General features: G+C 30.4%; 1 protein-coding gene, 2 long non-coding RNA genes and 1 pseudogene across 3 annotated transcripts; 1 reads left to right on the forward strand and 3 right to left on the reverse strand.

Moving 5' to 3' along the window:
- Nucleotides 1-8559: 8559 nt before the first annotated feature.
- Nucleotides 8560-13262, reverse strand: SFR2 (Glycosyl hydrolase superfamily protein). Its single transcript, XM_039050518.2, has 10 exons — nt 13055-13262; nt 12388-12730; nt 12096-12234; nt 11647-11813; nt 10770-10991; nt 10051-10219; nt 9718-9951; nt 9470-9619; nt 9248-9377; nt 8560-8911 (listed from the first exon to the last, which is right to left on the reverse strand). The coding sequence occupies exons 1-10, from the start codon at nt 13224-13226 to the stop codon at nt 8715-8717; spliced, it is 1923 nt and encodes a 640-aa protein (XP_038906446.1). The 5' UTR covers nt 13227-13262; the 3' UTR covers nt 8560-8714.
- A 4733-nt stretch (nt 13263-17995) lies between these two features.
- Nucleotides 17996-19231, reverse strand: LOC120068401 (uncharacterized). Its single transcript, XR_005479196.2, has 3 exons — nt 19137-19231; nt 18875-18944; nt 17996-18430 (listed from the first exon to the last, which is right to left on the reverse strand). It is a non-coding gene; the product is annotated as an uncharacterized LOC120068401 (long non-coding RNA).
- An 11600-nt stretch (nt 19232-30831) lies between these two features.
- LOC150032158 (uncharacterized) lies at nt 30832-31566 on the reverse strand (annotated as a pseudogene).
- An 11563-nt stretch (nt 31567-43129) lies between these two features.
- On the forward strand, nt 43130-44447 carry LOC120067686 (uncharacterized). The gene is made up of 2 exons (XR_005478997.2): nt 43130-43257; nt 43386-44447. It is a non-coding gene; the product is annotated as an uncharacterized LOC120067686 (long non-coding RNA).
- The last annotated feature ends 27642 nt before the right edge of the window (nt 44448-72089 follow it).

Below are 72089 nucleotides of genomic sequence, written 5' to 3' on the forward strand. Positions count from 1 at the left end.
CAATCGTAATGGAATTTGGACGATCCACTTCTGCTCATAAGTTCTCTGTAAAACGAGTTCCTTCATAAATTACATAAAATAACCCAAGATCTTTGTTTATTAGATTGAGTGTATACTCATAAAATAATAATTATTTTAATAAAAACAATTTATTTATACAGAGTTTACAAACTACAAGAATATAAGAGAGATTTAGGACACTAATCCCAATAGTTCAAGAATCGAGGAATTTTTGGACTAATTCGTAGTAGAAAAAGATGAAGAATCAAAATGATTAGTCGAAAGGTAGGGTTCGTGAAAGAAGGATCAACCATGGAGACGAACCCAAGAACTTTCATACAGAAAATTAAAACTCAACTAATACCATATTAGAACTAAAAATAAATTAATCTTGCTCGTCACATTAATGAAAGAACAAGGATACATATATACCTTGTACATTAGAGGTAAAGAATAAAAGAAATATCTAGCTAAATATCCAGCTATACAACTAACTAACAATACAAACAATAGAAATATTACATTCTAATAATTCTTTCAATAAAAATTTATTTTATTTATTTTTTAATGGATGAAATATTAATTTAGCTAGTATTATGAATATTATAATAATAACTAGATGCCCATAGTTTAGTATCCCAAAAACCATGCATCACCTTTTATGTTGTCCATATGCCTTGTAATTATTCATGTTTGGTGTCCATGTAAGTTCACATTCTACTTGACACTTTGCCTATAAATAGTGGCATTTGGTGGATCTTAAAATTATACATACATTGGAAAAATTCCATACAAATTGGAGAAAGTAGAGAAATTTGAGAATTTTCTCATTTCTTGTTTTGTTATTTTGTTTTAATGTATTTATTTATATATTTTGTTTTATTTATTTAATATTTATTTGTTTTAATATTTTATGTTATCAGCATGGGCTCCTGTCATTTTTCCTGCTAAAAGTAGGTCCTAAAGGTATGTCGGTTTTTCCCTCTTCATTATGATTAATACATTTAATGTTATTTTGCATATTCAATATTTATTAAATTTCTAACATAAGTACAATATTTTATGATAGTGCTACCATGACAAATCTCATAAAATTAGGATTTTCTGCCCTTGATATTAATGGAAATATTATTTGTCATGGGTACTTGATAACGAAATCCACCTGGATGATATGAATCTTGGGGAGACTATTAAAGAAGAAAATACGACATCCAGTCAGGACAAAGCAAAAGCTATGATTTTTCTTCGTCATCATATCCACAAGAGAGCATCTTAGAATCAAAGAGCCTCGTATCTTGTGGAAAAATTTGAAAGAAATGTATGATCATCAAAAGACAGTTATTCTTTCTAAAGCTCGTTATGAGTAGATGATTTGAGGCTACAAGATTTTAAATCAGTGATACAACTTCATATTATTTAAAATCAATTCAAAATTGTTATTATGTGAAGAGAAAATTATTGATTCTGACATGCTAGAAAAGACATTTTCTACATTTCATGTCTCAAATATGCTCATACAGCAACAATATCAAGAGAAAGGTTTTAAACAGTATTTTGAACTAATTTCATGTCTTCTGGTTTTAAACAGTATTCTGAGCTAATTTCATGTCTTCTTGTGGCCGAACAAAATAACGAGTTATTGATGAAAAATTATAAATCTCAACCAACCGAAACGACACAATTCTCTGAAGTGAATGTTGTGAATTTTAATAATAATCGTGGTTAAAGTCGTGGTTGCAGTCGCGGTCGCGGTCGAGGTCGTGACCGTGGCAAAGGAAGAAAATTTATTATTTTCATGGTGGTCGTTTTAATCATTCATATTTCAAAAGAACCACATAAAATGATGATCACAAAGGAAAAGCTCCACAAGATAAGAGTTCAAAAAATATTGAAAATAAATGCTTCCGATGCGAAATGACTGGGCATTGGTCATGTACATGTCGTACATCAAACACACTTAGTTGACCTCTATCAAGCCTCCTTGAAGGAAAGAGAGAATAAATGTAGAAGCAAATTTTGAATACCATGATAATGATATATTTGGCTCATCCCATATGATAAATTTGGATGTCGCGGACTTCTTTGAATCTCCTAAAGAAAAGATTAGCGCAGTTGATGGAACATCAAGTGTTTATTTTGAGTTAGAGAATATCTAGACTTAATGTTATTGTTTTCTTTTATCTTCATATTTTTTTAGTAACTTTTGTATATTTTAAGTGTTGTTTTTCTTATTGTAATTATTTTCTTTTAGTGAAGAAACATGGATCATTTTCATATGTTGGATATTTCAAAAATGAGCAAAGAAGATCTATGTCTAACAGACAGTGCAACCATACATAAGATACTTACAAGTAAACAAATATTTTTCTAAACTGACAATGTTGGAAGCAAAAGTCAATACGATATCAAGTTCTGCAAACTTGATCGAAGGTTTTGGAAAAGCAAATATATTTTGCCTAAAGGAACAAAATTTACAATTGATAATACATTGTTCTCTAGTCAATCAAAGAGAATTTTTCTAAGTTTTAAAGATATACATTGCAATGGTTATCATATTGAGACTGATAGTAAGAATAATGTTGAATATCTATATATCATAACCACTGTCTCAAATGAAAAATGTATATTGGAAGAGTTGTCAGTTTTATCTTCTGGATTATATTATACCCATATACGAGTAATTGAAACATATGCAACAATGAGCCTGAATTTCATGAATCAAAACATATTTACAATTTGGCATGACCGATTGAGTCATCCAGGATCTATAATGATGAGAAGAATTATTGAGAATTTTTTTGGACATCCATTGAAGAGCCAGAAGATTCTTCAATCTAATGAATTATCATGCGATGCTTGCTTTCAAGGAAAATTGATAATTAGAGCATCACCAACTAAAGTGGAGACTAAATCACTTGCATTTTTAAAACAAATTCATGGTGATATATGTGGACCCATTAACCCACCAAGAGGATCATTTAGATATTTGATGGTATTAATAGATGTATCCAGTAGATGTTCACACGCGTGCTTATTAACAAGTCGAAATCTTGCATTTGCAAGATTACTTGCTCAAATAATTTAGTTAAAAGCACAATTTCCTGATTATAAAATTAAGACCATTCGTCTTGATAATGCTGGTGAATTTACATCCCAAGCTTTTGATAATTATTGTATGTCAATTGGGATAAGTGTTGAACGTCCTGTAGCTCTTGTTCATACACAAAATGGTTTAGCATAATCATTTATAAAACGTTTGCAATTAATTGCTAGACCATTACTTATGAGAGTTAATCTTCCTCCACCTATATGGGGACATGCTTTTTGCATGCAGCGTCACTTGTACGCATTAAGCCAGTAGTTTATCATAAGTACTCGACATTACAATTAGCTTATGGTCATGAGCCAAATATTTCCCATCTGAAAATTTTTGGGTGTGCAGTATATGTTCCAATTGCTCCACCAAAACGCACTAAGATGGGTTCTTAAAGGAGGTTAGGAATATATGTAGGATATGATTCCCCATCAATTATTAAATATCTTGAACTCCCAACGGGTGATGTATTTACTGCATGATTTGCTGATTGTCATTTTAGTGAGACAAATTTTCCAACATTGGGGGGGGGATTAAGAAGTTGGAAAAAGAAATTACATGGAAAGCATCGTTATTGTCTCATTTAGATCCTCATACAGATCAATGTGAACTTGAAGTTCAAAAAATAATTCATTTGCAAAATATAGCAAATTAATTACCATATGCATTCATAGAAGCAAAGAAAGTAACTAAGTCACATATACCATCTGTAAATGTTGCATCAAAAATTGATATCCAACACAACAAGTTGTTGCTAATGAGTCTGGAGCACGCCAGAAGCGTGGTAGACCAGTGGGTTCCAAAGATAAAAATCTTCGAAAATGAAAAATAATTAATAATGAAAAAGACTTGGTTGTGGATGTAAATATCCATGAAGAAATCCTCGATATGACTAGTGAGAAAGGTAAAATACCTAAAGATAACAATGAGATTTTAATAAACTATAACATGACAGGAAAAAGATGGAAGCGAACTAATGCAATAATTGGCAACATTTTTGTGTATAATGTTGCTCTTGATATTATATGTGAAAATGGGGATCCTGAACCAAAATCTGGTGAAGAATGTTGACACAGAAAAGATTGGCTTCAGTGGAAAGAAGCAATCCAGGCAAAATTAAATTCACTTTCAAAACGTCAGGTTTCTAGACCAGTAGTCCGAACACCAGAAGGTGTTAAACCTGTGGGATACAAATGGGTATTTATGAGGAAAATAAATGAAAATAATAAGGTCACAAAATATAAAGCAAGACTAGTTGCACAAGGTTTTGATTTTGAGGAGATGTATTCTCCGGTGGTGGATGCAATGACATTCAGATATTTAATTGTCTTGACTGTGTATAAAAGTCTGGATATGCATCTTATAGATGTAGTCACAACATATTTATATGGATCTCTTGATAATGATATTTATATGAGAATCACAAAAGGATTTAAGGTACTTGAAACATATACATCAAATTCCTAAGAATTGTATTCAATAAAGTTATAGAGATCACTATATGGATTGAAACAATCAGGACGGATGTGGTACAATCGTCTGAGTGGATATTTATTGAAAGAAGGATATCATGAAGAATTTAATGAAGAATTTAATTAAATATTCCAATGGAAGTCGGTTCATTGGATACAAAGAAAGATATATTTCGACCTCGAGAAGATAATGAAGAATTTATTGGTCCTGAAGTATCATATCTTAGTGTTATTGGTACATTTATGTATCTTGCTAATAATACAAGCCAGATATTGTATTTTCAGTAAATTTATTAGCTAGATAGTTCTTCTCCTACAAAAAGACATTGGAACGGAATTAAGCATATACTTCGTTATCTCCGAGAAACATTCGATATGGGTTTGTTTTATTCAAATAAATCAATTTTTGATCTAGTTGGTTATGCAGATTCTGGATATTTATTTGATCCACACAAAGCTAGATCTCAAACAAGTTATCTATTCACATGTGGAGAAACTATTATATCATGTCATCGGTGAAGCAGACTATAACGACCATTTCCTCAAATCATGCTGAAATTCTTGCAATTCACGAGGCTAGTCGAGAATGTGTATGGCTAAGGTCAATGACTCAGCACATTCGTGAAACATATGACTTATCTTCTAATAAAAATCTTCCAACAATATTATACGAAGTCAACACAGCTTGCATAGCCCAAATCAAATGAAGATAGAACAAAGGAGATAGAACAAAGCATATTTCACCAAAACTTTTCTACATTCATGATCTTGAAGAAAATTGCGACATCACTGTATAACAAATTTGTTCGAAGGATAATTTGACAGACTTATTTACAAAGGCATTATCAACTGCAACTTTTGAAAAATTGGTGCACAACATTGGAATGCGGTGACTCAGAGATCTTAAGTGATGTTTTCACAAGGGGAGTAAATATATTGTATTCTTTTAGGAGTATATATTATATGGAATTTGTTCTCTTTTTCCTTCACTAGGATCTTTTCCCATTGGATTTTTCCTAACAAGGTTTTAATGAGACATATTTCATATATATATATATGGGCATTTCAGGGGGAGTACTATAAATATTATAATAATGAATAAATGTCTATTGCTTAGTGTCCCAAAAGCCATGTGTCACCCTTTATGTTGTCAATGTGCCTTGTAATTATTCATGCTTGGTGTCCATGTGCCTTGTAATTATTCATGCTTGGTGTTCATGTAAGTCCACATCCTAATGGCCACTTTACCTCTAAATAATGGCATTTGGTGGATCTTAAAATTACACACATTGAGCAAATTCCATACAAATTGGAGAAAATGGAGAAATTTGAGAATTTTCTCATTTCTTATTTTGTTATTTTGTTATATTTTATTTATTTATATATTATGTTTTATTTATTTAATATTTATTTATTTTAATATTTTATTACCATCCATGATCCCGTTGTGCTTCTCAAATTCACAACAACTAATTATTATCTTTAATATTAAATACCTGATTGAATTAAAAAAAAGATACATTATTACTTGATGACTTCGTTCAAAGTCAAAGCGAATTCAACCCAATTAACACAAAATATATAATAGGTCAATCCCTCATCACATTATACTAAAAAAACTTAACCACTGATAATTTTTATTCTAATAAAAAAAATATGTTGATCAATTGTTATATTTTCATTAAAAAAAAAAACCAATGAAAGCATTTTTTTTATTATTATTATTTAACAAGTTCAGGGGATTGGAGCTTTAAACTTTTAAAGATGACATATGTCTCAACCAATTGAGTTAGACTATTGTTGGCAAATAAGTTTGTTTAATGAAATAAAATTACACACATTTTTTAGTACAATTATGCACAAATATTTAAATTGATATACGACTAAAATATCCTACTTTAATATATTAGAATGTACTCGGGTTGGAATAGAATCAACGGATGAGATCTAACACAAATTTGAGAATCACTACCCCCATAGAAAGGTAATTTGATTCCTTTCCAAAATTTAATCAATCATATTTATTCTTATTCCTTCTTTTATGGGTCCTACAACCTTTTTATTGATTATTTTGCATCTTTATTATTTATTTATCATCTACAACATTTTTATCATTTTTTTTTCTAGGGAGATTTTCAAAAATAAAATAAAATAAAATAAGGAAAATTATTTACACAATAGCAAAATTTTAATCTTCTTAGATAGGAACTGATGGAAATTTATCAGTGTCTATTATTATTGTTATTATTTTGCTATTTCTGTTAATAGTTTGACATATTTTCGATCGGTGAAAATTTTCATTTTTTCTATTAACTAGGCTATAATTTTTCTCTCTTATCTACATGTATGGTAATTTTTGCTAATGAAAAAATATATATTTCTCATATATTATTTTATTACAAAATTTTAATTTATTAAACATTTAGACCCGTTTAGTAACTATTTTATCTTTTATTTTTAGTTTTTGAAAATTAAGCTTTTTCCTCCTTATTGCTTACATTGATTTGCATCTTTCTTAAGTACAATAGTTGAATACTTAGTCAAATTCCAAAAAAAAAAAAAAAACAACTTTTAAAAAGCTACTTTTTTAGTATTCAAAAGTTTGCTTGATTTTTAAGCTATTGATAGAAAATATATAACAAAATAAGAAATTTGGAGGTGAAACTTGGAAGTGGTGTCTATAGACTTAATTTTCAAAAGCAAAAAAAAAAAAAAGAACAAACGGAAAATTATTTTAAATGACAAAACTGCTAAAAATATTTACAAATAATAGCAAAATATCACAGTCTATATGTGATAGATCACGATAAACGATAAACTACTATCTATGTCTATCATGACATAGAAAGACACAGATAGTAGTCTACTTTGTCTATTACAATCTATCATAGATAGACTGTGTTATTTTGTTATTATGTGCAAATATTTTTATGTTCATTTTCCTATATTTGAAAAGAGCCCAACACAAAATGGTTATTAATTATTAATCATTAGTTGTTTAATACAAAATATTTGCATTATATAATATCTACAAACCAAATCATAATTTTTAATCATTTTCTAGTTTGTAAATATTGAAATAAAATATTCAAAAGGAATTCATTATTATTAAATATAACATTAATCATATTTCAAATGATAAACTTATAGCACAACTTCACTTATAAATATTTTATGATTATTTATTTATTTTTATCTACTTTCTATTCACATCTTCAAAAAAACTAAGTCAAAATTTTAAAACTAAAACCCCTAATTAGAATGATTTCGTTTTTAGTTTTTTTTATTTTTGTAATGTATTTAATTTTGAAAACTCATAACCAAATAGACACAAAACTGAATTTATAGGTTAAACTTGTAATTTCACCTCAAGATAACCATGAGTGATGGACAAGCGCATACAATCACAGATGTAAATAGATAACAAGAATGACTATCAAATTCAGTATAGCTCAAATTCTCCGACCAAGAGGACACCTGTTGGAACTCCTTCATTCCCATTTGTAACTTTCACACAACAATTATAAATAATAAATATAATGATACTTTCATAACTAATTGCAAGTTTTATTTTTTTAAAAAAAATTAAAAAGAAAACTACATGGACTTCACAGCTAAAAAAACATCTAAGTATACTGTTTTTCTTTATTTTGGGACAAAACAAAAGGACGAAAGACTGAATCTCAATGGACCACGTACAATACATCAAGTATACTAATCTTGAACAAAGCCTAAAAACAAATCCTCCAATGTTTCACTTCCTACAAACGCCAAGGTATAGAACACACTAATAAATAAACAACCCCCCCCCCCCCCCACACACCACAAACATACACAAAAAAAAAAAAAAAAAAAAAAAAAAAAAAAAAAAAAAAAAATCCCCCAATATTCAAAGCATAAAAGTCAACACTATTTATTACAAGTTGTAAAGAGAATTGATTCTGCATTAAACCACATTTAATTGCTAAAGTTTCGTTTTATAGACTTGTAGCATGCAGCAAAAAGACAGTTGAATTAAGATGGTGAAAAGATGGTTCAATTTGTCAATTGACTACAAAATCACAAATATCATCATAACTTTGTTTGTTCATTACCTGATAAGAGGAGAAAGGCTCCCCCTACCATTGAATCAAGTTTCTAACCAAAGTTTAGAGTTCAAGTGGTCGAAGAATAAGCCTTGTTTTATCCTTGGCAGTTTTCTTTTTCTTTTTCTTTAGAACAGAAAAAGGCCTGAGAAAGGATCTGTATAAGCGACTTAATGGGTCCTGCAGGCCTTCCATCTCATAGTGACCAAACCGCCAGTCTCTTTTGGCATAAGGCCGTTGAATAGGCTCATCCAGGCCTCCTGTAGCAAAAATTAATTGGGTCATTCCAATAGATAGCACTTTTAGGATTAATGATTAAATGTATAGCAACATTTTTAAAAAGAATTACAAATATAGCCAAAAATCTTCACTCTGTTTTTTGGACTTTTGGGGCTCTATTGCAATAGGTAGTCTTTTAGGATTATAATCTATCACTAATAGACTCTAGATCTAAATAATTTTGCTATGCATGTTCTTTTGCATTGTGTTATATCTGTTCATACTTTGGATTTAATTGCTATATTTGCAACCGTCCTAAATAAATAAAAATCACAGTGATACTTTCTAGTTTAGTAAACTGCAACTCCACAACTCACCTGCATACATCAAACCGTGTTTATTAACAGCCCGATAAAATGGTCGAGTCGTCTTCTGTTTAGCAGCTATGTGCAGATCATTCCATGCTTGTATACGATCTTCACGAGTAATTTTACCAGAGGTTACTATCTGTTTATGATAACCAAGTGTTCTAGATGTCAGGTAACAATTATTAGGAGTGGTAAAATTTTTCTTGGGAAGAAAAGAGGAAAATTATCTACTTTAGAGAATAGGTGGTATGATTGACGTGGTATTCGGGCTAGACCATTGGCACGATCAACTGCTACAAGTCCAAATTTAGGACCATAACCATCAGCCCACTCCCAGTTATCAGAGATAGTCCAAAACAAATAGCCAAGTACAGGAACACCCTACACGAAGGTAATAGGCTAATGTGATTCTGTAAACCGATTATATTTATTGAAATATAAACTAATTGTGTGACAATAAAACTGAACTCAGACAATACCTTGATGATGGCTGCGTATACAGCAAGCAAATGTTCAATCAAATATGGTCGACGGATCAAATCTGTTTCATCGGATACCCCATTTTCCGTGATTATAAATGGAATATTTAAATGTTTGTACCTTTCATGGTACTGAAGCAACATGCGATATAACCCATCAGGATACACCCCACGTCCAGATTCACTATACTCGTCTGACTCAACGAGTTTAAGTCCAGTCCCAGATACCACTTCCTGATTGATGGATGAACAATCTCAAGACATATGCTGATGCGTACAAAAGCATTACTCTACAAGTGAACTTGATATGAGAAGGAGAAAAAAGAAAGAAACCTGCCCGTAATAGTTTATGCCTATAAAATCAAGTTTGTCCGAAATGCTATCTACATATGGGAAAAGAGTCAAAGAGTTTGCCAACGTAACAGCAGCAACATCAAAAAAACCATATGGCCGCATGAAAGAGACATGGTGTGCAACTCCGACAATGGAACTTGATGAGTTACTGCAAAAGTAAAAACATGAAAAGTTCATAAATGTGGGAGAAGGGACTCTTCGAAGATAGAAAAGAGGACAGAATGAGATATGGGTTCCAATGTAATTCTGTCTCCAATTGTTATCTATGGCTAACGAAATTTTACTATCCTGCCACATTGATAAAGCAATTAGAAAGCTCTTTTCTAATCTCCAGTTTCGCAGTTAGGTAGGAGTGGTTGTCCCCCATCCAAAGCAAATATTGCCAATTTTCTTTAAGTATTTGTGTTATTGATTATTACATATGTGTGTGTGTGTGGAAAGCAATTGCAAATTTTTATAAGTAAACAAGACAAAGGTTGTCTTCCTATTCCACACGCTGTAGCTAGACCTAAAATGAAGTTCTTCCCACTGAATTGCTATTGCAACGAATTATGAAAACTGAATTTCTTGAGTGAAATATAAGTAAAAGGAAAGTATGTGCATAGGTGAGCATGAGTTTCTGGAGATATTTAGAGAATGCAGCAATACTCAAAATATTTCTACACACATTTCTCATAGTTTTTAAGAGTGAAATGGACCTTTTCTCATGAATATAGTCATAGGCCTTCAAGTGTGCAATGGTTATCCAATGCATTGCCTGTTGAAAAACACCAGTAGGCAGTGCGGAGGTGGCAACTTCAAGCATATCAGGATGACCTCCAGGCCAGGCACCAGCACAGTAGGTAAGCATACAGAAGACATGAGGCTCATTAAATGTCACCCAATAATCTACCATATCCAATGTGTTGTCGACCACTAGCCTGCAAAATAGGAGCCAATAGTATTGGATCCAACAGCAAAACAAAAGAACCCACGAGAGATAGTTGAATACACTCATCAACAAACAGATACACAGTATAAACCTAAACTTCACTCCATAAGCCTGCATCAACAAACGGCTTTTCTAGCAGCTACAAGGCATCTCGTAACTTTTCAATCAGCAAAAAAACCATCATAACTTTTCTAGTAACTGCAAGGCATCAATGCATTGGTGTCAAAACACAATCCAAAAGATAATCATGCCCTAAAGATGGAATCTAGTGGAATCACCATCCATATACAAATACTAACCAACTGAACTGCAAGGACAAAAATTCTGTTTGCCTTTCCTGACAGAGTTCCAATACCATCTTTACAATTCAATATCGTTGAAACTGAAACATCCTTATCTTGTATACTTTTCTCAAATTTGAAACCTATAAGGCTATAACTTTTCAACGTCCTATTCTCCAAATCTTTTGATCATATTGAATTCATGGTCATTCAACTAAACCATATAGTTGAATAAATTTTTATTCCTAGTCCTACGTATGGCATATATGCAGCTACATGATACATAGCGCAGACAACAATTACATGCAATAAATAATAGAGAAGGCAGGTAAAAGCACCACCGGAAGGAATATGGTTACAAACCTAGTGAATTCCAAGAAATAATCGACGGTTTTTTCGAGTTTCCATCCTCCATAATCCCCAGCCCATGGGGGCAGGGAATGATGAAACAGTGTAAGCATCACTTTCATGCCATATGAACGAACCCTGTTGATGATCCACTTATACCGCTCCAATGCTGCATAATTAACCTGAAAGGTAACATCATGAAACTGACTTGGATCATGTGACATCAATTAAAAACTTGTCCAAATATAATCTTTAGTACATTGTCATTTATGAAACAAGAGTAGGTCATTTAATGTGCCTCACAAAACAATTCAACATCGACTAATTAATTGTATTATTCCCAAGTAACGGTAAATACCTGTGAGTAAAGTTATGGAAGAGTATTTGTGTATTGCAGTCTCTCAATAAAAGGGATGAGGGCAAATCAAATGTCTAGCTAGGACAACAAATAAAATTGAACTTACGGTAGCTTTAAGCCCATCAACTGGTTCTTGAGTCATGATTCTAGACCAATCTATTCCCATTCGAAACACACTGCTCCCAGTATTTTTAGCCAGCTGCAGCTCTGTATCAGGATCAGACCAAAACCTAAGTCTCTCTTCTCTGAAATAAGCCCAAATAACTCATTCATCATTCAGAAAGCCAAAAATAACGTTTTGCATTTATTTAACAATCAATCGTAAGCTATCAAGATATGTTTGATCATGACATTGATTTACAAGCGTCAAGACAACAGGCTAAAGGATTCGCGCTTACGGGTGAGGAACATTGTGCCATGCAGCTACGTTATGATGGCATTCATCACTTGGTACATCCTCTTCTTCTTCTCCTACATACTTCTTAAAACCTCTAATCATGGCTTCCATAGCTATCTTAAGAGGCTTTCCTTTATCAGTTTCCTTTTTAAAATATGCAGCCTGCTGAGACCCACCATCACCAGCAGCAGACCCCATCAAAGCAACTGCTGGCTGCATGCCCTGTTGCAATTCCGATGTATCACATGGGTGTTCTTCAGCGAACTGAAGCCAAGCATCATTGAGGCGATCCTCAACATGGGCAGGGGCAGTGGCGAGGCCAAAGAAGAACTCACGTCCCCCCTCTATGAGAAATCACAAACAGGCAGAAACAGAAAATCAAAGAGCTACAATGAGTATTCAGACACACCAACTGTAATTACACAGTAAATCTCGAACCCTATAAACATACTTCGAAGTAGAACCAAACAACTGATAATTCCTTGCTAAAAAAGCAAAATAACACCACAAAACAAGAAGACGCCTCAGAAATGAAGACTTCACTAATCACTCGACACTCAAGGCACATAATAATCATAAAATTCTAGGGCTGTTGATTGAAAAAACAAAAGAAGTCGTGCGGAACTCAATTTACATGGAAAGTTGCGAGTGGAAGAGAAGAGAGATACCGATAAGAGTGAAGTCGGCGAGAACATCAGAGGACTCATCGATGGGGGAACGGAATGCGCGGAGATTCTTTCTCCGGTAGCGGGAGAAGGAGAAGGCATTGGCGGCGACGGTGAGAGTAACCAAAACGCCGGCTAACTTGGTGGCAGAAACAAAGAGAGCCACCAGCGTCATCAGAAGCCTGTGAATGTAATGGGAGTATGGGACCAATGGCGATAACTTATGGAAGAATTTGATAGCTGCTTCTGTTATGTTCTATCCACGTGTCACTACCAAATAGGCTCGTGATTAAAACGCGCCGATTTTTAATTTCAGTCGCAGTGCTATGAGTCGTTGGTCCAGTGTAATTGTTGGATTTTTCTTCCTTGTTTCTAATTAATCTGTATTTGAATTATCAATTTAGTTTATAAACTTTCAGATTTACGAATATATGATTTTTTAACTTTTTAAAATTATCAAGTAGTTTTTTAGATTTTTAATTTTGTATCAAAATTTTTTTGATAAATTTATAAATTTTTAAAATTTATTAATCTTTAGAAAATTATTTCAAATAGTAAAATTGTTGAAAATATTTACAAAACATAATAAAATTTTAGAACTATCAATGATAGATATTGATAGACTTCTATCAGTGTTCATCAATGTCACTAGTAGATAATGATAGAAGTCTATCAATATCTACCAGCATCTATCATTGATGCTTTTAAATTTTTGTTATATTTTGGTTAATTTTTCTATATTTAAAAACGGTCTTTAATCTTTTATGTATAAGTTTAATTTTTTACCTAATTAAATCATAAACTTTCATGTATATATTATTTAAATAAGTGAACTTTAAAATTTTTAAAAGTTCATAAAATAAATTTGAAATTGTATGGACCAAGCAAACACAAACGTCAAAGTTCATTTAAATTTAGGAAATTTTCACATATAGAAAAATGTCAAACTATTTATAAAAATAGCAAAAAAAAAAACAATGATAGATAGACTTCAATTAGTATCTATCCGATAGTATCAATGATAGGTTTTTACCAGTTTTTATCAAATACTGATAAGCTTCTATCAATCTCTATCATAAAAGATTAAATTTTGTTATTTTGTGTAAATAGTTTTCTTATTTTTCTATTTTTGAAAATCCCTTACCGTTATTGACTTTCGATTTTAACATATTGTTTCAATTTCTACCTTTAAGTTTATAAAGACAGTAACTTTGTACTAAAAAATGTACATAAACTTACTAGTTGATTGATATACAAAAATAATTATTAAAAATTTAGAGTAAAAATTGATTTCACGCTAAGTTGGAAAAGAATTTCGGTTTCCTTTGTCATTAGATAGTAAAAAAATAAAATAAAACTAATTTAATTTTAAAAAATTGTCACGTAACATTTTTTTTTTTTTTTTTTAACTGTGTTGTCTGTAAAAAAAAGATGGCTGCACCAAAATTCTTTTTTTTTTCTTTTGTTCACCTTTTCGTGCTTTTTGAGGGGTTGTTTATATTTCGTCTAGAACTCTCCTACTTCTGTTTTTTCTTCTTTAGGTTTTGTTTTATTTGCAACTTTATATAAAATATAAAAATACAGTTTTTATAATTGTCATTCACATTTCTATTTTGTCCATTTATTTAGTGAGGATATATTTACAGGATGTTTTCTTTGATACTTTTTTCTATTCAAAACTATAATAAGTTTGATGTCTAACTTTTCAAATTTGAAATTAAATTATGTGAAACAATTCGAGGATGGTCTATTAATCTTTTCTTCTAACGTCTCTCTCAAATGAACATTTAGGAAGGCACAAAGTTTGCCCCATACAAAGAGAACATAAGCATAGGACAAATCACGAAGAGATCAACAAGTTGGTGTTGATTTCAACATGTTTTCATTGTGGCATGGAAGATTAATTGTCAAGTTAATTTGATGACCAAGCTTTTGGCTTGTAACGTTGGAAATGCGACCAAAATCTCACATTAGTTAGATAAGGAGAGGATCGTGAGTATATAAATAAAGATAACTATCTTCATTAGTATGATGCCTTTTGGAGTGAAACCAAAAATAAAGTCACGAGGGTTGATGCCCAAAATATACAATATCCACTATAAGAAATTTGACCATTTTCGAAGGTCACAACCTTCGAGAAAACATTCAATAGACCTTCGATACATCTTTTTTTCAAAGGTTATCTCAACCTTTGAAAAGTGTCGAAATAGAACCCGTCGAAAAAACATTTTCAAAGGTTTACTAACCTTTGAAAAGTATTATTTCTCAAAGGTTGATTAACCTTCGAAAATTATTATTTTTAAAAAGTCATATATCTTTGATAATTGTCAAATTATTTGTCGATAATTATCTATATTATCAAGTGGTCTTTCTCAAAAGCTTTCATTCACTACTACAAAATTGGGCTTTAATGTCGGTTTAAAACTGACATTATAGGGGTACAATGTCGGTTGAAAATCGATATTGAAGATCGTGTTATAGAAGGTCTTCAATGTCGGTTGGCTTTAATGTCAGTTTTAAACCGACATTATAGATGACCAAGATTTCAATGTCAATTATCTTCAATGTCAGTTTTCAACCGAAAATGAATACTCAACCAACATTGAACATTATCTTCAATGTCGATTTTTTACCTACTTTTTGTTAGTTATTGCCTAATATTAAATGAATGTATCGTTTTGTCATTGAATTAATATACATATATATGTATATTTTGCTTAGATACGTGCAAATCAATAATCTCTTTTTTTTACCTATACATATACAAAATTAAATCTTAATTGTTTTTATACATTAAGATCTCAACAAACACAAAAATTTAAATCTCAATATTGCTCACAAGGTATGAGTAAAAACTTGAATTAAGAATATGGTACAATTCCAAACTAGGATTTAGACCAAAACCATTATAAATCAAACCTTCTAAAGAGAGATATTTGTGAACCTTCCATTCAAAGTCCTAATAAATCAGTAAATGATCCTTTTTTTTTTTTTTAACATCTTATCCAAGGCATCAAATCAAAACAGAATACGTTTAGTGCAATTGACCAAAAGGCAATTACTTGGTTAAACACACACTCATGCATAAAAATCAATGTAGTTGTATGGAGTGAACAAACCTATTGTGTACACTTATGGAATTGCAGCATGTCTATTACACCAACATGAGCCAATTCACAACCAAAAAGATTGGGTCCCTACCAAAGAATGACATTCAATACCTCACCAAAAACTCAGTTTGATATTAGATATGTGTCTGTGAAATAAAACTTAGAAATAACCTTAGACCTGATTATTACGAGCTTCAATGAGAAGCCCCTTCATTGCTTCCACATTCAATACACAATTGTAGAAGAGCAATTATAGAAAGATAACATAAACACACACAAAACTAAATAAGGATTCTTAACAGCCTCAATGCACTAGCAGGTAACAATCAGTCCATTGAATAAGAAAAAGGAAAAAGGGGGCAGCAGGGCTGTATGATAATCTCATTTAAACACAAGCTCCATCACTTTATTTTGGACGGTCTAAAGCCCAGATTAAATTTCCATACTATTCCTGATAACAAAAACTAATTAAAACACGCACATACAATTGTGAAACTAAACGACTATGCAAAAATTAACATCATTCTTAACTTGATTCAACAATTCATTGAATATTAATATTGTTAATCCAGCATTCAACAATGTAGATAGTTTCAAGAAGTAAACGGTCCATCTGTATAAAGTGGTTATAGATTCATCTTAAGAATTTACTTACAATTTGTCCAATTCAAAGCCTTGGCTTCTAAAGACGAACAAGTGGAATCCAAATCATCAGCCCCCTATTATGATGAGAAAAGTAAAGATGAAAAAGACAACCTTTTAATGCTTGTCCATTAATGCTTGTCCTATCACAATAGAAATAGGTCCCACAATCTAAAAATCACTCCCACTAGTAGAAACAATATTTCTTTCCCTCGAGACTTATTTTCTAAATCTAAATCTGTTAGTACATGTCATATGTCCATGTTCTGTTGCTTCCCTAGTTGTATATAAGCTTGCACTACAAAGTAAAATAAGGTGAATGCTAAATCTTTTATACAGGAATTCAACTCTATCCACAAAGCCAACTTTTCTTCTAACTTAAAATCAAATCTATAAAAGTATGAGGATGTCGCAATTGGAAACTAAGAAATCAATATATTTGAATAATCAAAGTCGCATCTTCTCAAATGAGGACCTAGACCTCCATCCAATGAAGTATTATTTTCACATAATAGAGAAGACACTACAATGTAGATTAAGGTGAATTGCTTAGGTAGTTTTTGTGCACTTTTTTGTGCACCTCCAATTTCTATAATGCAAAATAATGCAAGTCATAAACACACAAAGTAGATTGAGGTGAATTGCTTAGGCAATTTTTGTGCACTTTTTTATTACACCCAATTTAAAACGATTCACCTATTTATATTAATAAAGTAAACAGGTACATAAGCAAATCAAAATGTCCCCATCATATTAATCAAAATGTAAGTCACCTCAAGGCATCAAACAATCTAAAATCCATGCACACAAAATCTTCAATCTTAAAACCCCATTTGAATCCCCTCCAGATCAAAGGCTAGCAATTTTGAGAACCCACAAAAGAAAATTCTCTAAGTTCAAGAAGTAACGATCTAGGTCGATTTGTTGAGTATTAAAGAGAAAATCCAATAACCCACATTAGATTAGCATTATAGAAACTGGAGGTGCAGATAGGTAGAGTATACAGAAGGAACGAAAAAGAAAAGACTTAAAAACACACCAGAAAACCCATAAACTAAAATTGAGGCGAATTTCGGAGACTTAGGATTTTGATCAGCAAGGAAAATCAAAAAGCTGCTAGAAAAAAACATGACATTTGTCAAAGTCATTTATGTCGAAAACAAAATAATTTGTGATGAAAGATTTACAAGTACATACTTGAGCCTTTAAATCATCAAGATTCAAGAATAATGAGAAGAACAAGATTGTTTCACCCAACTTCCGAATTGAGGGAAGAACTACTATCCTCACTTCAACATATAATACAAAATATTCAGTTAAGAATGATACAAGAATACAAGACATTTGAAACATAGATTGAGGTCAATACAATCCTTAAACAAGGGATATTCCATTATTACATTTTCATCATATCAATGGCAGATGAAAATGCATCAGAATTAATATGGGAAAGGTACCTTTAGGGAAGAAATTACATGAGAGATTCATAAGAATAACAACATTGGTCTCACTTTGTAGACAACTCCATAGCCTCTAGCACCTATTTTGCTTGATGGATGAAAATTCCTAGTTGCTGACCTCAAGGAATTGTAAGAAAAGATGTATACATTTTTTGTAACAATAATCCCTAACCAAATACAAACAGCAAATCATTTCAGATTATCGGAAATTATGGAAACACCCTTCTTCTCTTTTTTTTGGTTTTTTATATTTATCGAGAAACTCTATCTTTAACAAAGAAGCCTACAGGGAAAAAAAATAACTTTCATGAACAACAAACAACATAATAAATCATTATCAATGAAGCCGTAGGGCTGTCAAAACCTCTAAAGTCTAAATGAAAAATTTTTCCCCCCAATTTCCCTTTGAGAGAGGGGAAAAAAATAGAAATCAAGCTTAATTTCAGATGAACACATGTTCAAATTCAACAAACATCACAGATAGAAATCTTCTAAGTTTTTTTTCTGCTGAATCAGTTCGTCAAAATCCATATGAACCGAAATAAGGGCAACCCCAGAAAAGAACTCTCCAAGAAACTGAAATCTTTTTAAAACAGAATAAAAAAACATACCAGAAACTCCAAGATCATAGCCAAAGAGAGAGCCATCAAGAGCTACAAGGACTTTGCCATGAAGATACATCTGCAACAAGATCTCGTAGTTGATCTATTAGAAGCTTGATACGCAAATTCTTAACTACAAGTTCCTTCATGAAATCTAAGCCTAAAAATTGTAACAGGTTGTAATTCAATGAAAGTCTTGAATTCACAAAAGTCTTGAAGGAAAAAATAAACTACTAACATGAATTCACAAGCTGAAGATATAATAAAGTACCTTTTATGATATTAGAGAGGTGTTGCTCCAACTTATCATTTCAGATTGGTCTGCAAGCGAACCACTCGTACCCGATTACAAGATTTTCCAAAACCTCTAATGAACGTATATCTTTTTCGAAGGTTTTTTATAACCTCCGGTAAAACATGGTCGAAATAGATCAATTTTCTTGTAGTGATCATACAATTGTGGAAGATATTTGGAGGGTCGTTGTCCCTATCAAGTGGTGTTAGAGTCATGCCTTTAACTTAGTCGTGTCAATAGAATCCTCAAGTGTTGAACAAAGATATATAGTAGAGCTTTGGAAGTAGTCTTCGTGGTTGAACTCTATTGGATAGGCGATGTGCGCGGGTGAAGAGGAGCTAGTCTAGATAGGAGTTACATGGATGGATGACTATTTGAGGGGAGGCTCAATGGTTCATTATTCAAGAGGAGGATCATGAGTATATAAGTGAGGATAACTATCTCTATTGGTATGAGGTTTTTGGTTTGAAATAAAAAGCAAAGTCATGAGGGTTCATACCCAAAGTGGACAATATTATATCACTCTTGAGATAGTTGGAAGGTCGTTGTCCCTATAAAAAAGATGGTCGGGAACAGAAGAATGTGATATCTTTAATTAGTTGACATATCATAAAAAGGAATAATTTGATGTAGTCTGTTTAGAGAAAGTTATTAGACGTACTACTAAGATACAAAGTACCCTTTTTAGATGCATAAGAAAAGTGTGTGTTAGTGATAATTTTCAACGAAAAAAATGGTATTCATTCGGCCTTGTTTTTCATCTCACAATATGTTTAGGGGAAAATTGAACCTACGATTTTGAGTTTGATTACGAGCACTTATCAACTGAACTTTTGTTTATTTTGACATGCGGTCATATTTTATGTGTATTAAACAATAAATAAACATAATCTTTTAAAATAAATAAATAAACGGACAGAAATGACAACAAAAATGATTATGATTTATTTATTTATTTGAAGTAGGGATAGAGGGACAAAACCGAAATAAACCTGCAAATTTAAGAACTAAAATACACTTGAATTTTTTAACCAAAATAAGATTCAAATCCTTATTATATATAAATTTAAATTTAAGTTATAACAAATAAGAGAAGACATAACTAAAGCAAGTTTAATTTAGTCGTAATGGACATGTACTCATTTTCTTTGAAATCGGAGGTTCAAATCTATATACTCTCTCATAATTTGTTGTCTTTAAAAATGCGATGTTATAAAAAAACAAACAAACAAAAGTTGAGAAAGAAAAGTACCATAAATATTAAAGAAATTTCAAGTATATATTCATATGTCAATATTAGCCTAAATCAAACATATGGTTACCTGAAATGTCAAACGTCTATTATCTTTAGTTTAAAGTACCAAAAGATTATTGATTATTTAAACTACCAAATAACCACATTCTTTAAAAGCAATTCAACCAAGAGAAACTATTATTTCAATCAAGTATCAAATTTGATTAAATGTTATTCGCATAAGGTTTTCGAAAAAACGTCTTTCGTGGAGTTGTAGATTTGAAATCTTGAAAAAATGTTTATATCTTCAAGATTTCTTTACAAGTTAGGGATTCCTCTTATTTGTAAAAAAGAAAAAAGAAAAAAAAAATCTAGGCTCTCTGGATAGCAAAATTTTTTAACCCTTCAAATAAAAGAGAATTCTATTTATAGAGTTTTCTGGTGAGCTTTGTGACCTTGAGCTTCGTTGGTCCATAGACTTGGCCCTTGAAATTTAGTCCAAATATTAATATAAAATTGAACCAAATTAATGTCATGCAATCCTACGGTCACGATGAAAACACATTACATCATAAAAAAAATTCAATTTATGTCTTCAATTTGAATTTGGGACACATGTCATTTGATGATTTGTAATTTCATCAGTAATTTAAGAAATGACATAGTTATTTGTGGTTGATCCAAAATTTTTCATTCAACAAATATGGCTATTTTTTAGCATGAGTTCAACTACGACCGAGAATGAATAAAAACCCTAACCACTCAACAAATAGCATTTATCTATTTAAACAAAGTGAAATTGTATATCTTCATCGATTGGGATATCCTCGAATCGACGGTAAGAATTGAATATTCACTCAGTAATCCCTCAATAGTAAACTTTTGGAGAAAAAAAAATATTGCTATATTTTGTATTGGTTGAGAAATTAAGTATGTTAAGTTTAGGAATATGTTAAGATAGTTACATATTTTTATTACAATTAACTTTAGGAATATGACATATTTGTATTTAAGGGTTATGGAATATAACCCTTAAATTTAGGAATATGTTAAAATAGTTACAATTAACCATTTTTGTTCTTGGTTTTCAAAACAGTTATGTTTCCATCTTTTTCATCTGGTGTTGGTTCTTTCTTATCCAACGATAAACTGATTTTCAATGTCACGATTATGTTTTAAAGAGCAAAGAGTTGTCAGTTTCATGTATGTTAATGGCACAATCACATTTTTATTACGCTAATATATTTATTATATTACAATGTATATAATTCATGATGTGATGTTTGTTATTATATACTATATTTTATTCACCATATTTGAAATATATCATATGTTTTATTCACCATGTATAAAAAGTTGTCGGAACCCCTCATGTAGTTAAGAAACATATGTTTCATATATTTGCACTTTATTTTATTTGATTTTGGCTTTTTCAATATATATCTTCTTGTATTCACCATAATTTTTTAACATTACATTATTTTGCATAAGGTAGTTTGAATATCCCAATAGTTTCAATTAAATATTTTATGTATACTAAAAAATTTTATCTATTATATTATATTCAACCGACAATACCCTTCATTAAGGGTATATATGGGTTGGATTGGATTGGATTGAAAGTGTTTTTGGGACCAACCCAAAAATTTGGGTGGGTTGGATTGGCAACCTAAATGACCCAAATAAAGTCTCCAACTAACCCTTAAAATTCAGGTTTGTCGGATTATAAATTTTTTTTCTTTTTAATTAAAAATATGTAAATTTATATAACTAATAACTAAAGTCTCATCAAATTCAAATACGAAACACTAAATATTTGTTATATTTATTGCAAACTTTAAACAAAGACAGATATTATAACAATTTTAAAGGAAAATTATTAAAAAATCACAAATTAATTAATACAAACTAATCAAATTTTAAACAAATATGTACATATATTATTGATATATATATATAATTCGTGTTGAGTTGGGTGAACCCTATTTTTTTAGCCAATCCACGACCCAATCCAACCCCAACAAAAATAGAAAAAATTGAGCCCAATAAAAGTAACCCAACTCAATTCTTACATTTTGGGTTAGATAGTCAAGTTGTTTGGGTTCTCGGGTTATTTGAACACCCCTACCCTTCATGCGGTTAAGCAACCTATATTTAGTATATTATAATGTATATTGTACCTGATTTTTTACCATATTTTATAATTTCACGTTATTTCTCTATAGGTATTAGAATGTCCCCATTTTATTCGGCATATTTTAACTAAAGAGTAATAGATGTTTTGCATGCACAAATGTTGAGGAAGCTTCACACGAAGCATGATTCTTACTGCCACCGGTACTTACACATTTCATATGAACATACATACATTAGTATATATATCAAAGCAATGCAAGAAGTATATAAACGGATGTATGGAATATAAGACTTGATTCCAAAAACATATTTACTCATGAATGAACAAATACCCACATAATTTTTAGAAGACAGATTAAAAAAAAAACTATATATTAGCCACAATACATTTTATATAGGGCTTTCTCTGAATCTTTCTTTTGTATATCTAGAAATATACGGACAAATATATAGAATATAAGTCTTGATTTCAAGCTCGGATTTACAGATAACAAAGAATATACAGCATATGACGCATTGAATATAACCTAATACAACGGATTTCAGCCCCAGATAGACATTTTCTACTAAAGATGTTAGGGTTTACAAAACATTTATGGTGGTTTGGATCCCAAATATACAGAACACAGTACTGAATATTTTATGACTTACAAAACTTGAGTACTGAGAATGTTAGTGCTTGTCGGCAAGGGCTGTAGCTTTTCGGTGATTTTTGGTTTAAAAAACCGTCAATTTTCAAGCGGTGTGGTTTTTTGTCGATGGATGAGCACAAAGGGAAATCTTAGAAAGATTGAAGAACGATTTTTGTTAATCGTGGGCTGAAGAACTTCCCTTCGTGATATGTTTGAAAAGAAACGATTTGGGAAATAATATATTTAGGGCACGTGTTTCTAATTTTTTCCTTATGTGGCGTTTCATTTTTTTTATTTTTAAAAAACAAACCGTATGGCATGGGAATATATGACTTTTGGGCCTCATTTTTATGAAACATCTTAACCCATTAAGTTATTCATGGAAGAAAAAATAGAATATCTGTAATGGAAAAAGTCTAAAAATATATTATATTTTAAAAATATTTATAAATATGGATGAATTGATTAGTCAATCTTTGAATTTTTCTTAATTTTCAATTTCGCCCTCCCTTGTCTTATTTTGTACTTTTTTTTAGTCTTTTTATTTTATTTCTCTTCTTTGATTTTTGTTTCTTCCCTCTTATTTTCATTTTTTTCATTTTATTTTCTTTCTTAGTTTTTGCTTCTTCTCCTTTTTTTTTTATTTTATTCTTTCCTTTATCCGATTTTTGCTTCTTTCCTTTATTTTTTTATTTTCTTTCATTTTCTTTTTTTTTTTCCTTTCTTTTTTTTCATTTTTTTAATTTTCTTTTCTTTCTTCAGTTTTTATTATTCCTTTTTTTTTATTTTCTTTCTTCAGCTCTTACTTATTCTTTTTTTAATTTTTATTTTCTTCCATTTCTCCGATTTTTGCTTCTTCCCTTGTCTATTTTTTATTATTTTATTTTCTTGTCTTTCTCCGATTTTTTGCTTCTTCTCTTTCTTTTTCTTTTTTTCTTTAGTTTTTCTTTCATTTTTCCAATTTTTGCTTCCTTTTTTCTATTTATTTTTTTTTTCTTTTTCTTCAGTTTTTGCTTCTCTCTTTCTCTTATTTTTAAAAATTTTCTTTTATTTGAATTTTTTCTTCTTCCCCTTTTTTCTCACAAGAATTATAAGGTTGAGTTCCATACGCATGACTTAAAAGTATTCTATTCATAAATGACTTAACACTAACAAGCCAATCATCAAATTTGATTATTATAACAAATAATAAATATAAATAGCAACTGAAAGTCTATCAGTGATAGCCACTAATATTTTCTATCATTGATAGCTTAATCTTTGATTATATTTTCGTAGTTAATAGTCACTTGTAGAAATCTATCATTGATAGCAAACTTAGTGAATTTAATTAATAAAATTGAATCTCGAACTAAAATGTAAGTGGAATGCCTAGAAGTTATCACTAATAGAATGTTTATTAGTGATAGAAGCTATCATCGAAAAGAAAATAGACTTATAAATGTTTGGGAAGGACAAGAAAGGGGCAAAAAGGTGTTCAGTGGTTATGATTGATAGAAGCTACTACTAATAGCATGTTACCAATGATAGGAGCTAATACTAATAGCATATTATCGATGATAGAAGTTATCCGAAAACACGTTATCGATGATAGAAGCTACCCCTGATAGAACGTTATCAGTGATAGAGAACTATCACTGATAGCATGATATCAGTGAGATCGTTGATAACATCTTATTAGTGATGTTATCAGTGAAAGAAATTATCAATGATAACCACAATATGAGTGATGTTAGTGATATCGGTGATAAAACTTAAGTGATATCTATATATGAGTTTCTTTCAAAGGTGATAACCAGTTATAAAACCTATCATTAATAATCTTAAGTGTTAATATTTCAAGGTCAATTCTAATTGATGAAAGTCTATCAGTGATAATAACTGATAGCTGCTATCAGTGATAGTCATAATAAAAGATTATTAGTGATAACCACTATGGTAATCAAAGTTGTTGGTCTTCTTTCAAAGTTGATCACTATTTATAAATCTATCATTGATAGCCACTGATAGCCTTAAGTAGTAATATTTCAACGTTGATTCCAATGGATGAAAGTGAATCAATGATAGCAATAATAATTGATAGCAAATTAAAAGTTAATATTTCAAGATTATATTAATTTTTCTAAAATTAAAAGCTATCGCTGATAGCAACTATCATCGATAGCAATTGATAAAAGCTATCAACGATAGCAACTGATAGAACCTATTAGTGGTCATTACTGATAGCTGCTATTAGTGATAACAGCTATCAGTGGTCATCACTGATAGCTATGATAGCTTTTAATTTGAGAAAACCGGGAAGAAACAAAAAAAATGGTGGCTAGGCACGAATTTTTTAGTCTTTTACCATTTTTTGATCTATATATGCAATTATTTTATCCTTGTACTACATATTCTATTATTTTGGGCTTAAATCTATTTATGCAACTAGTCCCAAAAAAAAAACAACGAAAATTGGTGAAAATAACAAAGTTTGGTGGTTCATTTGGATTTATGGCAAAATCTGGAATGAATAATATTTTGACAAAATGTGTGTCACTCATGTAAGGTTAACTTTTATAATACCGGATTTGTCCTTAATATGGTCGATTATTATAGTGTGTATCGATTCTGATTAGAAATACGGTGTAAATGAGTAAGCATCGGTCATCAATTTCCAACCAAATAGATTTGGTAGAAAAAAAAGTGGAGCATTTTTTGTCAAGTTTGAATTTCAAATTGACAGTTTTTTTATCTGATGTGATTTGTATAACCACTTTTCAAATTCATTCAAAATGAATCGATCTCTTATTTTGATATCTCTATTTAAATTTGAATTTATAGTAAATCTTCGAATTTTACATTATCTTATTAATTTTTTATTATTTTAAATTTTTATTGACATATGTAATTCAAATATTTTAAATTAATTTTACAGAGTTTTTGTTCATTATTTTATAAATATTCTAATCAAATAAAAGTGTATATATCATTAAAATTTCTCGATTTTTCAATTTTTACCACGTCTTACACTTGTCATCTTATTATACTATTATATCGTTTTAAAAAAATTATATACACTTTGTTTTATTAGTATCTCAATAAAAATATGTCTATTTTGACAAACAAGTACTCACTTCTGCAGTCATGTTGTTTTTACTATTGCTCTACAACAAGTTAGACTATTTATTGTTTTTGCCTTAATATGTTCGTAGGTTTTGTGGTTGATGAAACTATAAATACAGTGTAATTGTTGAAGCTTAAATTATAATGAAATTATGAATATAGTGTGATTGTTGAAGCTTCGATTATCAAATTATGACCTAACCGGTTAAAAATAAATAAACAAGCTCCCTTCCTAATTTTTCTCGCCTGACATATATTTGAATTTATATTTTATTATCAAATTAGATATTATCTAACTACTTTTTTTGCACAAAAAACAATTTTTTTCTCTCCAATTTATATTCGATTTTATCTCTTATTATCAAATTTGATTATTTTATCAACCTAACTTCATATTTGTTTAAATGTATGTGATTTAATTATATCTAAATCTTTTTTCATTGTTTTACATATTGTGTCAAACTAGTTTGATTTTTTTTTTTTTTTCATATTTTCAATGTTTTCAATTCGTGCGCATGCGTGTGTGTATGTATATATAATTTTTTCATATTTTTTTTCATATTTTTTTTCAATTTTTCGTGTATATTCTTATCGTGTTTTATCTCATACTATATTTTTGTATTATTATATCATTTTTAACTATTTGAAATGCATTGTTGGTTATCAGTATCTTAAAAGAATGTTTGTTCTTGACGCATAAGTAAGTACCAATTTATATATTATATCTTACTGATTTTCTCCATCAACGCCGATGTGTTATGATAATTAACTAATATACATCTACAAATACAGTGTACTAGTAATATGAATCTATGAGATTTAACTAATCTATATTTATACATACAATGCAATTGTAATGTGAATTTATGAGGTTTTACCCATGTTTTCGAATAGCCACGTCGTCTCGAGGTTGCAGTTTCTTCAAATATTCACTTTTCAACAATTCACTGGTACAGTCAACTCTGCTCTTTCTCACCTTGGAGGAAGTTCATCGTTGTGGACATCTATAAGTTTCTAACGACCCGCACTGCTTGGCCACCGACTTCTCTCACATACACGCGTTTTATAGGTAGCTGAAAGGACCATAATGAGTGGTTTTTAATTTATGCTTATGTAATTTTTAGATAAAATATATTTGTGGTGCTAGAACATTTAAATAGAATATATTTGTGAGAATTGAGTTTTTTTTTTTAAGTAGTGTATCTTTGCATTATCATTTATAATTAATTTGGTTATTTTTATGATAGTTTTGTCATTTACTAATTAGTATTTTTATTATATAAATCAATTTTTCTATTTTTAGAATTTTGAAACCTTGCCATTTGGTTATTTTTGTCAACCTAAAAACCAAGGCTGATTTTAGGCTACTAGTTTAATTAGGCTTACTTAAATAGGCTAGTAGGATAGAAAGTCCTTTGTAAATTCGGACTCCCAGAGCAGATTACGGACTGTATTTAGAGCGCAGAAGGAGAATGGGCCATTGGGAATTGGGCCTAGCTTAATGGGCCTATTTGAAAAGCCCATAAAAGGATAATAAACAAAAATGCGACACGACATGACGGCAAACACAAATCCAAGAGTACGATTCGTCGGATGCTATTTCCCTTTCAAGGTTTTAAATGCTTTGCGCTTTTTCTCCATTTACAACATTATTGGTTTCCTGATTTGGTTACCATTTTGCACTTTTTTCTTTTTCTTTTTCTTTTTCCCTTTTTTTCTAATTTTATTTTTATATTTATTTTTCTCGTTCACCCATCAGTTCCACTTTCCCTTCATGTATTGCCATTCTCATTATTTATTATTCCCTCTCACCATTTATTCACCCGTCACTTCCATCTCCAGTTTCGTCTTTTTCTTCCATTTCCTTTCTTTTTTTTTTATTATACTGAAATATTTATAAACTTTATATTATTTCGATTTGAAAATTTTCGTTTTAACACTTAACTTTTAAAATGTTAAAAGAAAAATAGTTAAAGAGTTTTTCCATTCGTACAAAAAGTTATTTACATGTAAAAATTAAAAGATGTATGTGTTGTAGTTTACAATTAGATTTTGACTGTTATCATTCATTTTAATATAAAAAGATATTATTAACGTCTTTTTATGATATTATTTTTATACACCAATTATCACGTTAATTTTGCACGAGTGATGCTATATATATTATGTATTAAATGCTTCATAATTTTTATACATTAATTACATTGTTGGCCATTATCATTTCAATGAAGAAAAGTTTGTAGAGGTTTTTTTTTTTTTTTTTAATCAATATTTAAAAATAGAAATGATTTATCTAAAGTTTCGTATATTTATTTTAATAATATACGAGGTTAAAAATTTAAATCTCTAATTTATAAATCAAATATATAAATCATGGTTTTTTTTAAATGAAGATACCGTACCTAGGTATATATTTATTTATTTATTTTATTGGGCTCCTCATTGCCTCTAAACTTGAAACGGCGCAGTTTAGGATGGGCTCGTATTTCCACGTGGGAATTGGGGTTGGACCAAAATCAGATTTTGGTTTTGTTATATAAGATTGATATATTAATGTTTTTTTTTAATGTTTTTTTTTTAACATAAGATTGATATATTTTGGAATTTTTCTATTTATAAACATTTCCCTTCATATTATTATTATTTGTTAGGCTGCCAAACATATATTTTCGTTTCAACATTTAAGTGCTTTTACAAATTTATTGTTTTGCCCACACGTATTTAGTTTGGTTTTTCGAATTTTATGATTGGTTTGAGTCGACTTTCTAAATATTTATAAATACTTTTTTATACTTATAAACATTTATTTAAATACTTGAAAAGTTAATTCAAACATATCTTTAAATCTCTATATAGATGAAAGATAAAACTAGTTGATAATAAATATATACAAATTATCACTAATTTAAAGGGAGAAAAATGTTAGATAAAAATTTAAAAAACAAAAAAACTAGGAACAAATACATTTCATTCTCTCTCTCTATATATATTTTTTTGTCTAGTTTGCATTTGGTCTCTGAATTTGAAAATGTTACATTTTTAGTCTCTAAATTTTGAATTTGATTCAATTTAGTCATAGATTTTAAAGTATTACTATTTTACTCTTGAGTTTTTGTTTTGTTTCGACTTAATCCATAGGTTTTAAGATTTACACTTTTGACTTTGACTTTTAACTAAATCTCACTTTTAATCTTTAACTTTAATGTCTATTAATTAATTTAAAACAATTATGAAGTAAAATTTAATTCATGATCATTATTCTAATTTTTAAAATCAACTAAGAAACGTTAATACTAAAAAAGAAAAGTAGGCATTTAATAAAAAGTTAAAGTTAAAAGTGTAGATCATTAAATTTAAAGACCAAAAGCAAAACAAAACTTAAATCTCAAGGTTAGGATTGTAACAATTTGAAATATATGAAATAATTGAAATTAAATTAAAAATTTTAAATATTAAAAGTGTATTATTTTTTAAATTTGAAGACCAAAATGTAGGGATAAAAAAAGATATTTTTTCTTATCCAATTGTGAAGTGAGAGAATAATAATAACAATATTAATACCTCTACGGCTCTACCCAAATTTAAGAAAAGTAATATTCAATTTGTTCCCTTAAATGCTTTTTAATTTGTATATGTGTATTTTCTTTTTATTTGGATGATATATGGGGGAGAATTGAGATCTGTATCTAATTTATTACCATATTAAAAAACTTTTCAAACAATATCAATTAAATCGATACTTTTTAGATAATAAGAAACTAAACTTAAAAGCTATCAATAAAAGCCATAGAGAGACAAAAACATGGATTTGTTATCATTATATTATTATTAAAATGGTACTAAAAAAGTGTAGCCTCTAACTTCGAAGTTTAAGTATTAGTCGAAATTGAGTGCCCAAAACAGGAAAAATTAAAAGGATATTGTCCTTTTAGAAATTATTTAGGAAAATATTGTTGTTTTCAAACTATTTGTAAAAATATTGTTTTTTTTTTTTTTAAATAAGTCGAGGGTTGAAAATTCGACCTAGGTTATTATTATTGATAGCTTTTAGATAGGTCGAATTTTCAACCATCGACCTTACCCTTCCTAACATTATTATTGAGTCTGTTCAATTATCATTCCGGAGATCTTCCTCTATCAAAAGATCGTATTTCTAAATTTTCATAAGGTCCCCCTGAAATTCCTTCCAAAGCTTGTTGATAATTTTTACGAATTCTGTCATCTCAGCAAGTCTGACTAAATAACAAGCTAATGAATCTCCTTCTTTTCGCCACTGAACTTCCCAGTCAAATTCGAGAGCGAGAGCAAGAGCAAGAGCAAAATAGCGAGATTTTGATAGAGAGCGAGAATACCTTACAAATTTCCCTTTTTTTCCTTTTTAATTATTACACATTTCACCTTCTTCTTTCTAATCTTTTTTTTTTTTTAATTTTCTATTTTATAAAAACAATTTCTAAAAATGTTTTATTATTTTATTTAAACTCTAAAAATAATAAATTAAAAAAATAATAACTCATAAAAATAAAAAAGATATAAATTAAATATCTCGTTTATATAAAAATAATTACAAAAATGAATATGTCCCACAAGGCGGACGTCGTCAATTTCGAGCTGGTTGTCGTCGTCGATTTCGAACTTGATGTTGCTCTGGTACCTCTGCAGACGCTTCATAATATAAATATTCATTATGTTCTCCACGACCCTCACCATGTATATGCACATATGAAGACGAAAGACCAGTCTATGAGTCATAATGTCCTGAACCAAATGTTGGCATCATCATCATCGGACTAACATAATCAGTTTGACTCTGCGTCTGTGTCACAGGGAGCAACTCTTCCACATTATGTGCAACCTCATCAAACTCATCCTCTTCCGGAACAGGTCTTCTACGTCTAGGAGCTAGTGGAGGAATAATAGGTATATCGTACATATAATGAATTTCCTCCATATAGCTTTGGTTGTCACTACATATAGCAAGAACCTAGTTCGGATCATTCGCAACCTCATGGAGTCTACTGTTGTTCGATCTTTGTGAATTATAAAACAATTAGACAATATTTAAATTAAAAAAAATAGATAATATTCATTCATTTACCAGATGACCCACAGCTGCTCCCGGACGAGTGACGTAGCGCCTTGTGATATTATTATACCAATGAATATATTCTGGAGTGACATCTGTATCAAACTGTTTAAGAGAAACCCCTACTGCAATAAACTTTTGCACGATAGTGTCATCGCACTACCAAATGTACAACTTTTACGAACCAATCTCCAGTTCTTGGGTCAATATCATGCAGTACGAGTTCAGTATTACAAGGCGATGGGACATCCTGCTAAAAACCGAATTGTCTCATCACCCTATCAGGAAGATGCCACTCACCAATGTGAAAACATATGAGAGGACTCATCGTCCGCCATATGTTTTGACCATTCGTATAAAAATTAGGAAAAGTATGCACAATAATTTTGTACGGCTCCTAAATAACCTGAAACACAAAATATTATATTAGAGAATATTAAAGACAAATACAATAAAAACATGAATGAAATAATCAATTAGGTTTAGTGTAATGTACCTGTTCAGGTTGAAGCAGATCAAATATGTATTTATACTGGTTGACTACATGAGTGGCTGTTCTAGTCACACAACATTTGTCTCTCCACCTAAAATTTTAAATTGATAATTTAGAATTTAAATTAACTAGATCAGTGATATGAAAATTAAATTGAATTAAAACAACATACCAAGAACCGTAGGCTCGTCCAACTAACTGAGCGTCATTAACATGATGTAGCTGTGGAGCCATTGTAGAAAATCGCTCCCAAGCCCATAGTTGCAAAAGTATGAGAAGCCCAACTTTCTCTCAAACCTCAGGCTTTGCATAGTTATCTATACAACCATACCAAGCATGCTCCACCCCACGAATACCGCCCCGCATCATGGAGGTTAGCTAACAGTGGCAGGAATATCAAGTGAACAAAATGACTTGATTTATCTGAAAACAGATTTCCACCCATCATTTGTAGTATATATGCTCGCGCATATCTTATGACGGTTTCCTCGTCTGCATCATCTGTGAGCTCACAAAATTATGTTCCTAACCATATTAAACTTAACCTCGATCATTTAATCTTGTCGGCAAGTGGGGTCACACCAAGGTACAGTTGACAAAATTCTAACCAGTCATCATACATCACTCCGGTGACGGGCTCACCATCAACAGGTAACCCCAATAAGACTTTTATGTCTTGTAGAGTGATAGTATACTCTCCAACAGACATATGGAATGTATGCGTCTCGGGCCTCCATCTCTCGACCAAGGCTATGATCAGATGCCAGTCCAACTGAATAAATCCTGCATCTCGACGTCTGCAAGATATTTCTCTAGTAGTACGATCTCGCCATACAACATATGATCGATGAATGGATTGGTCGTACAAAACATCGGGATCAACAAGTCTTGGGTTTAAAGCCATGATCTGGAAAAATATATATATATTAAAATTGACTATAGTTGAATAGTAGAGAAAAGTGTGAGGATAAAGAATAATGTAAAACTTTATTGATTACAAAAAAAAAAAAAAATGAATATACAATAGATTATTATTAAAAAAAATTGAATATACAATAAATTATAATAAAAAAATTGAATATACAATAAAATGAATATATAATAACAAAATTATTTATTATTCAATCCCTAACTATCTGGAGCTCGTCTTAGTAACGAAGGACACTTCCTTCGATTATGTCCTAACTGGTTACAAAATCCACATCATTGTCGAGTGGCTGGTTCTGTCCAATCCATCTCATTGTGATAACGTGAACTTTTTGGTCTACCAAGTCTTCTCAACAACGATGGATCAGGATGTAAGACGGGGTGTGATCCAGTAATCTTCATGCGGTACAAGTTGAAATTGAGGAGAGTAACATTCAGCATACGTTGACAATTTGTAGTAGTCCTCAATAAAATCTTCGTAGTTTATGTTAAACTGTGAGCAAACGGCCATAAAATGCGAGCATGGAATGTCGAATGCTTGCCACTTGTTACATGAACAGTACCGCTCGGACCTATTTAACCTCAATATTTGAACGTTTTCACCTTTGGCATTGAGACTATGACGGTCGATTTTCACATGAAATACACCTTCATACCGATCGTATGATTGTACTTCATATTTACTAGATCGTGCAGCCCATTTATTTATTTTGTCGTGTGCGTACCTGGATTTTTACTCCATTTAGTATTATAAACTATGTTTGAAATAAACTATTAATAAATTATATATATATATATATATATATAAAATAATATTTACCAGGTGTATTTATCTTGACGCTCTAATGCGTCCCTTATTTCTGCTCTTCTTTTCTCAAAATAGTTCACGCATTTGAAGAATGTTATTTGAGCAAGAGCATTTATAGGCAACATTGAAGCTCCTTTGAGGACTCCATTTATGCACTCTAATAGATTTGTTGTCATCCACCCATATCTGAATCCTCCATCATGTGCTTGAGTCCATGGCTCTAAACTAATGTTGTCAAAAAAACTTAAACAACTCTGACTTATTCCTTTGATATCTTCAATTGCTTTGTTGAACTTTTGAATTTGAAACTGACATCCGACATGATAAACATAATTTTTCAATGAATTAAATTTATACTTTTTATTAAAGTTGCTGATGATATGTCGTAAGTAGAAATGATGGTGACATTTCGGTCCCGTCCAACCATTTGCTGGGTTGTTCACTACTGCAATTATACCAGCATGTCCATCTGAAATTAAACACACCTCTTCGTGTGTTACAATTTCTCTCAAGTGTTTCATACTTAATGATCTCGAACAATCCATCATACTGAGCGGTACTGTTCATGTAACAAGTGGCAAGCATTCGACATTCAATGCTCGCATTTTATGGCCGTTTGCTCACATTTTAACATGAACTACGAATATTTTATTGAGAACTACTACAAATTGTCAACGTATGCTAAATGTTACTCTCTTCAATTTCAACCTGTTCCGCATGAAGATTACTGGATCACGCACCCTAATATGCTCGTTTTACATCTTTATCCATCGTTGTTGATAAGATTTGGTAGACCGAAAAGTTCACGTTATCACAACGAGATGGATTGGACAGAACCAACTACTCGACAATGATGTGGATTTTGTAACCAGTTAGGACATAATCGAAGGAAGTATCCTTCGTTACTAAGACGTGCTCTCGATAGTTAGGGATTGAATAATAAATAATTTTTTTATTATTATATTCATTTTATTGTATATTCAATTTTTTTCTTATAATTTATTGTATATTCAATTTTTTTATAATAATCTACTGTATATTCATTTTTTTTTTTAATCAATAAAGTTTTACATTATAATAATCTAATATATTCAATTTATTGTCTAATGATTATTCAATTATAATATAATAATCTAATATATTCAATTTGTTGTCTAATGATTATTCAATTATAGTATAATAATCTAATATATTCAATTTGTGGTTTAATGATTATTCAATTATAGTATAATAATCTAATATATTCAATTTATTGTCTAATGATTATTCAATTATAGTATATTAATCTAATATATTCAATTATAGTCTAATGATTATTCAATTATGGTATGATTATTAGCTATTTTTTCTCTTTTTTTATATATATTTATATGGAAAGTTCAAATAAAGTGAAGATTCTCACTCTCTCCTAAGATCTCGCTCTTTCACTCTCGCTCTCTCCTAAGATCTCACTCTCGCTTTCTCCTAAGATATCGCTCTCTCACTCTCGCTCTCTCCTAAGATCTCACTCTCGCTCTCTCCTAAGATATCGCTCTCTCTCAATATCCCGCTCTCTCTGTTATTGTTGTTATTTTTCCATTAATGATTACTAGCTTTCATTTCTTCTGGAACAATCACAAACACTTTTTTGATTATAGATCTACTACCAGAAACTCAATGCGTAATCTTAGCATTCAATGTGTATTCCTGAATAATCTCATTTTTCAATTATTCAACCATTTCATTTTACCAAGTTCAATGTTAGTCAGATTAGTCAATATAAACTAAATCCCGCTCTCTGCAACATTCTCACTTTGAATCTCGCTCTCTCCTAAAATCTCGCTTTGAATCTCGCTCTCTCTTAAAATCTCGTTCAACATCTCGCTCTTTCATACTATCTCGCTTTGAATCTCGCTCTCTCCTTAATTTGCTTCAGCCCACTTATCTCTTCAATCGCTTTGAAGTTTCGACATGTGTGTAACCTTCGACAACCTAATATACAAAATTTTGTTTGTAGACAAAGCTTATTCGGAATTGTCTTTCATTCCAAGGCATAACTTGTATCAATGCGTTTCATATTCGCCTGGAGTTCGCTCCCAGAAATATAGCCATCCCCACCCCCTCAATCAATCCCACAAGCCTCCGTCTAATTTGAAATGATAAAAAATACATAGGTTGTTAGAAGCAGTTCGAGTACACAGATACATATAGTATACCATCTCATTACTTTATTTCCTCTATGAGGGAAAAAGAAAAGTAATAAACCTGCTCGATGGTGGATGTGTGTCGAAACTTCAACCTTCGACAACCTAAGCGAGATTTCCCTTGTCGATGGTTGAAGTTTCGGCCTATGTATTGTTTACAAGTTTTTATTTGTTCGTCGAGTTCTCAACGTTCGACATCCACATTAGTCGAGTTCTCAACATTCGACCTCTAACCTCGAACTCCCAAAACAACAATATTTCTCTAATAAATTTTGAAAACAACAATATTAATATTAAAGGTCCGCTCAAAACACTGCACGACAGAGATATTGTAATAATAAATGTATTGTAATTCACAGTTTTTGTGTTTTTATTTTCTTTTTTAATCTATTACTAGTAGTAGGGGAAATACTTTTATTGTTTATAGGATTTTGGTACAGTTTTAATTTCGCTTTTAGATTTTTGAAATATCACATATTGAATTTGGTTCTGTTATTCTTAGGTTTTGTTTTTAATTTCGTCTCATATTAATATATATATATATATATGTATTATTTTAATCTTGATTTTTCATTGAATACTCACATTAGTTATTTAATGGTTATGTATATTAGTTAATTTAAAATAATTATTATTAGTTAAATTTCAATCATGTTAAAATTCATTTTAAATTTTCACTTCATAATTATTATAAATCAATTAATAGACATTGTCACTAAAGAGTCGTTTGCTTCGCTATATCATAGATTCTCATAGAATGAGCATCTAGATTACCGTGTTTGTTTTGTAATATTGTGAGATGCTCCGACATTTAAAAATTCTTGGACCGAACGTAGGGCTTCTGGAGAATTTTGGATGCCCTCCACATTGGTTTTCCAGATTTTTTAAGTGAATGCATCCCATTTTACTTTTTGTCATTTTTTTTATTATTATTATTATATATATCTTCACTTGCATTATATGATTAAAATAAAAACTGTCAACCATGTATATCACACATTTTTAGTTATATCATAATTCTGATTATTTTTTAGTAATATATTTAAAATTTAATTTAAATTAATATTTATTTTATAAAAAATCTTAAATTATGAAATATTATTTTGTTGAGAAAAATAACATATAAAAATAATATAAATTGTATTAATTTTAAAAGAAATTTAAATCGATAAAAACAAATATGTTATATAAGTTCAAATTACAATCAAAATAATTATAGAGTAATAAGTAGTCGTAGCGGTATTCTTTGAACTTTATGTAAATTTAAGATATTCACGAGTAGAAATCCTATGAAACAAACACACTTATCAAAATATTTTCAGATATCTGCAAATATATTCCTACAAAATGAACATGTCAATCTAAGAATGCTGAATATCTACAATTCCTAATATATATAATTCTAAGCATCTAAAATTTCGGTTATCAACATTTCCAAAAAAACAAATGGCCCTAAAGTGAAAAATCGATGTTAAAAGTGTAAATATTGAAACCTAATGACAAAATTATAACAAAGCTCGAATATCAAAATTAAAATTATAATATTTTAAAGTCTACGGACTAAATTCCAAACTCAAAACTTAATTATTAAGAGAGTAACATTTTGAAATCCATAGAAAGTCTAGAATTTAAAGATCAAAAAGATATATTTCTCCTTATTTTTATTAAAGAAAAAATAATGATTGAATATTATTTTCTCTTTTATTTTAAATTAAATAATGATAGTAAATCATAAAAATCATAAAAATTTAAGGTGAAAAGTATAGATTTCAAAGACTAAATTGAAATAAATTTTAAATCTCAACATAAAATTATTAAAATCTATAAATAAAAATATATAGAAACTAGACTTAAATATTTATTATAATAATAATTATTATTTATTGTTGCGTTTTTGGATGGCAGAAGCCGCTGTTTAAATTATGCTACGTGGCAGTGCTAACACGGTCCAAAAAGATACCTTTAAAAAGTAATCATAATTTTAATTTTAATATTTTTTAACTTAAACCAATTAAAAAAATTATTAGAACGCACGCCAAGGCCTAGAATCGGCTGTGTGTTTGTTTGACTTTGACTCAGCCTCACCCTTCGAATACTGTGACGCGACCTTTATAGGCAATTAAGCATTAATTTAATTCATATTTAACCATCACTTTGGTTACTAAACATTTAAATTTTTATATTTTGGTTTTCATATTTCCAACATGTCCATTTAATTTTATTTTTTTTTTTTAAAAAAATGGTCTATTATGGTAACAAATTTTAAAAAATATTTATTTTAATATCTAAATTTTATCCGTCTACGTCATATTGGTGGACTAAGGTAGGTGATTCGAGAACATTTTAGACTTGTTTGTCAAGCAGGTTTGGAAGCAATCTCTACTCATCATGAAAATTTAAAATTATTGAATTGATTGATATTTTTTAAGGGTTTGTTAATGTTTTTCCACTAGTGACAGATGTATTATTGTGGAGTTATTGTTTAGAGATAGTGAATTTGTTGAACCACGAGTTGATTGATATTATAGAGGTGGAGATTGTTATTGATGATATCAAGTCCTTGGCGCAAAGTCGTGGGAAGGTCTTCTTCACTCACACTCGTCTCGATATAATATCTTAGCACATGCACTTGGTAAAAAGGGAGAGTTGTATAGATTTCCATCTCCATCTCCATCATATTCTTTATCACGAGTGGTTTGTTTAGATAGTATATAGCGATTTAGGTCGATGATTTTGCTTCAGTATTGTTTTTCTTGAAAAAGAAAAAACCAATATTTGAAGTTTTTATTTGTTTGATCTAATTATAAGTAATATCCATTAGTCATTTGATTGTCTCTGTAACAAGTTAGTATCAACTTGTTAGTACACATGCTCAAGGCTATATCATTGATTTATTAAAAATAAAATAATACTAAGGATCAAATGATTAATTCATTTGAAAAATAATCAATAATTAAAATAAATTAATTGAAAGTTAAGGGCCGGTTTGCATTGATTTTTGAAAAAAATATTTTTCAAAAAACTCACTTTTATATAAACACTTTTGATAAAAATTGATTAAAATACACAGTTATCTCGAGTGGTGCCAAACACTCCAATTTCTTCTAAAATTATCTATTCTTTAAATTAAACACTTGAAGATATATTTCGAGTACATCGTAAGAGATGAATAACATAACAAATCTAAAAATTTAAATACCAAAATAAAGACTTTCAAATTTTAGAGACGAAAATATAACCAACATAAAAGTTTGAAATGAAAAAGTAGATTCTAAACCTTCAATTAAACACTCTAATTTATAGATGTCTACTCTTACCATTTTTTTTAAGGTTAAAATATAATTTTGGTATTTATACTTTGAAGTTATTTTATTTGAGTCTCTTTAATTTTGAATTCTCCAACTTAATCTTAGAACTTTTAATAAATCTTAAACTTATGTTATGTTATGAATTTATTGTTGATTAAAAAAGAATAAGCAGTGTTGGTTCCGACTACAAGTAGCGATAGATACAATCTCGATAAACACCACAAGTACCAAAAAACAATCAAGAATGCATGTGGTGCAAATCACAAATCAAGGAAATCATCATTGTCTTCAATGCAACTATGGCTACATTTTAAGTTGTCTGGAATGAACAAACTAATAGACGCACTTTCACGAACACATCAAATAGATTTCTAAGCTTTGGGAAGATATTTGTATGTGCATCGATTGTTGGTCCTACAGAATAAAACTCTTCAAAGATTACAATCCTACTACTATTGCTCTTAGTATGGGTGTTTTCATGTAATTTTCTTGGTCTTATCTCTGGCGCTTTGTATCTTTGTCCACAATATTAATTGAATATCAATGAAGGAAAGTGAGAGATGATGAATGTGCTAAGATTATACCAATCTAATTGGAAACTATACGTATTCTTTTCAAAATAATAATAATAATAATAAAAAAAGGAATAAGTAGGTTTTTTATATATATATAAATTTTAATATATATTCACATGGTATGTTTTGTTTGCTGATTATAATTATTTGATCAACTTTAATAATAATAAAAAAAAATAACTTCAGAGGATTAATTTAAGACTTGTTGAAAGTAAAAAGTGTGAATTTAGAGAAATAAAAATAGAGAAAGTAAAATGACATGAAATTAAAGTAAGAAGATAACATAATGGTATTTTAGACTTTTTAATCATCACAAATAAATACAATAGACAACACATTGGCCAAGGAGTTGCAGCATTTGTCTTATTAGATATTCACTATTGTAATAATTAATATCAGAATCATGCTCCAAAACATTATCATGTGGATGCAAATCTTGCTAGTCAAATGTGGTGACCAGTTACAAGATGAGAAGATATATTGAATATATAAATTAAATACTACACAAAATATTTCTTCTCATTGTTCCATTTTAATTTCACCATTTACATCTTATAACTTGTATAAGATTTTTCATTAAAAAAACTTTTATAAAGATTAATGTTTTGGAAAATTATTGTACCAATTCAAACTTTTAAATTAATAATTATATCAATTTAAATTTCGAATTTTTTAAATATATAAAATTATAATTTTATTATGTATGTTTGAAAATATCTCGTGTAAAACTTATAAGTGTATCAATTAAATTTCTAAACTTTAATAGATGAATTAGCTTATACTTTTAATTAGAATTTCCTTTTAGAATCATCAACGTATTTATTCTAATTATCTATTTTGTAAAACCAATATTTGAATAAGTTTGTAGAGATTTGAGAATTAATGCATTGATGATCTAATTTAAAGGTAATTATAATGAATGGTCTAAATTGATTGACTTATCTTATCAAAATTTAAAAATTTTGTTGATTCAAACTATAAATTTCACATGTTATTGGTTAAACGAAATTTATAGGAGGATGTAAATTGATACAATCGTGAAAGTTTAAAGTTTAAATTGATATGATTATTATTTCATGGTTTTAATTGATACAAACTCAATTTTTTTTCAAAATATCGTAGGATGTCGGGGATTCAAACTAGAACTCTCTCGATCTTTCATGCATGCCACTACTTTAACATAAAGATGGTAATTTCTATTTTAAACTTTAGTAAATATTGCAAATTTTACCAAATAAAGTTTTGTTTGTAGAATTGTTTATTTAAAATATTCTTATGTGTTTTCCAGTAATTATAAAATAGATATTTGGTACAAAATTAACAAAATTTCACCCAAAGCACTGTTAAAGTTTTTTTAATTAAAAAAAAAAACACAAATGGTGAGTTTTGTTAAAATAGTCTGATCATCAATTTTGTGTATTAATCAAACTTAATTTTTAATAGTTCATTTTATAAAAGTTAAAAAAAAAATTACCAAATGTATTGAAGTTTAGAACTTAATTCAACAAATCTTAAAATTTTAGGTTGGAAGTTGGGGTTGAAACTGAATTAATTTCAACAGATGAAAAAGCCGGAAGTTGGGGGCAAAAGATTTGTTGAAATCTTTGAATTCCAAGCAATAGCAACGTCGGCACGGATTTTGCTCCCTTAACCTAAAAGATCTGAATGCATCTATTTTTGTGCCGTCCATAATATATTTTAAGTATAAATAATATTTTACATAAAATTTTATTAAATTCTAGATAGATGATTACCACCTATTGAACTCATATCACTTACTTACTATTAGGCTAATCCACAATAGTTCACTTTAAAACATGTTTTAAATGATTTAAAGTCAATTTAAATGGTATAAAAGTCATGTTAAAATATAAAACCAAAATTTAAATGTCAAAATAAGTATAGTCGAAGGAGATTATTGTTTGAAACATAGTATAAAGGTCGTCCGGTGATTCAAACAATATGGTTTGGAGGGATTATTTTCTCTTTAGCTTGTTGAAGGGGATTATGGTATCTCTATGTCAAAAGAAACACCAACTCTACTAAGGACGATGAAAAAAAAAAGTTGAATGACCAATTAACAATTAAATTCAAACTCAAGAGAACACGTCTTCTTTAAAACTTCAAAGATCAAACAAAAACTAAATTCAAGTCTCAACAAACTTAAATAAGAACTAAGGCCACATTTACGACATTGGTAAAGTAATTCATCAATTGTAATTTAAAAAGTGAGTCTCATATGATTACGTTTGTTGATATTTACTAGTATTTTGTGATCGTGATAAAATATAGACCCTATCATGAAATCTATAATCAAATATTATAATCTGGTTGAGGAATAAAAAGTGACACCCATTGTATTTTTAAAATATTTTTTAACGATTTTGGGCTCAAGTATGTGTTTTGGGTTATAAATTTTATTGGTAAGACTAAGTTATCGATGTACTTGGTCTAAGAGTATCCATAAAAAAAATACAAAACAAATCTAAAATTTTGGGATATGATCAATATTGGTAACACAATTTTGGAATTGTGTTGCTGTTTTTATTTTCTTCTTTCTTTATGGGTAAAGAAAATCAAAGCAAAACAAATAGATAATTTAAAAAACAAAAAAATTGTTGAGTGAGAATATGAGCCAAATTGGAATGGAAATCTTTTTTAAGCAAAGAATAGAAACACTAGTTTATCAATGTTATTTGCCCAATAACAATATTGATTAAAAAAAATCCAAAATTTTGGGATGTTATTTGTTCGTTAGTATATATATATATATATATATTTTTTTTAAGTTTGGGATGTTATTTGCTCGATAATGTATCGATTAAAAAAATCCAAAATTTTAAGATGTTATCGATTTAATAAAAAGATTTTTAAAATTTGGGATTTTATTTGATATGTTAAAAAAAATAAAAAAAATCAAAATTATGGGAAGTTTTGTTTGATAACGATATCGATAAAAAAGATATCTAAAAAAAAATTCGTTTACACCAATAGTAATGGTTAAGTAAACAACGTCAATAATAATTAAATTATGTTTACAAAATAAAACGTATCCAAAAGCAATCTAATTTTGAGGTCCATACACTTAATTTATCAATAAAAACTCATTATGTTTACACCATTTCTTTATTCCAATGACATAAACGTAGCCTAAATTCAAATTTCACTAATAAAAATCATATCGTACAATAAACTCTAGCTAAAGTCATTTAGAAATAGTAAAGTGATCAATGATGACATCGCTACACTCATTCACATTCTTATTATAGATTAAAAAATTCAATATCTCTCAATAAAATCTATATTCAAATTTTAAGGATCAAAAGTGTATGAAATTACACGATTAGACGATGACCGTCGATCGCATAAAGGGCTGACATCACTAAGCCCATTCACATTATCAATGGGCCTTTAGACATATGATAGTCAAATGCATAAAGCAGCCCAATTTTCATGTTGCATCCAAATTTCTTCTCGTGTTTCCCCTTTTCAACCTCCATAAAATCCCATCATTCCCCTTCTCATTTCTCTCACTCCCACACTTTCTTACAACAACCACCATTTCAATCTCTCTCTCAAAATTCTCCCAAATTTTCCATCCTCCCCAAAGGTCAACCAATTTATATCTTTTCTTATTTCTTATTTTTCTCTTTAATTCCATTTCATAACCATCATTAATCTATTGCTTGAGTTCACTAATTTTGCACTAAATTGGTGTAGTTAACTAAATTTTTTCAGGTGTGTGGTCAGATTCAGATTGGTCGCATGCATGGACCAACCAAGCCAACCGCCATGGCCGTCGTCTCTTCTTCACGAAATCAAGAAATTAACACCAACAATTTCCGGTGGGTTAGTTTTCATTATTGGCATCTCCTTTTGGGAGATATAGTCACTGATTCTTACTAGCCATGGCGCTATCCTAACTGAGCTTTTTCCTATTTTTCGTTCTTCAACGTTCTTTCTTATTTATTTTTTTTTTTTTTAGTTTTGAAATGGAGTCTTCTTGACCTTGTAAGACCTTTTCTTGACCTTGTAAGACCCAACACCGTAGCCTTTCCCTTTACCATCCATTTGATTTCATACTCTATATTGGGAAATACCCATATGGAGTTTGAGTACAATCTATCCCTATTTCCACCCAACTCATCTTCTCCTTCCTTGTCTATCCCTCTTGAGCTGCATTTTATCAATTAATTACCTGGGCCGTTTTCATATATAGCAAAATGGCCAACTTATTTATAATTTTTGTAAAATGGCAAAAAATTTCCTCATCTTTTAATAATAATAATAAATTTAATTAAGTCCCACCACGCCGGCCGAAGAAGGTTGAAGAAGACGAAGAAGAGCAAGCAAAGTGCAGGGCGATTGAGTGAAGAAGAAGATTTGTTCTCTTTTGGCTGTGGGGACTTGGAGTTTTTTTTTTATACATTTTTATTTAATTTTTGTAAAAATAAAAAAGGGGAAAAAAAGAGGTATTATTATTATTATTATTTAGTAATTGTTTGTAAGTTTTAAATTCCGTTGAAAAGAAAAAAAGAATGAAATTGAAATGTAGTGCACAGAAATATGGTGTGAGCAGGAAGTATCAGATCAGTTTTTTGGTTTGGTTTTTGTTTTACATGTTGTTTTTGTTGTTCTTAATGTTGAGGAGAGATAAAGAGAATAATAAATATTCTCTCTGAGAAGAAGTAAATAGAATAGTGAAGTCCCACTCGTGACTGCTCAATGCTTATCACTCTGTACGTTTTGTGTGTATATATATATTTAAATATTATAAATTATAAACTATATATTTTGTTATATTTGTAATTTTTCAACATGTTAGTTATATCTTGAATTTTTATTCCTAAAAGTGTTACTTATTGTCGTTACTATCTATCGATCTATATATTGATATATATATCTAGCTTCTTTTTACAAAATTTTGGTTAAATTGTAAAATTGGTCTCTTTGATTAGAAAAAGCTAGAATTTAGTGCATATAATTTATAATTAAAATTTAATCATTATGGTTTGATATAAGGGATCTTTTTAAATATAAAAAAACATATACACTTTATAAAGAATCTATTAATAAGAATTCTCATGAACATAATTATCACAAATAGTTTCTATTGGGACTGTGTTGGATGATTTATCAAACTATAGAGACTGTTGATGATGTTTTATTAAATCATGTGGACTATATTCTAACTTTTAAAACCGTATACATTAAATTTTAACTTTCTCTAAATCATAGGGTCAAAACATATAGTTTGATTAAATCATGTGGACTATATTCTAACTTTTAAAACCGTATACATTAAATTTTAACTTTCTCTAAATCATAGGGTCAAAACATATATTTTGACCTAAAATATTTATTTCTTTCTTCCCTATTTCAATTTCTTTATCTTAATATTCACGTCTCTTAAACGTGAAATAATTTTGAAAGTAGATAATAAATTAGGAAAAAGAAAAAACTCGTAAGATGTTTTCCTATTTTCTTTTCCTTCCTTTTTCTTAGAAAAACACCTTCTCGTTGTTGGTTGAGTTTGGTTTTTATTCTATCCTTAAGTTTTAAAATATTACCATTTTTTCTTGAGTTTTGACTTTAACATTGAATTTTTCTAAGTTTTAAAATTTTTCAATTTTATAAATTTTAAATTTATTTTATGGTCTTACATTTCAAGAATTTTTGAAAATATAATTAATGTTACATTCCATTAATTAATTCAAAAATGTAGAATTAGATCAATAATAATTAAATAAATTAGATTCCATTGATTTTTAGTTAATATTAAAATTATTTTTAATAATTATTTAAAATTAATTATAAAGAAATTAAATTTAAAATCCATCCCTAAAATCATAACATCTTGAAACCTATAACTATACTCAAAATTGAAATATATATATATATATATAATAATAATAATAATAATAATAAAAATAAAATTATTTGTTTGTTTCATTAATTCTTAGAACCCCACACCTCTACTCTGAACAGGATATTCAAATTGTATTTTGTATTGAACCCTGAGTATGGAAAGTGTCCATGTGGGACAAACTGTGACAACCTCCACTCTCTTTCTTTCTACTCATAGAGCTAATAGTCAAACCTCTTATTTGACTTCTTTTTATTAAAATATATATTTTTTACAAAATAAAATAAAATAAAATATACATATATATATATATTTAAGTGAGGCCAATTGTCTGACTATACTCTGTATTAAATTCAAGTTTGCTTTTCCATTTTCTTTTCTCAATATGTTCCCTTTTCCCAAATATATAACCACATAATGTAGCCAAGTCCCATCATCTGTCTTATTTCCTTAAAAAAATTAAATTATTTATTCCAAGAAATAAGTATAAAAAATACTTTTCGTCCCTAATTTTTCATAAAATTGATAACTTAATTCCTAAATTTTGGTTTATAACAAGCTAAACTTTATACTTCACATTTGTGACAATTTAGTCGTCAAAATATGGGTTGTTATCAAATATAACAAAATAAACTAAAATATTTACAAATATAATAAAATTTCAAAATCTATTAATGATAAACATTGATAGACACTGATAGACTTCTATCGATGTTTATTAGTGACACTAATAGGTATGTATAGAAGTCTATCAGTATCTATCAATATCTATCGTCGATAGATTATAAAATTTTGCTATATTTGTAAATATTTTTAGTAATTTTGTTATTTGAAATAATTTTTCATAAAATATCTTATGAAAATTCATGTTTAAGTTTTATTATATCACAATGGTTTGTTTAGATATACTTTCTAAGTACATGAAAAAAATTAAGTAGAAAATCAATCTAATTATGTCCTTAATTTTTATAGTTTATAAATAAATTTGATCTCTAATTAATTTATTAATATTTATACGTGTGAACAATTTTATTAAATCTTAATAATTTATGTTTTATTGTTAATGGTAAAGGGCAGATGACTAGATAACAATTTAATAAAGTTTATGAACAATAACTACTAAAAATGTTTTTTTTAACCTAAAGATGACATAAACTTTTTGGTGGCAGATGAGCATGTTTAAAGTCAATGTCAATAATTATTGGCTCATGTGAGTCACTGGCTAAAATGTTAGTTAGCAGTCAAAAAAGTTATTTTTTAAAAAATTTATTATTATTATTATTATTTACTTTATTGTTGCTTAAAGTGAAAATAGGGGATTGAAAGAGATGAAATAATATTTGTTTGAGGACTCCTAAGAAAGAAATGAGAGATAGTTGACAGTCAATGGACTAAAATAATGGGGAAAAAATGGTAGGTCTATTATTTTGAATTTTGATGTAATGTAATCAATTTTTTTTAAAAAAAAGTTTTAAGAAATAGGAAAAAAAAAATACAAATTTGGTCCTCTAATTTTGGATCTAATTATCATTTAGTGTAACCTTTTTTTCTAACATTATATTTTTAGTCTTTAAATTTTGAACTTAATTGTAATTAGTTTTTAAATTTCAAAATGTTACAACCTTAATCTTAATTTTTACAACTTATTAAATTTCACTTCATATTAATTAATAGACATTAACATTATAGATTAAACTGAGTATTTTTTTTTTTAGAAAAATCGATATTAATGTATAGATTTTGAAACCTATAAATCAAATTGAAATAAAATTCGAACTCTAATAATCAAATCGTAACATTTTGCAATCGGAAGAAGAAATCAAGCATAAAAATTAGATATTAAAAATAATAACAATTTAAAATTTAAGGAGGAAAGGTATATATAATAATAATAATAATAATAATAATAATAATAATAATAATAAGGAAATGATATTGACATCCACTTGCCTGAAATACAAAGGGGGAATTCACAATGATTCACGGGGATTGGTATTTTTTGTGAAAGAGATTTGGTTTTGGTAGCATCACATGAAAGAAATTATTACTATTTATTTATTTATTATTATTATTCCAATCCAGGACGGTGGAGATTGTGACCCTTTTTTCTTTCTTCACTCCAGAAATATCATTTTTCAATTTATAGTTTTACTCATAAAGATTCCCACTATTTACATCATAATTGACTAATCTTATTTTTTTTTTCTTCTAAACCTGTTAATCATTTTAAAAACTTGAAACTTTGTCAGATTACCAATTCATCCTTATACTTTTTCGTTTTGTTTATTTTAATTTATTTATAAGCTCTTTCGGGCCAATTGCTTCGTTTGGTAATTATTTAAGTTCGATTTTTTAACCATTTCATTTTTTATTTTTATTATTATTAAGTCTAGGAAGTCAAAGTCTTAACTAAATCTTAAAAATAAAAATAAATTCTTAAAAACTATGGTCTCATTTGATAATTATTTTGTTTTTTTTTTTGTTTTTTAAAATTAAGTCTATAGACATTACTTATAATTCTATATTTTTTTTCTTGTATTATTTATTTTTTACCAGTTGTTTAAAAAAACAAGTCAAAATTTGAAAATTAAAAAGAGTAGTTTTTAAAAACTTGTTTTGTTTTTAGAATTTGCTAAGAATTCAACCATTGTACTTACGTAATATACAAATCATTTTAAGAAATTGGGAGAACGTAGACTTAGTTTTCAATAACATAAAACAAAAAATGAAATGGTTATCAAACAAAATATATTTTTTTCAGTTTTCAAATTTTGACATGATTTTTTAAAACATTGGTAAAAAGTAGAAAGCAAATCAATAAATTTAGAAATTAAATGAGTGTTTATAAGCTCATTTTTAAAAATAAAAAAGAAAACAAAATTATTACCAAATGGGATTAATTTTTTTGTTTTTAATTATTGAAAATTAGGCTTATAAAATCTATAAACATTCGTTTCACCTCTAAATTTTTATCTTAGTTATCTAATTTTTACCATTGTTTTCAAAAACCAAGTTAAAATTTGAAAACTAAACAAAAAAAATAAAAAAATAAAAACTCGTTTTCTTTTTTTCTTTTCAATTTAACTAAGAATTCAACTATTGCACTTAAAAAAATATACAAATCATGGTAAGAAATTAATAAGAAATAAGTTTAATTTTTAAAAATTAAAATATAGGAAAAAAAAAAACGAAACTACTACCCAGTTGAGACATTAGTTTTTGAAAACTATGTTTTTTCACCATTTCTTTAGACAGTTTTCACTTTTTTTTAGTAGACATTTTAATTTATTGTCGAATTTAAAAAATAAAAGCAAGTATTTTTTTTTTCTTTTTTAAGTTTTGGAAAATTTGTTGGAATTTGAAAATAACTATATAAATGAGTTAACAAGACAAAGAAACTCATATCTAAAATGATAGAAATAGCATTTTAAGCACAATTTCAAAAAAAATTATCAAATGGGACTAAAACTATGTCTATCTTTATGATATTAAGTATGCTTCACAAGTCATGGTTGTTATAATTAGTTGTAACCATGCTAAATAACTTATATATCTTCCTTTTTCATGGTACAGTAAGATATTGTCATATTTTCTTAAAAAAAAAAAAAAAAAGTGTCATCATTAGAGCTTTAAAGATAAGTTGTCTTTTATTGAATCTCTCATTTTTCAAGTTGATCTTTTCAGACTATTAACCAAATGTAACTTAACACTTACACTAAATAATTAAATGTAAATTGCTTAAAAAATTGTAATATTCCTATTGATATGGGATAAAAGTTTAAAAATTAATATAAATTCTTTGAAGTATCATACTTAAATTGACAACAATGATCTATAGCAAACATTTGGATCAGATTTGAGTTATACAATTTCCAACATATTATTTTCAAGTCATAACTTTTGTTCGATATTCAAATAGATTTCTATTTGGAGAGTAATTTTATAACATTTATGAAATTTAAAAGTAGTTAATATCAAAGCTTTTAAGGGAATAAGAGTATGTCCGAAAAGAAATATTTTGTAGGTTAAAATACCATTTTGATTCATGTATGTTGAAATTTCTTCAATTTGAATTTCTATATTTTTAAATATCTAATTATTGTCTTGTTACTTTTGATAACTCTTAATTTTAGTCTCTCGAAGTTAATTTTTATGCAAATTAGTTAAATATTATGCAAGGAAATACTTTATGTGAATACATTATCAAAAATTGTAAAAAAATGCTAATAGATATATATAAAAAAAAACTAGTAGTAGAGACTAAATTCAAGAATTATCGGAAGATATGGACTAAAATTGAAAATTTGAAAAAAATAAAATATACCATCTTAATTTTTTTGTTGAAAAAAATATATTTTTGGTTGTTAGGTTTTAGGTATAGTTTCTATTTGATCTATAAGTTTCAAAATGTCACGCACTAGTCTTTTAAGTTTTTTAGTTTGGTTTTAATACAGTCTACAGATTTCAAAATGTTACAAAGTTTCCATTGAAATGTGAGTTTTGTTTCAAATTGCTCCCGAAGTTTTAAGATTATACTTTTAACTTCAGTTTTTCATTAAATACATATTTTCAGTTACGTGCGTTAATGTTTATTAACTAAATTAAGATAATTACGAAATGAAAAATAAGTAATTCTTTAATTTTTTGAAATTTATGGATTAAATCAAAATAAAACTTAAATCTCGAAAATAATTGAGGTGAAAATTTACAGAGGGGTAAGATGGTAATAAAAAGAGGAGGGAGTGGGTAAAGAAAGATGAAAAAAAGGGAGGGAGGAAGAGAAGGGTAAAGCTGCAAAGGAGAGGGAGAGAGGACATGGTGAGTAGTGGGAGATAATGATTATGTTGGGACAAGTGGGGTTGGGAAAAGCTAAATTCCTTTTAATAATTTGTCTCGAAGTGAAGAAGTGTAAGTAAGTATAATAATAATAATAAATAATAATAATAATAATAATAATAATAAATAATAATAATAATAATAATAATAATAATAATAATAATAATAATAAATGTAGTGTAGCAATGGGAATGGGAAAATGGCAGTAGTGCATTCCCAAGCCCCAAATGTGACAACAATAAAGCTACAAACTTTCAATTTCAATTCATCCACTCTCATCATTTCATTCTCAATCATCAATACCCTCAATCCAATCTCCTTTCCACTTCCCTTTTCTATTTTCAAAGAAAAAAAAAATATGTAACTAATTTTTGGATATTTGGAACGATGAATGGGTTATTATAAACAATAAGTTATAATAATACATATATTGTAATAATCTATATTTAGAATATTAGATTATAATAGACTGTATTTGAAAACTCGACTATATTAGTATGAATTTATAATCATTTGTGATTAGAGTACATATTATTATAGTCCTTGTTTAGGTATTTTTTTACTATTTTGTTTCCAATTGACTAACAAAAAAAAAAAAAAAAAGACTAATTGATTATTATAATACATAGGTTATAATAACATGTTTATATGTAGATTATAATAATTTATTTTTGGAATATTGACTAAAATAATTCATGTTATAATAGTATGTATTTTGAGTATATATTATTTTAATACAAATTTATAATAATATGAGTTTGTGGTACATGTTATTATAATCATTGTTTGGGGAACATATTTGAGAGTGATATAAAAATTGTTGAAATCATCGTTTACAAAATCACTCTAAAACATGTGTTTATTGCATGTTTGTGAGTGATTTTAAAATAGTTAAAATCTCTCTAAAACATGTATTTAATTATTAAAAATAAATTGATATTTAATTGTACACTTTAAAATGTGATTTTCATATTATCAATATTGATTTTGAATAATTAAGAATTAGTTTGCCATTGATATAAAAATGTCAAAAGTGATTTTAACCATTTCATAATTGTATATGTTGATGCCAAAGTTTGAAGGAAAGAAAAACGCATATGACCTCCACACGACATCAACGGTAAATTTGTAACTTTTGGGAAGAGAGGACCTGCAAAACAAAGAAAAATATCTTGATACCTATTAAAGCAGAGTAAATAAATCTGCTATATGTATTTATTAACCAAAAGAGGCCTATAAATAGGCATACTGACTAACCATTTAACTACCCTTATAACAAAACTTATAACAGAATATAAACTAATTTCTAATACTCCCCCTCAAGATGGTGTGGTTATATCAAGAATACCCATCTTGGATAGTAAGGAGGAAAACAAAGTTTTGGGCAAAGCTTTGGTAAAGATATCAGCAAGCTGCAAGTGAGATCGGATGGGAAGAAGTTTGACATTGTCACGAACAATGTGATCTCGGACAAAATGGCAATCAATATGCTTCGTCCTTTCATGAAAAACCGGATTTTCAGCAATATGGACAGTAGCTTCATTATCGCAGTAGATTAAAGATGGATGAATAAGAGGTACTGAAAGCTCGTGAAGAAGTTGTTCAACCCATAGCAATTCACTTATAGTAGCAGCTAAAGCTTGGTATTCAGCTTTGGCAGAAGAACGGGATACCGTAGACTTCTTTTTAGCCTTCCAACTAATTATGAAATCACCCAAGAAGATGCAGAAACCGGTTATAGACTTCCTTGAATCAGGACAAGATCCCCAATCAGCATCAAAATACGCCTTCAATTGGAATGTGTGGACAAGTTGTAGAAGAATACCTTGGCCCGGAGAAGCTTTCAAATATTTAAGTAAGGACATGGCAGCATCAAGACGAGGCTGTCTAGGTTGAGCAACAAACTGACTGAGCTTATGGACAACAAAAGCTATGTCGGGCCGAGAAATAGTCAAGTATAGCAGTCTTCCAATGAGTCTCCGATACAATGTTGCATCAGAAAGGAGGGTACCAACATCAAATTGGAGCTTTAAAGCCGAATCAAGAGGTAGAGAAGCCGGTTTACAAGCCAACAAACCATGATCTTCTAGGAGCTGCAATGTATAATTTCGTTGTGATAGAAGAATACCTTGAGACGATCTTGCAATTTCAAGGCCCAAGAAATACCGAAGAGACCCTAAGTCTTTGAGCTTGAAGGCCTCGTGCAGATGATCTTTAATCTTATGTAGCACAGGTAAAGAAGCACCGGTAATGACTATGTCAACAATATAAACAAGCAAAGCAACAAAGGATTGAGCAGAACCTCAAGTGAATAAGGAGTAATCAGACTTGGACTGAGAAAATCCCAAGTAAAGGAGTGCCTTTGAGAACTTGTCAAACCATTGGCGTGATGCTTGTTTAAGGCCATATATGGATTTATGCAAGCGAAAAACAAGATGCTCCCCCTGTTTGTGAATAACATTATTAACATCTAGTTGAAGTAGAGACCAACCTTTTGAGACAGTAAGAGTAAGAAGTACTTTGACAGTAACAAGTTTGGAAACAAGAGAAAATGTCTCAATGTAGTCCAGGCCTTCTTGCTGCGTGTATCCCTCGGCTACTAACCTGCCTTGTAGCGGTCAATGGTCCCATCTGTACGATACTTGATTTTGTATATCCATTTGAATCCAATAGAGTGTTGGCCTTGAGGTAAGGGCATAACAGACCAAGGACGGTTGGCTTCCATTGCTAGAAGTTCATCTTGCATAGCTTAGCGCCAATGTTCATGAGGGACAACCTGGTGATAAACTGAGGCTCATATGCGGATGAGATATTGAGGGCAAACATCTTGTAGATAGGATTCAGTCTGTCGTAAGATAAAACAGCTTGCAAAGGATACTTAGTAATTGTCTGCTGAGAATGATTGTGTAAAAGGAGGTTGCAATGATAGTCCTAAGATATGAGGGTGGTTTAGTCGTCCTTGTAGAGTGGCGATAGTGAGAAGAATTGTCAAGTAAAGACAGATGGGGTTGATCAGTGACTGCAACATCATCATCAGCAGGTGCAAAGGGAACAAAGGGAATAGTTGGTTTAGAAACGTCATGTGAAGGAGGCTGGTCAGAAATCTCAATAGTAGCAGAAGTAGCTGATGAAGAGCCTTCACTGCTGATAAATCACTTGAAAATGGAAGTGATAATGGTAAAACTAGATCAGGAAAAGGGTCAAGTACCTCTGCTTGAGAACTGATTTGATGAAAATGGAATATGTCTTCATGAAACACAACATCCTTTGAAATAAAGAATTGCTTCTTCTCAATGTCATATAAGCGATAGCCCTTGATACCAGTGGGATATCCCAAAAAAACAGAGGCAATGGCCCGAGGCTGAAACTTGGTCCTATGAGAAGGCAAAGTAGAGGCAAAACAAAGACAACCAAAAGTTCGTAGTGAAGTATAGTTAGCATGTTCATCATTCAAACGATAGTAAGGTGTTTGCCACGACAAAATATGAGATGGAATGAGGTTGATCAAATAAGATGCGGTCAATATACACTCTCCCCAAAACAAGATAGGTAACCTAGCTTGAAATAACAGAGATAGTGCAACATTTAACAAATGTTGATGTTTTCTTTCTACTACCGAATTTTGTTGAGGCCGTTCAACACAAGAAAACTGATGGAGAACACCTTTGGCAGCAAAAAAATCAATAAAGGCCAGTTCTGGTGCATTATCCGATCGAAAAGCTTTTATGGAAAGACCATATTAAGTTTCAATCAACTGAAAGAAACGAGGGACAATAGTAATAGCTTCACTTTTGTTACTCATAAAAAAAACCCAAGTGTACCGAGAATAATAATCAACTAGTGTTAAAAAGTAACGATATCCAGTATGAGTAGGTTCACTATAAGGGCCCCAAATATCACAATGTATAAGATCAAAAGCATGAGCAGCAAGTCTATTATGGCTTTGAAAAGACAGTCGTTTTGTTTTGCTAGAGGACAAATCATGCATTTATTGCAAGTACTATCCATGTCTACATGTAAAATGTCTTTTAGAAAACTAAGATGTTTATATGATGGATATCCAAGCCGATTATGCCAAGTAGAAGCAGAGAGTGTAGTAGTGGAAGAACAAACAAGTTCTGTAGTATGTGAAAATGAATGTAAGGATTTATCAACTGATGCTTGCAACAAGTATAATCCATTCCATTTGTTAGCCTTGCCAATCTTCTTCAAAGAATACTTGTCCTGAATGAAGCAAAAATCACTGAAAAAAATGACCATGACGGGTAGATAGGAAGTTAAAGAGCTTATGGAAATTAAGTTGAAACAGAAATATGATATATATAGCACATTCTGTAGCAAGATATCTGTACTGACTTGAATATCCCCAACAAATTCAGCCAGAAGCTGAGACTGATTAGGCAAAGTAACATTTGTCGGTTTAATTTGTCTTAGAGTAGTGAATAGGACCTTATTATGACAGATATGAGCTGATGCACTAGAATCAAGTATCCACTGATCAAAAGATATATCAGAAAGGAAACTAATACCTGCAACGTGAGCTGTAGGAGTGATAGAAGCTGCCTTATTGGACTTTGCTGCTATGGTGGCTGTTTTGGACTTGTTGAGATGGGACTGGAGCATAGCCAATAAGCCTTGGCATTGTTCAGATGTTAAAGAGGATAGAGAATTAGAATGATCTGCTCTTGCTGATTCGGGAGGTTTGTAAAGCTTGTGCCCTGGTGGATATCCATGAAGTTTGTAACAACGATCAACAGTATGCCTTTGAATATTGCAGTGGGTGCATATCGGTCTATCCTTCTTCTTGTTTTGATTGGTGTTGCGAGAATTACTTGGAGCAGGCTGGTGGGAAGCAGAAGAACCATTCAAAGGAGGGCAGTGGCATTAAATGAAGATATCGCATTGCCAAAGGATGAAGAATAAGCTTTCTGGTCAATCTCCTGTGCAACTAGAGAGAAGGCCCGATTGATTGATGGTTATGGTTCCATTAGTAACAACTGAGATCTGATAGGAGCAGATGAATCGTTTAAACCCATGAGAAAAGTCATAACATACTCTGTTTGGAAGTAAGTCTGTAGGTTCTTAACACCACCACAAGTGCATTTTTCACAAGAACAAGATGGGCGGTAGGAGATAAGTTCATTCCACAACATTTTTAGCTTGGCATAGTATGTGGTGACAAAATCTTGATTTTGGGATAAGTTGGAAATTTCACGGCGTAGTTGGAAGACTTTTGGTCGTTTTTTACGCTGGTACCGTTCTTGTAGATCAGCCCAAATTTCTTGAGCGGAATCGGAGAAGTTGATGCTAGCAGAAATCTCTTTGGAAAGAAAGTTAAGAATCCACACAGTGACAATGCCATTACATATGATCCAAGAACTGAGTAACTCACCGAAAGGTCGAGGGATTTCACCATTGATGAAGCCGAGTTTATTCTTGACAGTGAGCCCGATCTTCATCGCCTGACTCCACAAGTCGTAATTTGATTCCGTAAGAAGATTGGAAACGAGCACAAGGCTGGTGCTGTCTGAAGGATGAAGAAAATAAGGGTTCTGATATTGTTCAAGAATGGAAGATGGGGAAGCTCGAACATTCTCCCTAGAGTTGGAGTTTCCGGATGAGGTTGGGTCGTCAAATCTGGTCATGATCGTTGTTTCGGATAAAGAAGGAGAACGAAAAGTCACGAGGAGCGGCGGTCGGATGAAGGGAAAACGAAAAGGTCTTCTGAAGATGAAAAGTCACGGAAAAAGAGTGGCTGGATGGAGGAAAAACGAAAAGTAAAAAAAAAAAAAATTAATTTGCTCTGATACCATATTAAAGCAGAGTAAATAAATTTGCTATATGCATTTATTAACCAAAAGAGGCCTATAAATAAGCATATTTACAACAGTGACTAACCATTTAACTACCCTTATAACAAAACTTATAACAGAATATAATTAATTTCTAATAATACCTAAATCCGTAAGGGAATTATAGAAATAGAATAGAGAAGAAGTTAGAAGTTTAAGTTCTAGATTAAGATCTAGATCCCATATCTAGTTTTCATTCTCTCATATGAAGTTATATTGATTTATTTATAGGAGAATGAGATAGAGTTACCTTTTCTTCTTATGATAAGAACAAGATGGATATTTCCTAATCCTAATAAGTAAAGATTAGATATGATTAGATAAGTTCACTTTATCTAGTATTTATCTTCCATTGACTTTTCCTGATTTTTGGCCTATTTTTTTTTCTTGATTTTTGGCCTATCTTGTAAGGTCCAGATTCATCCACAACATTTTCTCACTCTCACTTTATTATATAATATAAGCTTGATACTTTGAGTTCAACTTGGAAGTGCTATTTTCTAAAGCACGCAATTTCAAAATGACAAGATTATAATAAAATAATTTTGTTAGGCATATTTAGTTATTAATGAATGATATGAACTAAATTTATACAAAATTGATGAATTTTCAATGTAGCATTAAATTTCAAAATTAAAATAAAACTTATATGGGATTCTATAATTTAATAGAAATCTTTAATGTTGAAAGGTGCTTTGTTTTTCTTTTAGCCTAAGCCCCCAGTATCTTGTATTCTTTCTTAATCTTGTTTGTTCTTGCATCTAGAATTTGTCTTTCAATTGGTTTTTTTACTAAGGGTTGAAACTCTCCAATGTTTTTTTTATCATAAGAGACTTTTCCCGTGTAGGATTTGTCGATCTTTTCTTTGGTTTATGACTATATAGATGTGAAAATTTCAATATCTTTTACCACAAGATGACCCATTTTTTGGGCATAAAATGTCAAATGACCCTTTTTTTTAAAAAAATAATGTCAATTGACCATCTGCTGACATCATCGCCATATCAGATTACGTAAATACTCTCACCTATTTGTCTTCTTACCCTTTTACTGAAAACCAAAACTAAATTAAAACTCTTCCACTGACCCACGACAAATAAAATATGATTGATAAGTAAATTCAATCAGTGTCGATTGTGTCTTAAACTGATCGGTAATGGGGATAGGGTGGGTCGTTCTGGGGTTTAGAAATATTGTGAACCTATGGGTTTTTTTGTTTGTTTGTTTGTTTTTTTTATGTATTATGAGGTTGAAGACGAGTAGAAAGAGAGAATGTGAGTGAGATGAGTGAAATCTACGAAAGCGGCACTAGAGAGAGCGACACCAGCGAGACAATGTGTAATTTGAGAGAGAGAAAGGGAGAGAGAGGATGTGGCCAATTGATCTTTGCTCTCGAAAGCTAATTATTATTAATTGTTATTAAGCTGTAATTTAGCTAAGCAATATTAATACAACAATTAATAATAAAGATCCCAACTCTAATTTGCATTCCCTCATATGAAGTTATATTGATGTATTTATACGGAAAATGAGACAAAATTTACTTTTTATAAATCCACTTTATTTAGTATTTATCTTCCATTTATCTTCCTTTTTTTTCTTTTTTTTTTGGGCCTATATTGTAAAGTATATAAGTGAGATTCTACTCTCAGAAAATTTTAGTTTATAACATTTTAGTCATTGTTCATAAACTATAAAAACTAAGTCATTACAAACGATTATGTAGAGTAGAGAATCGAACCTCTAACTTTGAGTTGGTAGTACGAGTACTATCTCATTTAAGCTATGTTTATTTTACTTGTTCTGATTATATTTCAGTCTTTATATTTCCAATTGATCAATTCCAGTTAATGTAATTTCAAAATCAATCTTATATTTGATCTTCCAAGGTTAACTTTTAACAGAATTGGTTGAATAATAATGCATGTGAATATATTCCAAATTTTATAAGGAAATACTAATGAACGATTTTTAATAAATCAATAATAAACTAAGTACATGTACTGTTTTATACAAATATTGAAAGTATAGTAGCTGAAATTAAACAAATAAAAGTATAGTGGCCATAAACGATATTTTAATCTAGATCATAAAATTAGTTATTATTATTATTATTTTGATATTACTTGTTAGCAGTTGTAATAATAATAATAATAATAATAATAATATCCCTTTTAGACATATACAATGAAAGTACTTGTGCCTAAAAAAATGAAAATACTTTTCCAAAATTAAAAGAAGGAAAGACTTACGAGAGGATTTTTTTTTATTTTTTTTTTAAAAAAAAACTTGAAAAATTAACTATAAACTAAAATAACACGTATAATTAACTAACGATTAAAATTGACATTTAAATATTTAGAGACCGACTAAAATGAGAATACGTTTAAAGTAGGTAGACCAACATAATATTTTAACCTAAAAAAATTAATAGCATTTACATAATTGTTAACTACTTTTTGTATATTTTATAAAATATCACTTATATATTGATAAATTATGTAGTTGGTGAAATATATCAATAATATGTCAATAAAGTAGATCACATGGGATCCTTTTTACGTATATTACTATATAAGAAATTATACACTAGTGCACGTTGTTTTATCCTGCGGCAATTATGTTTTTATGTTATTTAGTCCAAACTAATTGTTAATGTGTTATAGAAGCCTACTTCATTTTTCTTTATGTCAACATATTTTCCTTATTTCAATTAAAATATCTTATCAGTGATTCCTCTAAAAGAAAATTCCTTTTTTTTTTTCCCCTCATACCCACCCTCCCATTGACCTACTAACTATAGGTTACTTTTAAATGTCAATGCTTCTTTTAATTCCACCATTTAAAAAAAAAAAAATTCAATAACTTAGATTTAATATATGTCTAAAAGGAGCTCAAACCTCTCGATTTTATGTTCTTTTATATATATACATGCAGGAGTGGATTTAATATGTGTCTAGAGGGGCTTGAACCACCTTCAACTTTATACTGGCATAGTATCAGAATCACTAACTAATTTAGTGGTACTACTTGCATGAATAAATATCTTAATCTCTGATTTTATGATTGAATATTTATATTTTTATCGATTGAGTTATAATCTAATTTTAGTTGTGCATTTTTAATGTATAACTCGAACTTATATAAAGCATGTATATATATTATTAACGTAGCTTCAAACTTCAATACATTTATTTATTCATTTGAGATATAATAATGAAAAAAAATATATATGATGATTATGGGTAGCTCGGCTTCAGTGGGCTGTGCTATAGTTGTGGGTGAAGAGGCCACGTTGCACGATTAGCCATGCAAATTAAGCCCAAATGTCGTGGAAAAATAGAGCCTACGTCGTAGAAAGGGGCCACGAGAGCCCATTTATGGATCGCCATTTCTTTTAGAAAATTAATTTTATTTTTGTCTCATGACTTTTGATCTTAATTCTATTTCTTATCTAGATTTTAAAATGTTACAATTTTATCACTCATATTCGAGTTTTTATTTCACTATAGCATTTATATTTGGATATTTACCTTTTTAACTTTGATTTTCCCTAAATACTCACTTCTCATCTTTACTATCAATATCTATTTATTAATTTAAAATTTCGTTTCATAATTATTTTAAATTAATTAATAGACAATACAGCTAAATACTAAAAGTTAGTACTTAAAGAAAAATTAAAATTAGAAGTGCAAATCTTGAAACATATAGACCATAATAAAACAAAACTCAATCTCAAGGGTAAAACTACATTTTAAAATATTGAACTTAATGACTAAAAATGTAATATTTTTGAAAACTTAGGGACCAAATATAAACCATACCAATAAAGTAATGACCAAAAAGCTATTTTCCCTCCTTTTGTTAAGTGAGATCGAAGATTCGAACATCTAACATCGAGGTTAGGGGTGGTCATTCAAACCGCAAAAACCAAACCGTTTCTAAAAACTGAATCGAATCGAACCAAAAACTCAGTGAAACCGAAAAATATGATTCGATCCGGTTTGAAGAAATTTTGAAATCGAATTAATTCGGTTCGGTTCGGTTTCACTTTTGAAAATTGAATTTGAAATCGAACCGAACCGTTTTTAATTTATATATATATATATAGTAAAATCGAATTTTAAACCGAACCAAACCCTTTTTTTAATTAACAAAACAATATAACATGGATTTTTTTAAAATGCCAAAATCGAATTTGAAACCGAACCGAACCGTGCGGTTCGGTTTGGTTTCACATTTTCAAAATTTCGATTTGGTTGGATTCAACCACCAAACCGTACCGAACCGAACCGAACCGTTTCCACCCCTAATCGAGGTCCATGTACAAATCATATATCATTTGTTTGAGCCATGCTCATTTTAGCATACATCACTATTCTTCTAGAAGTGTTTGGTAATTCGTTATTTAAGATATATTAAACTATTTATAAACCACTACTTCATAGTTTCGTTTGATCATCATTTTGATATGGTTGATAACTATTTTGTTTTTAAAAATCAAGTTTATACAAACTCATTCTTTTGTTGTTTAGAAGTTGGCTAAGAATTCAAATGTTTAACTAGGAAAAATCAAAACCATGGTAAGGAAGTTGTAAGAAAACAAACAAGGTTTTAAAAAACCACATGGCTACCAAATGAGACCATCCACACCACTACAATCATATGATTTTCACCATGACTACATCATACAATGTCCATAGACCATCCACGTGTCTCCATAAAAATAGTATGACATCGTCCCGTTTGAACATAAAACTCTCAACATTTTGTTTTTTGTCTTATCCAAAATACCTCATATCAATAGAGGTAGTTATCGTAGTTCATATATCCACTATATTTTCTCTATCTAACTAATATGTGACTTTAGTGGCATTCACGATAATTAATAATAAATTTGATAATGTTAAAAGGTTGAGATCAAGTTAACATCGATATAAAAGTTAGGGACCATTTGATGTATTTAATCGTTTGGCCATCGTGTTATGTACGCATTATACAAATATATATCACTACAAGAATTTTGGTTTTTCCCGATGAATCCTTTCTCAATGGAGAAAAAAGCATCGGACTTTCCTACTTTTCCCGACGGAATTACTACGGTGTCGGGATAAAATTATCTCTCGACAGGCATCTGACAAGGGTCATGATAAGTCAGCTCTTTCGACAGTGTTTTGGACCACCGTCGGGCGTGCCTACTAATCCCAGCGATATGAAAGGTTCAATTGCAAAAAATATTTGAGGGGTTTTTTTTTATATTATCATTAAATTTATCTCGACAGTTGTCCAAATAACCGTCGGGCGTTCCTACCTCGCCCGACGATTTCGGGCTAGGTTTAATTGTAAAAAAATTGAAAATTTTGTATTAGAGTTTTTTTAACAGTTGTCAAAAATACTGTTGGGCGTACCTACTTCGTCCAACGGTCTATTTGATCGTCAGAGGAGGTTCAATTGTAAAAACAAAATCGAGAAATTTTTTTGCCGCCGGATTTCTTTATTGTCGAGTGAGGTTCAATTTAAAAAAAATTTGAAATTTTTTTTTTAGAGTTCTTTCAATGGTTGTCCAAACGACTGTCGGGAATACCTACTTCGCTGGAGAACTTCGATGGTAAAAAAGATTTGAAATATTTTTATTAGATTTCTCCCGACAGTGGTCCAAAATAATTGTAAGAAGTACTTACTTAGCCTGACGATTATTTGCATCGTCGAGAGAAGTTCGACGGTAAAAAGATTCGAGAAATTTTACTTAGGGTTATCCTGACGGTTGTTCAATTGATCGTCGGGATAACTGACTTAGTCCAATGGTTGTTACACCGTTGGGAGAAGTTCGATTAAAATCTTCGAACTTCCCCTCATTTTCCTTGCCGTCACTTTCCCTATTTCTCTCGAATGCTCGTTTTCTCTCCTCCCCTTACACCGTCGACTATCATCGTTCGTTCCCATTTGTGCAGTGGGTTTGTCGTTCGTCATTCTCGACTGTTCACCACAGGTATCTCTCTTTTCTTTCATCGTCGTTCACCAGGAAGACATTAAATCTTGACACTCCTAGGCCCTACAACTCTCTAAAATTCTTGTTGTTTCTCTTTGAACATCTCATGAATTAATCTCTTCTCAATAGTTACTCGAAAATGCAATATTTGATAACCCAATCAATATATCTTAACTATATTACAAAATAGATATAGAGTCATTATATTGAATTTAAATACTCCTGTCCTATTATGTTTGACTTCGAAGTTGGAAAGCATGAATTTTATACATATTATGCATTTTAATGTTATCTAAGAAGGTAGAGTAATGTTCGAAATATTTCTAAATTTATAGTTCTTCATTGATATAGTGTTATGAAATTCAATTTTATTTTTATTTTTTGGCAAAATCCTCTGCAAAATTGGGAAAAAAAAAGATTTTGTAATATTGATTGATGAACAGTCGATTTTGTACAATTACTTAGACTTAATAGACTGTCCTTTTTGTTCTAAAAGTATATATAAAAAAAATCAAGAACAAGTTGCAAACAATTCTCAACTTTGAACACAAGTATACTTACATCTCTTCAGCATTGTCATTCATGCATATCTACCTAACAGTTTTGTTTGAACGGTTTTTGAATCTTAGTCTTCCATTTATAGTTCTCTGCTTATTTCTTTGGGGAAAAAGATTTGAATTAACACCACGTTCACTCAGGAAAGCATAATAAATTATTGGTAATCCAAAAAGTGGGTTTTATTCAATTATATTTAGTAATGTTTATTTGTGTTTTGTACATGTACTGACATATTGAGCACACTTCCAAATTTGTAATAAAAATGCAAATTAATTGACGAGTGGTGGGTGTTAAATTCAATTGTGTTTGAAAAATATGTCGACATTGTTATTGTTACCATTATGGTTATTGTTACTGTTACAACATTAACTTTTACTTCTTCATGTACCATTTGCTTTGTTGTCATCATCATCATCACTTGGTCCTCTATAGTCATGAATTTTTGGATTCTTTTGCTATGTATTTAGTTGAATGAGTTGGAATTACATAGATCTTATAGTTCTAAATTGATTTCATATTTAAACATTTATGTATTTGGATATAACGAGTGAAATTATAAAAGCCTTTATAAAGGATGACATTTTTGTTTTGAAAAATTATTGATGTAGTTGATGCTCGAATTTAGTTGAGAAGACAAACCTAATTCGAAGATTTGATTGAAGTGAAAGACATTATGATGTCTTCAAAATAAAGAAACTATACAATAATTTATCAATTTAAATAAAATAAATAAATCTATTTTAGAAAATTTATGAGGATAGAATTTTACATTCTAGTTATATATATATATATAATATTCTTCTATTTTAAAAATTGAGAATTATAAGAAAAATTATAAAGAAATCTTAAAAATAATAAACAGAGATGAGGTAGTTTAAGGTTTAAAAAAATAAAAAATAAAAAAATGAGGCACTGGTGAGACTTTTTTTTATTTTTTTTTAATTTTATTTTGAGTTTCTAATACTTTCCTGCTATTTGCATCTTGCTCTTCATAGGGATCATATATGTTAGAAATCAATACTTAGAAATCAACTAATTGTCTAAATCATATAGGTTCAACTTATCACATATATCATTAAGAATGGATAAAGATTGGATTACGATTAGAAACAAGTTATCAATTGAGTATGCAAAAGAAGTATATTGATTCCTTGAAGTTGCAAAACTTCATGTTAATAACTCGAAAAAAACAAGATGTTCATGCATAAAATGTATGAATGCAATGTGGGAGCCAATAGAAGGAGTTGAACGACATTTATTCATTAATGAAATTTCTCCATCATATCATCAATGGGTATATCATGGAGACCCAATCGACTTGTTTAGGGGATACGAGAGTCAGACATCTCAATCAACACATGATGATGGACTAAGTACGATAGAGATGAATGTTATAGATGAAGAATTTTTTTTTTAATATTATGCATGTTCTACAGTGTCCAATTGCCAATGTGAATGAAGAAGATAACGAGAATGAGATGCACACCAATGCCCAAGAAAGAGATAACAATTTAAGCTTATTTGAAGACTTAATAAATGAACCACGTAGCCAGTTGTACCATGGTTGTACAAAATTCTCTTCGTTGTTGTTCTTGGTGAAGTTGAAGCATATTATGTTGGACTAACAAGTCTTTTGATTTGTTACTTGAATTGTTAAAAGAAGCATTTCTCGTTGGAGCATCTATGCCTAGTTCATTTTATGAAGCTGGAAGAAAATTATGTGACTTAGGACTAGGTTACGAGTCTATTCATGCTTGTAACACTACAAAAATTTTGTGCTTTAATGTCGGTTGAAAAAAGTGAAATCGGATGTATAATGTCACTTTTGTTTTTTTTTAAAAAAAGCGGATCTTTAATGTCGGTTTTAAACCGACATTGTAAAGGTACCTTTAATGTCGATTTTAAACTGACATTAAGACCCGCTTAATTTTTCCCTCTTCACTCTCCCCCTATTTTCTATCCCCCCCCCCTCCTCCTCCTCCAATTTTTTCATTTTTCTCTCTTCACTCTCCCCCTCTTTTCTTTTTCCTCTAATTCTCACACTTCCCTCTTCAGACCCTCTTTTTTCTCACTTATCTCTTCCAAACCCTTGCCATTCGTCCGTCGATCGTGGGTGAAGAGTCTGTCGTGGTGTAGATTTGGCTCGGATCTGAAGTTGCACCCAGTCGTCCGTGGTGTAGATCCTCTCATTCGTCTGTCGTCGGCTGTACCTAGTCGCCCGGATCTGTGTGCCACCGTTCGTCGTTCGATCTGAAGTTCGTCGTTTGTCCTTCGTCCAGATCAGTATGCTCTTATTCTCTTTTCTCTCTTAAACTCACAACAATTTTTATTCTTATGTTACGCCTATCAACTGTTTGTGTAAATGTCTCAATGAAAGCCAGTTGCGGTTTCACTTCAATATGTCTCTCTACTCCTAGATTTGGGCCTTTTTATGTGTCTATGGCCTTTGAAATTCAATTTGATCAATGGTTTTGTTGTATATGATACATTTGTTGAAGTATTGGCAAGAGCCGTTGCCAAGAGTTGCTCCTGCATTGGGTATATGTGAGCAAGAGCAGTGAAAGCGAAATGTTGAGCGCAAGACGCTAGATAGACGATTGTGTAGCAAATGGGTAGTGCTAAACGATGAGGTAGGCGATCGTGTAGACAGGCGCTGGACGATCGTGTAGCAATGCGGGGAGCTAAACGATGAGGTAGGCGATCGTCTAGGTGGGCGCTGGATGATCCTGTAGCAATGTGGGGAGCTAAACAATGAGGTAAACGATCGTGTAGCAGATGCGCGGAGCTAAACGATGCGCTAGACGATCATGTAGATATGTGATGCGTTATTTTATGCGGTGAGTTTATGAAAGGAATTGCGGTGATGGGAAATACGTTGTGCAACAAGTTTTCTCAGCAGAATCTAAGTATAAATCCTACTGTGTTTCCTGGTAAGTCTAGGGTCGAACTTATGGACTAAGGAAAACAATATGTTGTAATAATTTTTAAGAAGACTTTGCGGTAACTAATAAATCAAAGAGTTGTTTTTGGGTTGTTATTTGCGGTATAAAAAGTATGTAGCGGAGTTATAAAAAGAGTTGATAATACGAAAGATGCGATGAATATGTGGGGAACGGGTTGAGAAGACGTTCAGCTAACACTTTCTAGGATTGCGTTCATGTTATGCGATCATACAATACACATACAACAATAAATCATCTCTCAATGCAAATGCTACGACTTCTAGTTTTAGAATGCATGCGATATATACAATAAAGTCTATAGGACCTACACATAAGCCTCTATTCTTGTTTATGCGATGACAAATGACATACACACATACAAGGCGATCGCATAATACCATAACTTATCTCTAGGGTGCATGCGATGCATGTTGGCAAACAGAACTTATCTTTAAGTCCCCATCTCTCGCTTATGCAGATCTAATCTCGCTCTTTCGAGTCTAGTTCTAACCTAGCTCTCTTAAGTCTTATGTTCTTTCTTTAGATTCTCTCTCGAGTAGCTCTAAAGGGGTGTTGGGCGCAACATAAGACAAGTTGATCGCATGAAATGAAGATCCTAGGTCATGTTAGCTTAGTTCTTTTCAACTCATTCGATAGATTTAGCTACTCATGCGTGCTTTTAAGAGAGTGAATAGATGTAGATAAATAAGTTCCATTTTATAGATATAGAATTGAAATACACAATAACAATGCGAAATGAGAATAAAGAGCCTGGTAGCAATCTCTTGCTTCCCAAGGCGTTTACGTTGTTCTTTTCTACTCTACTCAACAGATAGTTTCGCTCTCGCGAGAGTCGGCCCTCTCTCTGCTTTTCCACGCCTCTGGGTTCTCTCTTGAGCTGACCAGAGCGATTTTCCGGCGTCTCTTCCCTTTTCTCGCTCCGCCTTCTAAGTAAAAGAAAAACTATGAACAAGGTTACTTCTATCTTTATGTCTAAAGGAAAATTATCTAACTGTCCGAACTTCTTCACTGAAGGTGGCCTCTGGTATTTATAGAGCTTCAGGGTGAAAGTATTATTCTCTCTTATGATTGCACAGATGAGATGACATTAATTCTCTGTCTGATGCGCCGAATATTTGTCACCGAAAAGTTGAATGTACTTTCTATAGTAGTTGGTTAACGGCTTGTCAACTTAATTCGGAATCGACCGTCATCAGCTTTCTGTCCCATCGTAATTTATTACACTTTTCATCCGGATGCACCCACCAAGTTGCACCGGCTCTATGCGGCGACCTTCTTGAGTAGATATTTGTGAGCGCAAAACACCGCATAGCCTTGCGGTAACGCGATCTTTTAATGCACTCGACCATTGATTTCATTGGATCGCATTTTCCGCCTTGCGTCAACGCATATTCTACACAAAAATACATAAGTTAACTTTTTTAATACGATGAACGCATACAACCGAAATATTGTGAACTTAATGCTTTTTGGATGCAATCTTATATATTTTATCAACGCACATTATTTAATAACTTAGCACTGTAATAATGTGCATTTCTGCCCGTTATCAATATGCGCGAGCTTTGGACGATCGTGTAGGCGAGTGCTGGACGATTGTCGATTGTGTAGGCGGACGCTGGACGATCGTATAGCAGATGCGCGGGCGCTAAGTGATAGACTACACGATGACGCTACGCGGTGGGCATGAGCGCTAGACGATAGCGTGCTGCACTACACGATGAGCATATACGCTACATGATAGGCGGGATGCTAAGCGATAAGCGAATGCGTTAGACGATAAGGCGTCAGTGCTAAATGATGGAGGTAAACGATGGGCGTGGTAACTAAACGATAGCCTATGCACGAGATCGTTTACTAAACGGTTGAGCTACACGATAGGCTGCTATAGCTAAGCGGTAGATGCAGGAACTAAACAATTGATTGGCTTGAGAAAATGTGCATTATGCTAATTAAATACACTAAAAGAATGTTTGACTCATAGTTTTAATAAGTTTTAGTTGATGACTCACCGTTTTAAAAAGAAGATTTTCTCATTTATTCAACTATTGAGTTTTCTTGTTTTGCAGGTGTAACAAAGGAGTACAAAGGAGTAAAAATTTGGTATTGCAACCTCTTCATGCATTTTCTTGGGGAACTCTAGTAAAGAATTTTGCCTTGAATGTACCATTTATACACATTCCCAATAAACACAGTTAGTTGAATATAAATTCTGATCACATTTTCACTTTCAATCCTTTGTCTTAAACCTTTTTTGTTTATGATCCTTTGAACAATAGTGGTCAGACAAAGATGCCTATAACCAGACACTGTTGAAGCTGGGGGGTCTGTTGAAAAAGAATTATGAAGGGATCCATCTTACCAATTGGAGAGGTATAGTAAACTCATAATGTTTGTATTACTTGTAATTTATGTTTTCAAGGGCTAAATTATTGTACGACCTTTTAAATTATGATTTTATAGCAGAATTTGTGGATTAAATGTAATAGATTTGCAATCCATACATAAATAATATGTCATAACAACAACATTCGATGATGATGTGTCATGTTATACTTTTTGAGCAAAAAATAGATTCGGCAGTGGAATTTAAAAAAACGTACAATAATTGATAAAACGAACAGATTTTGGGCTGTAATGTCGGTTGGAACCGACATTAAAGCCCTTTAATGTCGGTTGCAAATTTCATTAAAGGGCTTTAATATTGGTTGCAACTAACATTGAAGGTTGGGTTATTGAAGCTCTTTAATGTCGGTTTAAAACCGACATTAAAGACAACTAACATTAAAGGGTTTTAATAACACTATCTTTAATGTCGGTTGTCAACTGACATTAAAGCCTTTTAATGAACCGACATTAAAGACCGGAATTCTTCTAGTATAAATACGACTGCATCCTATGTTGGAAAGAATTTTTTTGATTTGCAATAGTGTCTAGTATGTGGTGAGTCTCGATACAAAGTTGAAGATGGAAAAAGTAAAAATGGACCACATGAAATTTTACGACATTTTCCTTTAATACCAAGATTGAAGCAATTATTTGCATCTAGACATATTGCATCTGAAATGAAATGGCATAAAGAAAAACGTATTGAAACTAACAAATTGTTGTGACATCCAACTGATGCTGAAGGGTGGAAGCATTTTGATCGTGAGTTTCTTCAGTTTGCTTCAGACCCAAGAAATGTTCGTTTAGGACTAGCTTCAGAAGGCTTCAATTTTTTTGGGAATATGAGTACTTCATATAGTTTGTGGCCAGTGGTGCTCATTCCTTACAATTTATCACCTTGAAAATGCATGAAAGAAACAAAGTTCATCGTTTCCCTTCTTATACCATAGGCAATATCTCCTGGAAAAGAAATTGATATTTACTTGAAGAGTTAAAGAAGTTATGGAATGATGGTGTGTACACTTGTGATTGTGTTAGCAACGAATACTTTCAACTATGTACGAGCTTATTGTGGACTATTAATCACTTTCCTGCACGTGGTGACCTATCTGGATGGAGTACTAAAGGTAACCAAGCATGTCCTATTTGTAAAGAGGATACATCATCATTAAGGCTAAGAGAAAAGTAATGTTTAATGGGGCATCGACGTTATCTTCCAGATATCACAGTTGGCACAAGAGCAAACAATATGATGGACAAGTGGGACGTAAACCTCCTCCAGTTTTCATGGAAGGAGAAGATATCTTACGAGAGGTGAACTTGTTAAACTTTTCTGGGCTCAGCAAAGATCCAGAGAAGCGTGATAAAAAACATAAATGAAGTTTAGATTGGAACAAAAAAAGTATATTCTTCCAACTTCCATATTGGTCGAAACTTTTATTGAGACATAAATTAGATGTTATGCATATCGAAAAGAATATTTGTGATAATTTGGTAGGCACATTGTTAAATATTGAGGGAAAGAATAAGGATACAACTAATGCTCATTTGGATATATAAGATCTAAATATACGAAAAGAACTACAACTGCAAAAGGTGAGGATTAAAGTTGTTGTAGGATTGTATCAGTTACAGCGGAAGCACAAGGATCATCTAAGCACTCAAATTCACTAATTTTGGCAAAATATAAAGCATGCTTTTGCAGAAACAAGTGAGTTTCTAGTTATACCTCTTGTAAAACTTCTTCAAAGCTCCTTCCCCAGCTGTTATCTTCTCCAAGTTTTGTTGTAGACCACCTCAAGATCTTCTCACTATTCTCTTGATGCTCTCGGTTGAATTGACTCAAAAAAGGCTTGAATCAAGGGAAGAAGGAGAAATGCTCACTGCAGAAAACTAACTGAAGAACTTTTTCTTCAAACCAAAATTTCTCTCAAAATCTCTATAGATTACATGCTCGATTTTCACTTCAATCTCTTCATTATATTGCAGATCAACATGCAAAGGAGAGGCTTGCATGAGTTACAACTCATGCTTGGAGAAGACAAGGCAAATTGAATGCTTTATGTGTGAGTTACTTGAAATATGGATAATGGAAAAACCTTTTTCTATTTTGTGTGTTTATTTTTCTCTTTTTCAATTTTATCTCAAAAATCAAATTTTTATTTTATTAAATCTATTTTGATTTTAAAAAAGAATAATTTAATTAATTTCATAAATTAATTATTAAATAAAACTTAATTAATTTAATATCAAATATTAAATTAATTTAAACACATATCCATCTTTATATATTTAAATCATATTTAAATATATAAATTCTCCTATTCTGTTCAATTCTCAAATTAAACATGTAATTATATCTCATATAATTACTAATTCCCATAATTCTAATTTGAACGATTCAAATTAACTTATCACGTTATTCTAAAGCTAGTCTGTTACGAGCTTGTAGGAGGACCACGCGGACCTACAGATCATGGGCTCCAACGATCCGAGATTAATTGGCTAAACTCATTAGACCAAAATAATCTCCATTCGTTAACTAATGGGTCACTCCACTAAAGCCCATAGCTGCACTCTCCTCACTATAGATATATTATGTCCACATGATTTAACCATAATCAGCAAGTCGACGCTTCACAGGTTGTTTGTAATAACGGCTGGGTTAAATATCTTTTTTACCCCCGAGATTGCGCCTTATTCCTCAAGTCTCTACTGATCCTCTAATGAACAACTGATTTGTGATCCAATCACTAAACCAAACTCTCTCAACTCAGTGAGAGGGTGGGGCCCCTTGTTTAATACCTGGATTCAGTACTTGAGAGAACAACATTTCTCCTATCCCTAAATTGGGTAGGCGTGAACTCCGTCTTGCACCCTATGTCCCCAACTATCTATCCAGTCTTACACCTGAAATGAGAGTCTTATTGAGCCAGCGCTGTTGAACCAACCATTAACTATGAAAATCTAAGGGCAATCCCAAATAAACATGAGTTCATAGTTAGCTCAGGATTAATATTGAGTTACCTAGATCATGTAGGTAAAATAGTCAGTCTTAAACAGTAAACAACGTTATAAAGTAAGAGTGACTTATTTCTTGGTCCTGATCTTATGCAAACTCATTGCATAGCACGCCCCTACTCCTCATGTCATAACATGTACGAAATAGGATCACATCGTTTATAGCACCTTACAATTCTTTGTAACAACTACAGAGTATGCTGCATCTAATGGTGTTACCAGAATAAGGTACCCAACCTTTGTTCATGTACCATATATCATTTTGACTATTTACTCAAACCTGATCCACTCTTATGTCTCCACATAAAGTTCAAGTACTCATACAATAGTCATGGTCTTAGTTTATTGGATTTAGTCTTTCATACAATTTATGAGATCAATAATAAGTATATTAATTATAGAAAATGTTTATCATTTTTCAAACTGCGAGTTTTTAGAACATCCCAACAGTCGAAAAGCCACACACTGCATACACATTGACTAGTAGTGACAAGGTTGCATTCTCTAAGTGGATGAAAGCAGTAAAATTTCCTGATGGGTTTGTATCAAATATATCAAGACATCTGAGTGAGAAATATGGAAAGTTATGGGGGCTAAAAACTCTTGACTCGCATGTTTTGCTTCGTAGGCTTCTTCCAATAGGTGTTCCAGCATACTTAAAAAAAGATGTTTCCACTATTGTCGTTGAGTTATGATTTTTTTTTTTTTTTGTGATCTATGTCCAAAAATAATATAAATGGGGGATTTGATCGATTACAAGGAGACATTATAATCATACTTTGTAAATCAGAAAAAATATTTTCACCGACATTTTTTGATGTAATGGTGCACCTAGCAGTCCATTTGCCCTATGAAACAAAAGTTGCAGGTCTAGTTAGTTATAGTTGGATGTACCCTATCGAAAGAAGTTTCCAAACATTAAAACAGTACGTAAGAAACAAAGTACATCATTATAGCAGAACCGTA

This window comes from Benincasa hispida, chromosome 12 (genome assembly GCF_027475165.1).
Source record: "Benincasa hispida cultivar pf3 chromosome 12, pf3_genome.v1.1, whole genome shotgun sequence".
Classification (NCBI taxonomy): domain Eukaryota; kingdom Viridiplantae; phylum Streptophyta; class Magnoliopsida; order Cucurbitales; family Cucurbitaceae; genus Benincasa; species Benincasa hispida.

Coding starts and splice junctions, on each gene's coding strand:
- SFR2 (XM_039050518.2), bottom strand. CDS start 13,226: ATGACGCTGGTGGCTCTCTTTGTTTCTGCCACCAAGTTAGCCGGCGTT. Junction 12,235..12,387: donor TGGCACAATGTTCCTCACCC/GTAAGCGCGAAT, acceptor GGCTTATTTCAG/AGAAGAGAGACTTAGGTTTT. Junction 9,620..9,717: donor TATACGCAGCCATCATCAAG/GTATTGTCTGAG, acceptor ACCTTCGTGTAG/GGTGTTCCTGTACTTGGCTA.